The 62,232-nt window shown below is 41.9% G+C and overlaps 1 protein-coding gene across 2 annotated transcripts; it reads right to left on the reverse strand.

Annotated features, from left to right (window-relative positions):
* Positions 1-6,401: 6,401 nt before the first annotated feature.
* On the reverse strand, positions 6,402-53,903 carry Cenpf (centromere protein F). Of its 2 annotated transcripts, XM_006497119.3 has the most exons (19): positions 53,772-53,903; positions 50,659-50,934; positions 50,329-50,462; positions 49,564-49,760; positions 48,641-48,747; positions 48,157-48,248; positions 46,017-46,302; positions 44,735-44,937; positions 38,305-38,430; positions 36,844-36,972; positions 34,312-34,434; positions 27,793-27,928; positions 22,441-25,868; positions 18,057-20,888; positions 16,944-17,096; positions 16,358-16,517; positions 14,407-14,883; positions 12,598-12,776; positions 7,399-8,598 (listed from the first exon to the last, which is right to left on the reverse strand). In XM_006497119.3, the coding sequence occupies exons 4-19, from the start codon at positions 49,704-49,706 to the stop codon at positions 8,395-8,397; spliced, it is 8,778 nt and encodes a 2,925-aa protein (XP_006497182.1). In that variant the 5' UTR covers positions 49,707-49,760; positions 50,329-50,462; positions 50,659-50,934; positions 53,772-53,903; the 3' UTR covers positions 7,399-8,394. The 2 variants fall into 2 exon arrangements, with proteins under 2 accessions (NP_001074832.2, XP_006497182.1); NM_001081363.2 differs by lacking the exon at positions 50,329-50,462 and having other exon boundaries at positions 6,402-8,598; positions 50,741-50,934; positions 53,772-53,882.
* Between the last annotated feature and the right edge of the window lie 8,329 nt (positions 53,904-62,232).

Consider the following 62,232-nt stretch of genomic DNA (forward strand, 5'->3'; position numbering starts at 1 on the left):
GTGCTAAATTTGCTTTCTGCTTCAATTTAGGTACACTCTGCAGTGTTATTTCTATAAGGGAATCTAGTCTACATCCAAAACAATCAATTTATATTTGAACGTAAAGAGTACAACTCATTTGTAAGTAAAATTGCTGTAATTGTTTTCTTTGGGCATTTTTAATGAGCCAAACGAAAACTGAAAAAAAAAAGTATTGATCATGACTCATTTGTATGATCAATAATTGAATGCTATACACAAATCTGTGACTACCCCTCTTTGCAAGGTACATACTTAGGAGGTTACAGACTGATTTCCAGTTGACTTTTGGAGAGCAGAATTTGATCTGACTCTAACAGATTATGTTGGAAGAAGAGATTTTTCTAACAATTCTAGCTTCAGTGTTTTTGTAAGTTAGGGGTGGAGAAATGACTCCGTGGTTAAGCATGCTTGCTGCTCGAGCACGAGGACCCGAGTTCAAATCCTTGGCACCACATTAAAAAGCTGGGCTTGGTAGCATATCTGTATCCACAGAGTAGTGGGGGCAGAGACAAGGGGTCACTGGGGCTTGCCGGTCACCACCCTAACGCTATGTTCAGTAAGACACCCTATTGCAAGGGACTAAGGCACAGAGTAAAAGCGCAGGGCACCAGACACCCTCCTGATTGGTGAATTTGCATGTGTGCACAGACTGGCAGCCATCTCATCTCAAGACCCTGCTGCCTTGTCTTTCCTCTCATGAAATGCAGCCCCTCAATTAGAGTTAAACTAAACTCTCCTCCCTTAAGAGTTTCTGTTTGCCTAGGAATTTCATAAATTCATTCCTTTTAATAGCTGAGTAGTACTCCATTGTGTAAATGTACCACATTTTTTGTATCCATTCCTCTGTTGAGGGGCATCTGGGTTCTTTCCAGCTTCTGGCTATTATAAATAAGACTGCTATGAACATAGTGGAGCATGTGTCCTTCTTACCAGTTGGAACATCTTCTGGATATGTGCCCAGAAGAGGTATTGCGGGATCCTCCAGTAGTACTATGTCCAATTTTCTGAGGAACCGCCAGACTGATTTCCAGAGTGGTTGTACAAGCTTGCAATCCCACCAACAATGGAGGAGTGTTCCTCTTTCTCCACATCCTTGCCAGCATCTGCTGTTACCTGAATTTTTGACCTTAGCCATTCTGACTGGTGTGAGATGGAATCTCAGGGTTGTTTTGATTTGCATTTCCCTGATGATTAAGGATGTTGAACATTTTTTCAGGTGCTTCTCAACCATTCGGTATTCCTCAGGTGAGAATTCTTTGTTTAGTTCTGAGCCCCATTTTTTAATGGGGTTATTTGATTTTCTGGAGTCCACTTTCTTGAGTTCTTTATATATATTGGATATTAGTCCCCTATCTGATTTAGGATAGGTAAAGATCCTTTCCCAATCTGTTGGTGGTCTTTTTGTCTTATTGACGGTGTCTTTTGCCTTACAGAAGCTTTGCAGTTTCATGAGGTCCCATTTGTCAATTCTCAATCTTACAGCACAAGCCATTGCTGTTCTATTCAGGAATTTTTCCCCTGTGCCAATATCTTCGAGGCTTTTCCCCACTTTCTCCTCTATAAGTTTCAGTGTCTCTGGTTTTATGTGGAGTTCCTTGATCCACTTAGATTTGACCTTAGGCAAATGGTTGGACCTGGAAGACATCATCCTGAGTGAGGTAACACAATCACAAAAGAACTCAAATGATATGTACTCACTGACAAGTGGATATTAGCCCAGAAACTTAGTATACCCGAGATATAAGATACAATTTGCAAAACACATGAAACTGAAGAACGAAGACCAAAGTGTGGACTTTGCCCCTTCTTAGAATTGGGAACAATCACCCATGGAAGGAGTTACAGAGACAAAGTTCAGAGCTGAGACAAAAGGATGGACCATCTAGAGACTGCCATATCCAGGGATCCATCCCGTAATCAGCCTCCAAATGATGACACCATTGCATACACTAGCAAGAGTTTGCTGAAAGAACCCTGATATAGCTGTCTTTTGTGAGACTAGGCCGGGGCCTAGCAAACACAGAAGTGGATGCTCACAGTCAGCTATTGGATTGATCACAGGGCCCCCAATGGAGGAGCTAGAGAAAGTACCCAAGGAGCTAATGGGGTCTACAACCCTATAGGCAGAACAACAATATGAACTAACCAGTACCCTGGAGCTCTTGACTCTAGTTGCATATGTATCAAAAGATGGCCTAGTCGGCCATCACTGGAAAGAGAGGCCCATTGGACATGCAAACTTTATATGCCCCAGTACAGGGGAACGCCAGGGCCAAAAAGTGGGAATGGGTGGCTAGGGGAGTGAGGGGGGAGGGTATGGGGGACTTTTGGGATAGCATTGGAAATGTAATTAAGGAAAATACATAATAAAAAATATTTTTTTAAAAAAAAGTTTCTGTTTGGTGCTTTATTATGGCCACGGGAAGTAACTACTACAGGTCATCTTTCATCACATGAGAATAGCCCACATTCTACAAGATTGACAGGAAACACATTCAACATTAAACATGGTCTTCATATCAAGGAGTTGGAGTTCTCCCAAGTCCCTGCTACTTCATCTCAGCCACAAAAGGAAGACAGAGCACAGACCTCGAAAAAGTGTAGGACTTGAACAAACACAATGATGACTTCAGATGACTTCCCTTCCTACAGAGGTCTGCACCACAGCTCAGGTAAGTCATGGATGGACAGCTGTGGTGGGACTGGGCTTCACACCCCTGGAAGAGCTGACCTAGTCAGCAAAGCAGTCCTCAGCCCCTTCTTCCAAAGGGAAGATAGCTTATCTGAATAACAGGCAAAAGATCACAATTTAAATGTCCTCAGATAGCAACCAGCTCCAGCTGACTTCTGGTCGTCAGCATGCACTTTAATACGATAGCCACCCTAGTCCTACAAGAGCACTGTTAGGAAGAACGCGGTGCTGTGAACCTGGGTCTGGTGGGAACTAGCCTGCTTATCTTTTATGACATTATTTTTTATGACAATATTTTTATGACATATTGCTGGCACTCAAGTGATTTTGAAAGAACCTGGGAATTCCAAAATAACCAATGTCTTAAGCCCCTGAAAAAGCAGTTAGAAGCTGTTGCAGACTTAATCCAGTACCCCTTGTAGACTCAAACAAGTGTCCTAAATTTTCCAGGTCTATACATCTGGGAAGGTAACAGTACTGAAGAGACAGATTACTTGGAACCAAATGAGAAAACTCAAATAAATCTTGAACACAAGCACACCTGAGGTCCGGGAGATTCTTGAGAAATCCGGCTATGCTTAAACTTCAGATGTTACCCCTCTCTGAAGATGTTCCACCGGAGTCCTGACAACTGCTGCTAATGCAAATGGCCATTTTAGTTCCAGCACAAAGAAAAGGTCTTTCCGCCATGCCATGCACGTCATTGTGCAGATGAGAACTGGATGCCCAGAGTTCTGAACTTAATTTGTTTCCCCATATTAGTCAGCTAGAGTCTTATCTGTAACTTAGCCACTTTACAAGACACTAAAATCAACAGGCTATTCATGTAATATGTAGTGTAAGCCCATAACACATGCTACCAACTTTAAATAATTCTGATGATAAAAACCAAAGTGTTAGCCCACTTTTAGGACCCAACTTCCATATTCACAGGCAAATAACTGCTATCTCTTTAAACGGTGGGCTAACTTCTAGGCTGTGAAGTGGAAACTTCTGGTTTCTTTGGAAAGTCAGTTATGTCAAGTGATGTTTTGCTGGGGCACACAGGTGAAAGGATGTTTTCCTAAAGCAGAAACATGAATGTTTTCCTGAAGCTCACACAAGTGAAAGGATGTTCTGCTAAAGCAAACATTTTTTTTGTCGTTGTTGTTGTTGGTTTTTTTCCAAGACAGGGTTTCTCTGTATATCCCTGGCTGTCCTGGACTCACTTTGTAGATGAGGCTGGCCTCGAACTCAGAAATCCGCCTGTCTCTGCCTCCCAAGTGCTGGGATTAAAGGCGTGCAAACATATAAAAGGACACATGACGTTAAAAAGGAATATAAATAAAATCCAACAGACAGTGGATGACGCTCGATGGTATTGGTAGGCCTTGCCATTGCTTACTGGCCATCTTTTGTCAAAAACCAAAAACGTACCAAAAACCATCTGATAGTGTTCTAGCAGATTCTTGCCACTTCCTCAGATGCTGGCCAATTGGCAGAGTGAAACGGAAGTTTCTGGATATGTCAGCTGAGACAGACTCATGTGGAGTTTTGCTGAGGCGCGGCCCATGGGAGGGCCCTGATGTTTGGAGGAGTAAACATAGGACTCGATGAACAGTGGTGGCGGGCTTGCAGTGCTTCGTTGGTCTCAAGTCTTCGATGATCTTCACTGTGTTCAGATAGGCACAGAGGAGAATTTCTCCTGGCATCCCTGCTAGTCCTGGTTGCTCTGCAGACTCATGCCGATTCGGTGGAGCCCTGTTTCTGCTGGGTCATGCCACCAATTATGCTTCATGTTTGCTATCCTGGCACTACTGAACTGGACTGCTGGTATCCTGACAATTGGAGACTGAACTCGCCCCCAAGGAACTACTTGTACATAGCATACGGCAGAGCCTCGAGCTTCCTCTGGACAGAGCTGCTGCCACTGATTCAGGTGGTGTGGCTCTGCCTTAACACAAACCCTTAATCCCTCTGGCCAGAATACAGACACACCTTAGTATATACCTGCAAACCCAAACAATGAAGGTACAGATTGTAGATGGGAGCACCCATGTTTGAAAGCGATGTCTCAAAGTGACATATTAGAGGAAGATGTGACAGAATACGTTATGCCCAACTCTCACAAGAAGAGGGGTGGGGGAGGGAGGCTACTTAAGAGAGAGCAGCAGAGAGAGAGGGAAGTATTTTACTGAAACAGTTGTATGGACACAGGTTGCAGAGAGAAGAGGCTAGACACAGGTAAGACAGGATAAACCAGAGAATGAGGAGTCAGAAGATTAGAGTTAGCTTGAGGTCAAGCAGAGCAATTCAGAAGAAACTGAGAGAGGCCAGACAGAAACAGTCAGCCTGGAGAGAAGTTTGAGCTGGAACAGCTGAGTAGACCAGCCAGCCAAAGCTCAGCAAGAACTACAAAGTGTGAGATTATTCAGCAAAAAGTCTCAGAGGCTGAAAACATTCTAGGCCTAGATAAGTCCGTACAGAGGTTAGAAGCTTCCAGGATTAGGCCTAGGTGTCACAAAACTATCGTGAATTGGGGTTAAAGACAGAGGCAGAAAGGAAATCCCCGAACTCAGAGGAAAGGTTAAACAGCTTATTTATTCCTAAGTAGCAACAAACAAGTAAATGGTGAAATGGGATGGCACTAGTAAGCCGTGACTCTCCTGCTGCCTTTTGGATTCTGCTGGAGCTGAACCACACGATGTAGGCTTGTCTCCTTTGGGCGAGCATCCTCATGGATTTGTCTACACATCTCCCCTGGGTCCTGGGGGTGAGCGAGTTGCCGTGCCAGACTGGAGTTTTAAAAAGCTAAATTCAGCCAATCCTAAGTAAGGTGTTTCACACATTACTTCTCCAGCTATCCTTATCCTCCCGCACACACTCGCTATGGCTTGGTTTCCATGGTTACCTTGGGGCTGAGGGTAGGCCAGTGCCTGCCAGCCTCAGAAGCTGGGGTGTGGCTGGTAGCTTTGCCACCTGGGTCCACATGTTCCTTACACTAGGTTAGCAAACTGAGGCATTAAGCCTCCAAGATGACAATTCAGACAAATAAAAGTTATATTTACCCATAATATTTTCCATTGTCATCCTTTAGCATGAACTAATTGGTATCATCCTTGAATTGATTTTAAATGTATACACATACTGTATATACACTCGTGAGAAGATGAGAGGGCCTTTGTAGAACAATTTTGTTATGCTTGTTCTTGTCTCCAACCTTTACGTGGGCTCTGTGGATGTGGACGCATGTAACCAGGCTTGGGCCCATTCAGCCATCTCACCAACTCCAGAATGTTTGGTTTTTAAAATACTGTTTAACTCAACACTCGCCCTCTCCCTCCTCCACCACCACCCCCACCACCCCCACCCACCCCTAAATGAATTGTGGCTTCAGATTGGGATGAAATTTATATTTCTGAAACAGCTCTAAACACATGTGCCATCTTGTACTACATGTTTACGTGAAGCAGGGTCCCCACACTGATGACCATAAAGGCCTCTGTCAATCAGGAAAACACTAAGTGCTCTTACATCCTGCACTATCAAATGCAAATGCTAAGATTTAAGTTATGTAAAATAAAGATATTCACTCATCTCATTGGGAAGCAATTTGCTTCCTTAAAAACAAAAAAAGTGGTTAAATCATATGTACACCAAAGGATTGTTTTTCTTTGTTGGCAGTACAGGGATCAAAGCCTGTTCTCTCTTTTTTTTTTAAAGATTTATTTATTTATTATATGTAAGTACACTGTAGCTGTCTTCAGTCACTCCAGAAGAGGGTGCCAGATTTCGTTACAGATGGTTGTGAGCCACCATGTGGTTGCTGGGATTTGAACTCCGGACCTTCAGAAGAGCAGTCAGGTGCTCTTACCCACTGAGCCATCTCACCAGCCCCTCAAAGCCTGTTCTTGAGCATACTACACAATACTTGAACACTGAGTCACATTCTCAGTCTAAAATAAACTTTCAATTTATCAGTACACATCTGATTTGTATTATATACCAGGTACAGAGTCTCATGTGAAAAGGGATTATAAATATTAAAGTTCAAACACTGACCTGCAAGCTTGGTGGTATACGCATTTAATCCCAGGACCTGGGAGACAGATGCAGGCAGATGAGACCTGTGGCAGCCAGGCTACACAATGAACCTGTCATTACCTTCTCACCCCACACAGAACATGTTCAGAAATGTGTCCACACATGATGCCTGGTATTTCACCAATGAAAGCCTTTTGCTTTCTATTCAGATACTGCTCTCCAAGGACCATCGTCTACATATTCCTCATTTGCAGCAACAAACAAGCCATTCTTTACCCTCAGCTTGGCACGCAACCAAAAGATGAGTCCATTGCTTCTGGGAATGCAAGTATCCCATGTCACAGAGGAGCTATGGCCTACAAGAAGAGGACGCCATTCCTAAGGACGCTGGAAAGTACTTGGTGACACCCTGGCATGGGATCTTTCCATCTCTTGTGGCATCCCTTAAAGCTGCTGGCCTGACCTCAGCGCTGGAGCACATGGTGGCCTTGGGACAGGAGCAACCTGAGAGAGTAGAGCATCGCTCTCAGGGGATGGAGTGGTTTATATTCCAACAGTGAAACCACCAGCAGGAGACAGTTTTCAAATCTAAAATGACTGTGTTTGTGAACATTTGATACCAATCTGAAATGAAAGCCAAGAACAGATCATCTACTACTAACTTAAAGCCGGAAAACCTTTCACCTTTATTCAACGGCACAGAGGCTTAGTCAAGTGTTTTCATTTGTTATTGAGTCAAAATGCCTTCATCTTTTCAAGCCCTATTATCAACAGACAGATGGGAACATTCTTGTACCTTTGCTAATAGTATTTAATGAGCACAAGATACTAGTTTAATATATCCATATTCTCAAACCATCTGTATGACCAACATTCTACAGTATGTCTCACGTTCAGTAAGTATACTAGTATCACACATTCAAAGACATGTATCATTTGTTCAAACATTTTTACTTTTATGGGAGGTGGTTTTAGTTAAGAAGACATAGTGGTGCTAGTCATAATGTTTTTATATTTAGGAAATAACTTTTACAAAAAAGTTTACAAGGACATACTTTAATATATCACCAGACACAGAAATATATACCAAAAGAACTATGATGACAGGAAAACAGTGACAGTAAACATGATCTACACCACCACAAAAGTGTATGAAACAATCAGACTAACTAGTAGTAAGTGCACACTGCAAACTCCCCACACGCTATGGACAGGTCAGAGAAGCAGGAAGTTATGAAACACACAGAAAGGAGGACCATACCACACACTGTGCACACAGGCTGTCCTCACTTAACTCAGCTCCAACTCTTGATCTACAACGATTTGATGCCTAACAATCTACACAGGAAGATCCTAATCAAATCACTGCAGTAGCAAGTGTAAAATGCACATACAAATCATGGCGCTTCCCATTTAACTGCAGCAAATGCTCTCGCTCTATCCACTGCTATTTACACTTAGGGTTAAGGATTAGGACTACTAGGTAATGGGTGCTTTCAACGTTTGCAGTCTTACATATGGGAGACCTGAGCACCACACACACAGCATAAAGACTCAGGTATTCTCTAGTGATACATAATGTGTCCTTGGCTCAAGACAAGTCCCCACAGGCAGGCTCCTTTGAGTAATGCCACCTTCCAGAACCCTGAGTGGACACTTCACTGGACCCGGCAGTTTTCGTTGTTCGTGGGATCAGGCCCAGCAGCTGGGCTGGAGGCAGGGTAGGCCCGCTTGGCCCTCAGGCCCTCCCTGGGGCTCTCTGTAGAGTTTCTCCCAGGAATATTACTGGCTGTGAGAGATTTTGCTGGGAGTTCTTGGAAGGCAGTGTGTGAATCCGCTGAGCTCTCCTGAACAACCTTGACCTGCAACATAAATAATCTGTTAGAGGCTCAAAAATGCATCCATATTTTTTGATGGTTATCACTGTTTTGTTCTATAAGGGACTGAACCGAGGCACTACATGTGTTAGGCAAGCGACCCACCAGTGAGCTACATTCTCAGCCCTATTTTTCCTTTAGATTTGATAGAGGTTCACTTTGCTCCCAGGCTAGCTCTGAACCTACTTTATAGGGCAGAGAGAGCTGAACTTGTGATTCTCCTGCTTCAGCCTCCTCGATGGTGGCCTTAAGAGGTCTGTACAGTAAGGTCTGTCACACTCTCAAGAGTGGTCAGCACCTATCACCTAGGGCAGGAGGTACCTAACAGGAATTTACAACATCAGACACAACCTATATATAATAAGTCTCAGATTTCTCTCGATACCACTGATGGCCAGAGCCCTGCTCTCAAGCAAGTATGCCATTTCAGAACTGAAGGCAAACAGTTTAAAAGTAAAGACTGCATCTAATTTATTTACACTCATTTTTAACACCCACAATGCACCTGATTACAAGGTAGATGCACAACAAATTCCTGAGAACCAAAACCTGGCTCATAAGTCCCGAGTTCCTGTGGCATTCACAGTAAGTGCAATACAAATGCAGATAACTGACTTCAGAGGAAAACACCATATTTACAATATGTCAAACACCAAGGACCCATATAGAAGTGTCAATCACTCTCTTATTAGTGTTGATTCCATACTGGATTTGGAAAACAATTATCTAATAATTAAGTCCAGAAAGAACAAATCTCACATGGTGTTGTCTTTTAGATGAAAGAAATTATACCAGAAAACAAAACTGTAAGGAAAGGTAAGATGTTGCTATAGGTGAGGAGTCAAAGCATATGACATACACAACAGTGAGGAACTGTAAGGATGAGAATTGGATAAGAAGGGCTGGAGACCAGGCTGTTGGCACAGTGCTTGTACTGTAAACCTGAGGACCTAATATATATACATTTGAGACATGACAGCACTGTAGGGATTGCTGGCTAAATAGCCTATTCTACTTGGTGATCAATAAGAGACCTGTCCCAAAATAAGATGAAATACAAGGAAATACAAAAACAAAAAGTTAAAGGCAAGAATGAAAGTTTCAAGTACAAAACCTCCAGAAGAAAGCAGGGCAGCAAGATGAGATCAGCTGAGCCCAGGAGTTCAAGACCAGCTTGCACAATAGTGAGCAGCTGAAAGCAAAACCAGTCATTAATGGGCCCAGTGGCTCAGACCTGGATCCCAGATGCTCAAGAGACTGAGAGAGGAAGAAGATGGCAATTTTTAAGGTCTGCTTGATTCTGCTAGAAAGCAAATTCAGGCAAGTCAGGCAACTTAGCGAGACACTATCTTAAAAATTAAAAAAGAAGGCTGGGGATGTAGCTCAGTTGTGAAAATCTACAGAAATGCACGAAGCAGTATGTTCAATAATTCTGCCCAGTACTGTACCTTACCCCTCCCCAAGAAGGAAAAGGTAAGAAAAATTTAAAAAGGCTACTTTGCAAGTACAGATTGGTCTTCAGTGTGGTGTCCCAAAAATAAGCATACAACAGACCCTCCCTAAGTAAGATTTCTAAGTTCTGAAGATTCTGAAACAAAAATAAAACTGGAGATTATTTTCCCATTTATATTCTTTCTACAGAAAGCATGTGGCTTTAACAGCAGTTAGATACTTTGCCCTACAGAAAATACAGTAAATATAAGTCAAACCCCTTGAAAGCCTGCTCTCACCTCAGATCCTGTGCATAGGACACTGAAAAGCCAGTAGCCAAGGACCAGGAGTTGGTGAAAAGTTGAAGGGAAAAAAAGGTTTGTTGGTGATATCACTTCTTTTCTTTTAAAAAGAAGCAATGACACCAAGACAAGGTCTCCCTTGATCTAAGAGTCCTAGGGTTTTCAGTATTTAGGTTCAGATGGGAAGAAGGAAAGGACGGAAGCAGAGAGAATGATGGATCACTCAGAGAGAAGGAACTGAAACAGCAAGGCCTAAGCCAGGGACTGCAGTCCCTTGGATTTCACTGAGCTCAGAACTTCATGTCTGACACAGAATTGAGTCAGTGACACTGTGAGTGTGATGCTCATGTAGACAGTTTGCTTCTGGACAGTGCTCTCTCTGTCCACAGCCTGGCAAGGCCCTGCTTCTATCACAGTGCCACTACCCATCTTACCAGTGATGCCTGCAGCCAGGATGGAAAGGATAGATGTGGTGACCTGGTGGAAATAAATCCTACTAGCAGGGGAAAATACAATGTCCTCAAAGAGCTGCCAGCTGACCCTGTACTCACAGCCTCACACCATCCACAGTGGCCTTACAAGTTACAGAGGCCAGCCCAGGAAGCAGCACCATTCAGGGAATCAAGTCTATAAACAGCAGCTCCTTTGTCTCCTGCAGACTAGCATTTCCTAGTGACATAATGAGCAGAATACTGCGTCCAACGCATCTTACCCATTTTTTTCTACATTGAACTCATCAGTTATTAATAACTAATATAAGATTGCCAGATTTCACTTTAGGGGAGATTTCAGTTTTTAGTGCCAAAGCACTTCAGTCGAACAGAGAGGCCAGAAAACGCTGACTAAAACTGAAAAAGACTGGGCTGGGTTCTTAAAATGTGAATCTAATCATAGTCTCCTAGTCCCTGGCTTTAAGAGGGTCCCCTGCCATTCAAGTGCACAAAACTGCTTTGTAATTCATAACTGCTGGTGCCAACTACTGCATGCAGAGAACACAGTCTGCAGGAAACCATGGTTACTGCTCTGTACCAGCAGGTTCGACAGCAGTGTAGAGTGCAGGCCCCCTAGTGTGCAAAAACCTTTCTATTAGGTAATAAATATGAACACCACATGCAAATGGCCTTTACTATCAATTCCTAATAAAAGAAAAGAAAGAAAAAAGAACAGACTCTGTGGGGACTTCATAGGACAGTTTCTTATCTTTATAAAATCTTATTACTAATTTCAAGGTAACATTCACATCTACAAGCTAGGAGAAAGCGAATTACAAGGTTTAACTGTATACAGAATGTCATCAATCAAAACAAACCAATTTGCAATGTGTTGCTGCTCTGATACAACTAATCACCAATGTCTCTAAGATCCGAGAGCTGTGCTCACTCGTGTAATAGTATATGGGAGCCACCGTACTTGTTGAATGTTATTGGATTGCATATAAACTCTGACAGGTGAGCAAAGTAACATCACAAAAATTTAAAACTTCTTCAAGTTACTCTAGAAATTGCCAAGAATATCCCCATGGTTCGTAGTTTGAGAAATACAAACAAGCTGCAAAAGAGAGGTGTGAACCTGGGGAGGCTTCCTCATGAATGTCATTCTCTTCATTCTTTTACAGCACTACAGTGTAAGAGAACAATGAATAAACCCTGAGTGAAGTAAGATGTAGGGATAAGGCAGAGAGCTTGCCAAGCATACACAAAGCATAAATGGAGAGTGCTGGTGCACATCTAGAACTCCAGCACTCAGGAGGTGGAGGCACAAAGATCACAAGTTCAAGGCCATCCTTGGCTACACAGTGAGTTCATGGCAAACCTGAGATTTAAAAATAAAAGTTAAGTGAAACACGTGCCACTGCTTACAGAAATGGTGCTACTAGTAGGAATTACAGTATTAGAAATAAAAATCACCAAGCAAATATTCTTCACCTTTTGCCCATTGTAGTGACTATAAGCCATAGAGAATTAGGAGCTTTGATGGGGAGGGCAGACAAACAGTGACCAGAACCAGTGCCCTAAGGAAAACAACCTCTACAAACCACTGAAGCCACTTGAAACTCTCGGACGAATGTGCTGGGTTTCCCACAACAGCGACACTTCCCAGAGAGCTACTGACAAGGAGCCCTCAGGACACTGATGTGCATCCTTGGACTTGCTCACTCAGGCCCCTGAGTCAGAGCCTGCCATAATATCCATCCCTAGGCCTGCTAACACACTTCCAGGATAACAGGGAGGAAATGACATTCACACGTTACCTTTTGTGATCTGCTGCCACCAGCTGTTGGTTTGGAGGACTCTACAACATTTTCTTTGCCCAGAGATGGGGAAGATCCCACTAACTTCTGTGTAGCAAAGCGGGGGCTGGTCCTGGTTGCCATGGTTGTTCTCCGAAGGATATATGGGCTTGTCTTTCCAGTTGGGATGTCAGCAAACCCTAAGGGCAAAAGAGCTGCTTGTTGGTAATGGCACTGATTAGCTGTTTGGCTGGGTTCGCTGGGCTAGCAATAGAGGTCAGATGTTTGTGCATGCAGGTACAAAGGTTCAATAACAGTAAATTAACTACAAAACATAGTTTCCCCTCAGTCATGGAAAACAATGTATTAAACTTCCTAATTGCCTTGGTAGTCATCAGATGAAATGGAAAATTAACAGGTTATTCCTTATTACAAAGATAAAAGATTTCAAAGACACCACAGTAAGAAAAAGGATCAAGGAGAAATCATATTATACCTTAAAACCAAATGGCTTCTTCTATATGGTTATATCACCTTGCACTTCCTAAGATAGGTAGGACATTTAATACAAATGAACTAGGATGAGAAAAGGCCAGCTCTTGTCTCAGAGTCAATGTAAGCCAACAGTGACTTAAGGAAAACAGGCTCAAGTGCAATCAGGTAGTGCAGGCTGCACTTGCTAAGAGTGCCTTTGTATCTGCTCATATTGTCTCCTCCCAGGAAAGAAACTGACCTGACTGGGGTAGAGAAGACTAGTCACAAAAACCCTGAAAGCTATCACATGGTATGGTGGCACATGCCTTTAATCCAGCACATGCCTTTAATCCAGCACTCAGGAGGTAAAGGCAGGTTCATCTCTGAGTGAGGTCAGCCTCCAAGTGAGTCCAGGACAGGCAGGGCTCTTACACAGAAAAACTCTCTTAAAAACCCAAAACAAATCAAAACAAAACAAAAATAAAACAAAAAAGTGACAACACAGGGTAGGTACTCTACAACTGCACTCAGCTAACCACAGGCTCACAAATAAGTAATCTACTAGAGAGTGCTAGCTAGCTACATACGTGGGAACCACAGTTACTCAGAACACCATGCTTCACATCAGCTTTGATTTCAGGATTAGGGCAGAAGACCCAAACTGCTGTAGGTTTTATAAACAAACAAACAAATAAACAAAACTATATGACTGAAGCTGGGTATGGTCTATGTCTGTAATCCTAGCACAAAAAAGCGAAGACAGAAATACTTCAAGATCAAGACTAGCCTGGGCTACACAGCAAGATTCTGTCTCAAAATATCAGAAAGAATTAAAAAAGCAAAAGACAGAGTTAATAGAACAAAAAAGTCTACTTGTGATTTTAGACACTGCAACAATATCAAGTAGTTTTCAAAGTTCTAAACTATTACTTCGGGAGGGGGTGGGGGGAAGGGGCATTGTCAACCAGTCCACTTGTCCCAAGAAAGGAAAAGCTGACTGAAAACAGAATTTCTAAACAGACATTTAGCACTCATTTCCAAGTCTACCAGCTTTTTGTACTGTTAGCCAATCTCAGTGATTTATAATGTCACCAATTTAAAAATGAACTAGTTTCTCTAGGCAGTGGGCTACTGTGCAATATTTTAAAACCTAAAAAGTAAAGATTTCTATCTTTCCTTGTGCCAATTTTATGTGAAATCTCAAAACTTCGTATATTTTCACAAGGACTTGAACAAAGGGCCATATGCAAGCTCTAAGCTCATGGTCTTCCGATGAGATGCAGCCTCACCCTATAGTTCTGTATATAATAATTCTGTATATAATTCTGTATACTCTCTTTTAATAATTCTGTATACCTTTTTTAACGACTTCTGGGAGGCCTTCTGGCTCAAACTCGGTTTCCTGCTCGTGCTCAGCAGGGCGAGTGCTCTTACTGTCCGACTTCCTGCTTTTCTTAGAAAATGTCTCTGCTGTAGAAGGTGCTGCCCGTTTACCATGCTCCCAAATCCCACTGGACCTTTGCCTCTTGCCTGAAGCTTTATTTTGGCCAGATGCTGACTTCATCTCACTAACAGAAGTATTTGGAGACGGTCCTGGAATGGAAGAATTAAGCAAAGGAGAACTCTGGAGATCCTGTCTGGACTGCCGTGACTTCAGCCGAGCAACTTCTATTTCTAATATCTCCTTGGCTTTCTCGAGCTCCTCGTGGCTTATCAGCAGGGAACAGTACTTATCCAAGTACTTATCTGCTTCCTTGACTTTTTCTTCCAGAGTCTCTTTCAGCGCTTTGTTCTCAGTCATTACTTCATCTACGTTACTGTCTACAAGAGAACCTGTGAAAACAAAGTGATCCCGTCACACAACTTGCCGCTACTCCATTAATAATGAACACTTCCCAGCAGGTAATCTTTTTTTAAGATTTATTTTTATTTCATATATGTGAGTACACTGTTGCTGTCTTCAGACACACCAGAAGGAGGCACTGAATCTCACTACAGATAGTTATAAGGCACCATGTGGTTGCTGGGAATTGAACTCAGGACCTCTAGAAGAGCAGTCAGTGCTCTTAACCGCTGAGCCGTGTCTCCAGACCCAGCAGGTGATCTCTAAGCCTGGTCTTTGGACCTGTGCAGACGTTAAGGAGCACATCCTGCTGTGTCTGAAGACTATGAAGCAGTCTAACACACGTAACAGTGCAACTAGAACCCAACTAAACTTAAATCCCCTTAGAGAAGCAGTTACAAGAGCCAAGCAAACTAACTTTCTATAGCCCTCTTTTCCCAACCCATTCTTTCCACCAGAAATGAATAAGCAATCTAACTCAGTAATGATCACAAAGTCTATGCTGCATGGTTTTGGTGACAGGTGCCAGCCTATGAAAATGTAAGTCGCTAAAGGCCGTGAAAGCATTTTGAGTGAATACAGGGGCAAGTAGGTACAAATGTAGAACCACATCAAGGCAGGGGCCTCAGTAAGCTTCTGGTGCTAGGGATGGCAAGCGATTTATGAGGAAAACTCCCAGTTTTCAAACCTACTCCAATCACTCTACTTGGTAGAAAAGACCACTGCACTGCACTGCACTGCACTGCCACACTCTAGAAGCCTCCCACACATACTAGTCACTGGGTATCCATGGAGAAAGCAGAGTGTGAGTGGATAAAAGCAGCATGGTTAATTACCAATGAGAGAAGAGAAGAAGAAAAGGAGAGGGGGAGGGGGGGCAGGGGGAGGGGCAGGGGGAGGGGCAGGGGCAGGGGCAGGGGCAGGGGCAGGGGCAGGGGCAGGGGCAGGGGCAGGGGCAGGGGCAGGGGCAGAGCAGAGAAGAGAAGAGAAGAGAAGAGAAGAGAAGAGAAGAGAAGAGAAGAGAAGAGAAGAGAAGAGAAGAGAAGAGAAATGTCGGGCAGTAGTGGTGCACACCTTTAATCCCGGCACTTGGGAGGCAGAGACAGGATTTCTGAGTTCGAGGCCAGCCTGGTCTACAGAGTGAATTCCAGGACAGCCAGGGCTACACAGAGAAAACAAACAAACAAACAAAACAAAACCACTACCAAAATGGCAAACTCTTGAAGGAGATCCATTAGCAAAGAGTACTATCTTCCCCCATGGTAATAATTCTATTCCGAAATGTAGGCTTCACTCTGAATCCTACAGTCTTAACTATAGCTAAGTCTTACACAAGGTTAAGACCACAGTTCAGAAATTACAAAGCACTACTAAAAACTACTAAACTACTTCTAAAACTTAGCGCACAACTGAGCACTGACGCGATTTTAAGCGTGCACACAGAGCACGCCAGTTAGCACCCACCTGCTCTCTGCTGCTGTGCAGCTTCAAGCTGGGAGAGCTCCTTCTGCAGCATCTCCTTTTCTCCTTCCAGCTGTCTACAGGATTTGAGCATCAACTTTATTTTCCCCTGAGCACGCTGAAGTTCCTTCTCAAGTTGATTCACAGATTTCAGGTGCGCTGCCTACAAAACAGACGTAAGTTCATTTAAAATTGTTGATTTCATTTTATAAGTATATAGAAATATATATATATATTAGACAACTAAAACATATTAAAGCAGCAGTAGTACAGTTATGTTTAAAATATAACATAAATGTATAAAATAAGGCCCCTCTCTACTCAGTTCCCTAAGTCTCCCCGACAACCAGTGTGGATTTGGAAACTGTTTTCAGCCTGACACGGATCATGGTTCCTAAAGTAATATCTCATGGCTCCTAGGCTCACAGAAGCATCGGATGGTGAAGATCACTACAGACCTGAGCATATCAGCTTGGGTTCCAAAAGCTGAAACAACTGTGACACATCACAGAATGTCTTACAAAGACAACCATAGCAGCCATACCCAGCTAGCAGAGGCAAAGGAATCTGTCTGTCACGGGAAACTTACTTTGGTGTTCTGCAGTTCTTCACGCAGCACTTCCACTTCTTCTGTTAGCCTGTTTTTCTCTTTATTGTAGTCTTCGCTCAGCTGTGTTGTTTTCTGTAGCATATCTCGCAGCTCCCTCTGCAGCTCTGCTTCCTTCCCAGATATTGTGCTAACCTGGAATGTAATCTTCATTAGCACTTGCTCTGGGTGGTCTGCTATGCGTGAATTAACCACTGTTATGGCACACACAGTTTCTTTTCTTTCTTTCTTTCTTTCTTTTTTTTTTTTTGTTTTTGGATTAAAGGCGTGAACCACCATTGCCCGGCCATGCACAGTTTAAGAAAACAGAACCTGGCTGACCACTCTTCCCTCAACTCACCTGGTATACTCAAAACCAACTAGTGTGCTTCCATTTTTTTTTTCCTCAGCAAAGATTTAAGATAGCAGTAAGAAAAAAAGAAAGATAATATTCCTGAGTCTTAAAACCAACCATAAAGGTTTTAATTTAAATTAACATTAGAGAATGTTTTAAGGGATTGCCTTAGTTTTTATTTACCATCTTAGATTTTTATCAGCTCTTAGATATACTAGTCCCACCATCCACTCTAAGGATTAAGGTTATAAACACACAAATCTTAGAAAATACAGTTGTGATAGACTTCATTTTCTAGACATTCCTTTTTAATTATCTGTTGAACAAAACATTAATTTGAAGGAATCCCTTTCAGAGATCAGCCTAATTTTTCAAGCCCACCCTAGAAGCTAGGAGTGTCCCGCTGGTTCTAATTACAGTGTCTTCAGGCATTCCTTCTCCTAAAGGTAAGAAGGGCAGAGAATGTCTTCTGACCCTAATCTGTTACGTTCTTGCCACAGTGGTTCTCTGCTGGATAAGGAGCTGTTTTACCGTGATGAACTTCAACTGTAGATAAGAACCTAGAACTAACTACATCAAACCCAAGATGTGAAGGTCAGATCAAAAACCTAATCTAATTAACAAAAATGTCCCTTACAAGCACATTAAAGCAATCACTGCTGCCTGAGCTGACTCAATGTCCCTGTAGTCAAGACCATGTAAACACAAAGTGCCTCCTTCCCTGACCATACTTCCACATGAAAATAAGTAATGGAACTTACTCTTTCAACAAGCGCTACTTTCTCCAACTTTATCAATCCAAGTTCACTCTCTAAACTCTTGTGGGAATTCTGCAGTGCTTCATAGGTGCTCTGCAACGTGTTGTTTTCAGATTGCAGCACTTGGACCTTCTGCTCCAGTGCCATAGTCACATTTCTCAGCTCTAGTTTCTGCTTCTGCCAGAGTTGCTGCTCTCCTTCCACTTGGGCAAGTTTACACACAAGCTGCTCCTGACTTTTAAGTTGCTCTTTCAGTGTCCTGATCTCTTTCTCCCCCTTCTCTAGTTTCTGTTTGCCAGCTTCTACTTCTTGAGTGAGGGCATTTACAGATGACTGAAAAATAATATATTTATTCTTGGCCTCACCAAGGTCCTGTAGCAGCTGAGCCTTCTCAAGTTCAAGAGTTTGTACTTGACTACCCAGATTCTGTTCTTTGGTCTTAGAGACCTCTTGGTCATTGCACAAGGAAACCACTGTCTCGTTTAGCTCCTTTAATTGAGTTTGAAGCATCTCCACTGTTATTTTGGCTTCCTCTTTCATCTGTACTTTTTCTTGCTCTTTATCTTTCAGTAAGTTTTCAATAGAAGAATTTATTGTTTCTAAGTCAGATACTCGCTCTTGCTCTTTTTTTAATTCTTTCATGAGATTTTCATTTTCTGACCTTGTACTAATAAGTTCTAACTGCAAGTCTTGGAGGTTTTGGGCCATTCTTTGAATTTCTGATTTTAAAGTCTGTATCTCTGCTTTGGACTTTTCAGCTTGGAAAATCATGTTTTTCTCTGATAGTATCAATTCTTGTTCAAGGTTCTCAACTCGGTCCTTAAGCAAGTCTGCATGGTGCTTACTTTCCTTCAGTTGTTCTAGGATGTTTTGATGCTTCTTTTCATCAGCATCTATGTGAACTTTGAGCTTTCGAATGCTACTTTTCAAATGATGCACTTCCTCCCCTGGTTGGTCTAGACTCTGTTCTTGGGCCTTCAAGGTTTCTTGGTCATTACACAAGGCTGCCACTTCCTCCCTGAGTTCTTTTAACTGCATCTGAAGCATCAGCATTGCAGACTTAGAGTCTTCTTCCATCTGTACTCTTGCTTGCTCCTTCTCTTCCAACAGTCTTCTCAAGGAAGAGCACCGTTCATCTAATTCTGACACTCGACTTTGTTTCTCTTGTAGCTGCTTTGCTAGATTTTCTCTTTCAGTCCTAACTGTAACAAGGTCTAATTCGAAAATTCTCAGGCTTTTGGTCATTTCATCCTTTTGTGCCTTAAGGGTCTCCACCTCTGCTTTCAAATTCTCAGAATCAAGAATTGCCAGCTCTTGGTTTTCTTCTGACCTCTCCAGTTCCCGCTCCAGAGTCTCCACTGTATCCTTCAATGAGTCGCTTTCACGCTGGCTTTCTTTCAGCTTCGCCACAGCACTGAGGTGCTTCTTCTCATCGGCCTCAATGCGGACGCTCAGTTTCTCAATGCCTCGTCTCAGCTGATGCACCTCCTCCTGGGCTGAGCTCAGCTGCACTGCAAACTCACCTTTCTCCTTGAGTGCCACCTCCAAGGCCTTAGAGATCGTCTGCTTTTCACACTCTGACTCAGTCAGCTTGATCTGGAAGTTCTGAGACTCCTTGACCAGTGATTCTTTCTCTTTATTCAGTTGTCCAATTTGTATTTCCAGCTCACCAATCGCCAAAGATAATTCTTGTGAGTCATTCTGCAAATTCTGCAGCTGCTCCTGGAGATGAGCTTTGTCTTTTGTTAGCTCACCCACATTAAAGGACAGAGTCTGAATAAGATCTGCTTTGTCCTTGACCTCAGACTCTACTGCCCCAATGTGACGGAGGCTCTCCCTTTGGTGAGACTCCAGCTCTTCTATTTTCTCTTTCATCTTTTTAGACATCTGATCCAGTGCTTTGCTTTCTTTTGACACATTATCTAATTCTTCCCGAAGTCTGTTTCTCTCACTTATAACTGTAAATAGTTCTTCTTTAAGGTCAATAATAACCTTTTGCTTACTTTCAGTGTCTCTTTCCAAACAGAGCTTCTCTGCTTGAACCACCTCTAAGTTAGTTTCCACAGATAGGATGTGATGCTCAATATTAGCTTTCTCAGACTTAATTCTGGTCAGTTCTCTTTCCATATCAAGAAACTTCTCCTTATAATTGTCTTCTGTGTTGGTTGCATTATCTTTAGTAGATTTACTTAACAACTCATTTGCTCCCATATCTAAATTAAAACCAAGATCTTCTTCTGACCTTTCTACTCTCAGACATACCTCCTGGTTACATGGAAGGGATTCCAACTTTTCACTTAAGTCAGCTTTTTCCTTTCTGAGGTCCTTGACTATTTTTTCCAATTGTATGCATGTTGCAATCTTCATCTTGAGCTGTACTTCCTGTAAACTCAGTTTTGAATCTGCCTCCATAATTTCATTTAGCAAACTTTCAACTTTTTTGTCCCAGTCCTCTACTTCAGGAAGTAATCTCAAATTCTCATTTAAGGTGTCTTTCTGCAACTGGAGATTCTGGATAGACCCCTGATCTTCCAGAACATCCATGGGCACCAAAACATTGGAACTAGAACACAATTCAGAAATGCATTCTGAGCAGTCCTGGGTTTTGTCCTCCGCTGGTGCCTCACAATTGGTCTTCGGAGGCTGCTCTTCACACCCCTCTCCTGTGAGCCTGGTAGTCTCACTCTCAGTGACTGAAGTTTCCAGACCAAGGTCCTGCTGAATATCTTTATCACAAGTTTGGTCAGTGTCCTGCTTTGGTGTTTTCTCTGTAGTCTCTGAAATATATACTTCTGATTCTTTTATATCATAATTATCGTTTTGGCACCGAACAACCTATAAACATAATATAAACCAAGAAAGCATTTTATTTTTTTAGAAGAATCAAAATAGAATCAGTGGTTTAACTATTATTTTATAGAAACTGCCCATATGGGTACTGCTATGTATATCCCTCCAAATAGCATCACTCTCAACACTTCATTCCACCCTGCTGTCTTGATAGTCAACATGAACATTCAGTGGGCTCTACCTATGTGCAAAGCACTGGGTAAGATATTTATCATAAAGATTAATCCTCCAGGACATTTATTTCACTACATCTAATGTGGAAATTACATCTTTCATAGCTTTTAATGTTTTAGGAAGCGTAAAAGAGTAGTTTTTTGTGGTTATCAAATAAGAGAGGCTAACAAACTTCAGATAAAATGGTTAATGTTTTGATCCTTAGTCCTCATGTTCTAAGTTCTCATTTACTTACTAAGAAAAGCAGTAGTGTTTATTAGCAGATTGTCTGCCCAAAGACCTCATCCTAGTCAGTACTTTCTTGGATAAACTGCATGTTTTTGTCTCAATTTCATATAAACTAGGGCACTCTGATTATGACCACCCCTACCACCACCTCAAAATGATCTATGACCTTCACCTCACAGAATTCCAAAACTGTACTGCATTATTGGTATTTAAGCTGGTCAACTAGAAAAGACAAAACCACAAGGAACTAAAATATAAAATAAATCTCTTTAAGCAACTGATACCATTGTTAACTGCTAACTGCTAAAAACAAAAAATAACATTTAAATAATTTCTTATATCTAGCTTAATAACTAATACTATAACATCTAAAATAGTCTGAAAGGCATAAAGCTAAGCCTCCCTAACACATCACTCACTGATCATAAGTTCTTAATATTTAAGTGTACCTTATTAATTTCCAGTATATGTGGTGTTTTGAATAGAAATGGTTTCCCCACAGGCTAATATATTTGAATGCTTGGTCATTAGGGAGTGGTGATATTTAACAGGGATTAGCTGTAGCCTTGTTAGAGGAAGTATGTCACTGGGGGGGGGGGGAGGGGGGCGCGCTGGGGTTTCAAATGTTCAAGCAAGGCCCAGTATCTCTTTCTCTTCCTGCTGCCTGACGATCTGGATCTAGAACTCTCAGCTACCTCTGCAGCACCATCTCTACCTGTGTGCTACGATACTCCCTACCATACTGATAATTCCCTAAACTGATAAACTGTAAGCCAGCCTAACTAAATGCTTTCCTTTGTAAGAGTTGCTGTGGTTAGTGTCTCTTTTACAACAATAAAACAGTGACTAAGACAGCATACATTCTAAAGATTTACAACTTCAGACTTTAAAAACATTTTTTGGTGCTTTTCCATAAAATATTTAAAACAAGTCACAATGGACATTTATTCCTCAAATAGCTTCCTCACTTTTTTGAGTCCTGGTTCGCTCTAGGAAGGTTTTGGTTACGTTTTCATTTATTTCTTTAAACCCTAAAAATACTCCAATTTTGATTTCATATGAATTCAATCCTATAAACATTTACTGAGTTTAACTAGGCATGCACACAGAGAAATAGCATGTATATCCTACTTACACTTTCCAAGTCAGTGCCAAGCAAAGACCTGGAGCTCAGGTCCAGCTCCTGTAACTGAAGTCGTGCTACCTCAAGTTCAAGGGACAGAGTCTTGGTCTGCTGCTTCTCCTCTGCTAACTTGGACTCCATTTCCAAAGTGACACTTGTTAGCTTCTGCTGCCATTGCTCCTTTTCTGACAAATACTGCTTCCTAAGGCAGCTTAGCTCTTTCCTCTCAGAACTCAGTAACTGCTCAAGCTTTTCAATTTCTTTATTTTTCATAATCCTTTGGCTCTCAGTTTTCTCCTCTAGATTCTTGAGGGACTGCAAGTACACCTGGCATAGGACTTCAAGTCCCTCAACAGTCCTCCCAGGGGCAGGTGGGCTTTCCTTCTCAGTCAGAGTCTCCTCCTCCAGACTGCTGGAGAACTCTTCATCCAAGTCACAAGAATTTGCTGAAGCGTTCCCTTCTAAACTTAGATGACATGTGTCTCCAGTTTGTTCTAAAACGTCTTTGTAAAAGGACGTTTCTCCAAAATTTGTCAGAGACGGGCTGTCTGCCCCACAGAACGACAGTGGCAGACCATGCCCACCCTCAGCTGCAGGCTCCCCCTCCTTTACCAAGTCACCCTGCAAGGTTCTCAGACTCATTGACAAGGCAGAATTTTCAGCTTTTAATGTGTCCACGTAGGAACGCAGTGCTGACATCTTAGAGCTCACCTCACAGTGCTGATCATGTAAAATTTTGTGTTCACTTTGTAAACAGGAGAATTTCTCCTGTAATTCAGCAAAGTGCACTCGGACCTCTTTGCTTGACAAGGTCATCTGTTCACAGAAATTGCTACTGTCCAAAGGAGTCAAGAACACAGAACTGTGGTTTGCTTTATCATGAAATTCACCACCTGAGGTGTCCTTCATCAGCTCATTCTGGGACAGAGCACTCTCGTGGTTTAGCATTTTCATTTCACTCACTAGCTTCTCGACCTCTGCCGTCATCTGACTAGTTGCCGTGATACACTCTGTCCGTGAGTCATTCAGCTCAGACTCTAGCTGTAACTTTTCAACTCTCAATACGTCACACATTTTCCCTAGCTCATTCAGTTTGTTCACTGCTGTCTGTAGAGAGCACTGTAAGTGTGCATTCTCGTTTTGACTTGCTGACAACTCCTGTAGCATGGACACATACTTTTCTTCTGCTGTGTCACAGTCTTTAAGCCCAGTCCTTGCCTGTGACTGGGGGTCCTGTGAACTCTTGGTTTCTAGCTCCTCTCTAATCGTCTGTAATTCCAGATGCAGCTTCTTGTTCTCCTCCTCACTTTGGTCAAGCTGTACTTCCAGAATTCTTACCAAAGCTTCTAGATGTACCAGCTGTGCCTTATAACTATCTAGAGAAATGTCTTTAGTGTCGATATCCATCTGGTACTGGGAACTACTCTTACCTATCTCATCTTCGGTTGCTTTTACAGAGTTCTCAACTGGCTCTACTGCGAGATAAGAATCATGTTTGGTCTGTGTTAACTCCATCAGTTGCTCATTCTCATGTGTTAAGTTGCTAACTTCGTTTTGCTGCTCATTTTGCTCTTCGTTTAAAGTCAAGCATTCTTGCCTTAAGCCATCAGTCGCACTCATGGAATGCTTGTTGGTGTTTGTAATCTCGGATCTCACAGTTTGTTGCTCTATCTCCAACTCTAGCATTAGTTTCCTGTTTTGCTCTTCAGCGAAAGCTAATTTTGTTAAGAATTCTTGCTGTTCCTTTGCAAATGTTTCCTTTAACTGCTCCAGTTCATTTTTTCTATTTTCACAAAGAGCAGTGCACTCGCTGAGCATGCATTCTAACTTAGCATTGTTTTCTTGTGCTGTTTTGTAGTTTCCCCTGAGATCTTCCAACACAGCTTCTGTTTCTTCACACCGTTGTAATAATTGAAGTCTTTCTTGCTTGTACTGATCAGACAGCTCTGCAATGCTTCTCTCTTGTTCTGCTATACAGCTTGTAATCTTCTCATGCTTTTGGAGTAAATTCATTTTCTCCTGCTCTAAGGCCTCATTAACTTCCTTGAGAGCCTCGTTTGCTTGGGTTAACTCTTCAATGTTTTTTTTACTTAATGAGATGATAGAATTCATTTCCTTCTTCTCTGAGCTCAGAGTGTCAGATAAAAGCTGTAGCTCCTTCAGAGTACCTTCAAGAAGACAGTTATTCTTATTTAACTTTTGAACCTCTGTTTGCTGAGCTTCTAATTTTTCTTTCAAAAGCTGTAACTCTTTTTCCTTACTCTCAAGGGTTGCTAAAGTCTCAGCAACAATATTCTGATGAACTGCAGCATCTTCCTGCAATTTACTAATACATTGATTTGTTTCAGCCACAAAATTCTGATGAATCTGCTCTGCTTTACTGAGGTTTTCTTCTACTTCCCCTTTGATTTGTAGCAACTCTTCACACCGCATTTGCAAATCTGAATTCATCTGGTTTTGAGACTCCAAGGAACTTTCAAGTGAAGTGACTCTATTTTGTAAGATGGCTATATGTTCTGGACTTCGGCCCCCATCTACAGAGCAGTCACTCCTTTCTGAATTTATGCTTCCTTTTCTCCCCATTACATTTGCAAAGGAATCACTCACTGCAGGCTGCTGTTCAAAAGCCAAAGAGCCTCTCTGATTATCCTCAGAACTTCTCTGATTATCCTCAGAACTTCGCTGATTATCCTCATTTGTCACCAGAGAAGATCCTCTGGACTTGAGCAAATCCCTCAGTGTCTCATATTCCATACGCAAGTCTTGGTACTGCTGGTCTTTGGTCACTACTTCACTTGACAATAACTGAAGCTTACATTCCAAACTTTCAACTTGCCCAGTGAGCTTATTTGCTTTCAAGCACATATTCTCTATCTCCTTCTGATGCTTTTGGTCCGAGGATTCGGATTTCTGCTGCAGTTCCAAGTAAGCTTGTTTCTGTGTCTTGATCTCTACCATCTTGCTGTCTAACATACTTTGAAGGTTTTTAATCTCCACAGTAAAGTTTTCTCTTTCCATCTCCAGTGTTCTTATTCTCTCATTAGAGTCAGGACTTACTTGTTGTGTCTTGAGGCTGGTCTCTAAGTGGTTAATTTTACCCAATAAGATTTCTTTTTCTGATTCTATCTGATTTATGAGTTTTTCACTATCAATTTTCCAAAAAGAAATCTGATTTTTCTCTTCTTTCAATTCTTCACATTCTTTCTTTTTTAATTCCAAAGCACTCAGCAAAGTTTCAAACTCTTTCTCTATCTTATTTAACTTATTATTCAGTTGATCAATGTGATGTTCCCTTTTCTTCAAGAGATCTTGAGAACAGTTTCGCTGTCTTTCCAGATCAGCTAGGGCAAGTTTCAGCTTCTCTAAAGTTAGTGAGTTTTCTTGCTGATTTAGTTTTTCCTGAAGATCTCGTAACATGATTTCCTGAGAGGTATTCTTAGCTATTTAAACAAACAAATGAACACAAAGTTGTCAGTGTTTATAACAAATATCCATTTCATAAAAATTTTATACTCTGGCATTAGGGTATAATTCAGTAGGAAAGAATTGGCTAACATGTCTAGTCTATGAATTCTATAAATAAAATATAATTTTAAACTCTAAAAAAATATAAAAGTATTGAAATTAATAGGCTGTCACATCCTGTAAAACTTGACATTAATGCTGAAGTCCTTGAAAGTAATACACCTAATTTTAATTACCTTAGTTATTATTTTTCTGATATCTCAAGTAGCTTCATAAAAATGATGTATAAAACAACAATAAGGAAGTTTAGAGTATTTAGTTTTATTCCCTTTTTTATTGCCCAGTTTTTTGGTTTTTTTTTTTTGTTTTGTTTTTGTTTGTTTATTTGGTTTTTTGGTCAACGTAGATTTTTTAAAAAGGGAATAATCGCCGGGCGTGGTGGCGCATGCCTTTAATCCCAGCACTTGGGAGGCAGAGGCAGGCGGATTTCTGAGTTCGAGGCCAGCCTGGTCTACAAAGTGAGCTCCAGGACAGCCAGGGCTACACAGAGAAACCCTGTCTCGAAAAAACAAAACAAAACAAAAAAATCTACGTTGAGTATTTGTGGGCAAAAATGTTATGCACATTCTAACCTCTCCTTAGTAAATGTAGTGAGAGAATTTGAGATTCAAGAGGGAGCTCCCATCACCATCATGTGTCTGTCCTACTGATGATCCTCCCTACTTGGAACTATTTTCACTAAGCAGTGATAACAAGGTTTAGGGGTAAAGGGAATAATTGGAAGCTTCTACAGTAAATACTGCAAGCTAGTGTGATACAATGTAATACTAAATGAAAACCCACACTTATTCTCATGTACTAATTTCAGACCAACCCAATATGACCGAAAGGTTTGTGACACAGCACCTTGAGATGCATTACACTGCTCTGCATTTGTAGGCCTCACACAATCATACTTTTGAACAAGCCTGAAAAATGACCCAGTCATAACTCATTCTTAGTTTTCCTTAGGAAAGCTGAAGACTGGCATTTCTTCCATCTGCTGTGGAAAAGGAAAGCAGTCTCGGGGATTCAGTTCTAGCTACTTGGGAAACTGAGGCAGGAAGATTAGCTATGCTCAACCTTTAACAAAACCCAGTCTAAAATAAACAAAGTGAATAAAAAGAAAAATTTTTTAAAACCCACAGAAGTATCACAAATTCAGGTCAATAGGTTAGAAATAAATTCTTCATGCACTTATCTCAGGTTAGAAAATGTTATATAAAAGATATGCTCCAAATAAATGTGAAAAAAATGGACCAATTTACTATATACAGCATTATTCTTTGGCTGTAAACCCAGGAAATAAAGTCATTTAGTCAAGTAAGTGTCAAAATACAATGGTTATTAAAGGGTTGGAAAGCATGCATTTAATGTAGTGTTTTTCCATTTCTAAGAGAAATGGTAATGAGTGAACAGCAATCTGTATGCAATGAACACACCTGAGACATAAGGACTGCACTCTGGGGTAAAAGAGCACGGCCAATACAGTACTGTGTAGGAAATGTTCACCCTCTGATGCCAAAAAGAGTAAAAACCATGCACTCTGAGATTCCATGTGCTCTTAATTTATCAACCCCAGGGACGTTGCATGGTATATAGAAAAGGACACAACATTTTTCCAATAGGCTGTAATCCATCTTTCCTCATGGGAATGAGACATAATAGAGTTCTGGACTGCTGAGGTGGGTCACTGGGTAAAGGTGTTTCATGTCAAGCCTGATGACCTAAATTTGATCTTCAAATATGGTGAAAAGATATGGTGAAAGGAGAGTTTTCCTAGACAGACACACACACACACACACACACACACACCATGGCACATGTATACACAGACAACTCTAAAGATACTGCACTCACCCTTCATTTCTTCTGCAAAATTCTGGCTCTTACTCAAAGACACTTTGACTTTACCAAGTTCTTCCTCCAGGTGGCAGACTTCTCTGGTCCTCTGCTCAGACTGACTCCTAATGAGACTGTTCTCCTTCTTCATTTCCTGAAAACATATTTAGTTTGTTTTAATCTAAACAAATGCTCAAGGGAGTCACAATTCCTGCTTTAGTAAAGGTCCATCACAGATCTGTCTGTATCTCAGTCAGCAATCAACTTTCCTTTCCAATATCTAATTAAAGTACCATGTTATTTGAATCAAATTACATCATAAAAGCAGATACCAAATCTAAGAATTATCTTATACCGTCAGGAAATATGCTTCTTCAAACTTTCTGGTTGTTAAAGTTAGCTCAGAAGAAAAAGCCTATGTATAAGATAATTAAAGACAAGAGTTTCAGATTCCTATCAAGCCAGATTAGTTAAAAAACAAAACAAACAACAACAACAAAAAAAACACTAATGTTCCAAGAACAAATTTTTGCTTCTCACTGCAAAAACAGCAGTATAAGGTTTACTATCACAAGAGTGCCCTGATAGTTGAAATTTCCTTCAATGAATGCTTTCACCAGCATAGCTACAGTGGTCACATATGGAATGTATACTGGAATGTATACTATAAATATGCATATTTAAATAAAACAGCATCACAGCCTTCAGCAGGATCACCTCCATGGTGTAAGGTGTGGTCCTAGTCATTCAATACATATCTAACAGAGAAAACTGCTAAAAAGGCACTGAATAATCTATGTGACATCAAAAGCTGGCGCATAATTCATCTTGTATAGGGGAGCCTGAGCATTCACAGGTTCATTGGGTCCATGATTAAATATTCATACACACAGGGATGTTTACAGAAAACACACACACACACAAGTGCAATTGTGCAATTTCATTCCACTCTGTTAGGAATTCTTGAGCTAAATCACACAAATGTACACACATAATAAAAACATTATTACTCCTTCTTAACCTAAAACTGATACATTAAAAAAAAAAAATACTCCAGTCCCACTTAAATTTGTTTTCTTTAGGTTTTTCTCTCTATTATTATCTTTATTAGTATGTGTATCCATGCATGCATGCACTGGAGAGGCAGGGCATGCTTATGGCACTTAGACAAGAGGACAACTTGGGGAAGTCAGTTTTTTTATTCTACCATGTGTGTTGGTTGCAGGTATTGAACGGAGGTGTTTGAGTTTGGCACACTAATTTATGTAGACCAAGCTGGCCTCACACTTGATATCTATCTGCTTCTGCCTCCCGAACACCTGAGAGTAAAGGCACCCTTGAAACTTTTAATAATATTTTAATAGCTGAAAGGTACATGCACCTATATTATACCCTACCCTCAAGAACAGGCATTATCTCCACTACCTGAGAGAACTTAAGTATATCTCACACCTTATGGAATGAAAGAAATCTGTAAGGCATTTTTTAAATTACATTTCAAAAATACCCTTCTAAGAAGTAAGAAGACATTTTTTGAATCTTAAAGAAACAATTAAGACCCATCCTTCAAAACCTCACTGCACTGTTAGAAAACAGATGGCCCTGGCGATGCTATATTGGAAGGCTGCCTTCAATTATCAGTCTGGTTACTACCAGCAGATGGGTACCCATGTAACAAAGCCAAATTCAAGAAGAGGGAGAATCTGGCTACTGGAAGTACTTGAAAACTTGCTGGCAGCTGCTGTGTTCATGTATATACATTCATTCCATCATTAAAATGAGACAGAGGCTGTTGATAGTATTACACTCTTGTCTCCTGTGTTCTGATCCTGTCTTGCTTACACTAGGAAATTGACTATGGAATTAAGATATCAATGAGAACTAAAGGACAGCTATAAAAGATCTTAAGACAGAGACATTAACCTGCATGCTAGTCAGTAATCAAGCTTGCAAGGAAAAATTCATGAAGGTGAAACAATGAAATTGATTAAAATTAGCATTAATAAACTAAAGAAATGTTATCACTTGTTTGTTCTGTAGACTAAGAATAATCACCCATCTAATGAGATCACAGATGTAAAAGAGAGAACACTTTATGTACTTTGACATGTGTAATGGGGCACTGTTATTAGTATTTCTTCCCCAAATCTAACAGTTACAAGATCATCAGAGTTGAATCATGTATTGATTTACTATTTTACAATCAAATCCAATCTGGGCCTTGAAAAGGAAGCTGGGAAGACTGTGCATGATGAATAGAATGCACCTCCACAGGGGGTGGGGGTGGGGCATTGGAGAGAGCAGGTACCACAAAGGAGGAGGGGTGGTTGTTATGTCTGCATGCCTGTCTTTCTGTGTCTTAGGCCCTAACTGCAGACATTTAAGAAAACAGCAAGCTCAATGAAAAGATTAGGGTGTCTTTCCCCATTCTGGCATTAGCTTTGTAAATAGTGGTTCCTAACGAAGGAATGTTCAGCCAATCCTGGGACCCAGCAGGCTTATAATGCTATGACTGCAACCAACCCAAGAATTTAAGAGGCCAGAATTTAGAAAATGAACATCTGAAAATGGATGCACAGGCTGCCATCCATCAGCAATTAGTTTTCCATGAGGCTACAGCCACTTAAGTCTTGATTGGGCAGCTCATTAGCAACAATGAGTTAAGCATACAAGGGTATATTATATTCTCCTAAGCATCTCTTCAGTTCTCACGTGATTTACAAAATTGGGCAGTACTCGGGAAAACAGCAATCTCTAGACCACAAGCCAGCACTTGAGCTTAGCAAGCAATCCCACCCAGAGCAACTTGGTTTAGGAGCAGCAAGGGAAGCATCACTTCCTCGGGCGAGACCAAACAGTGCGATCCAGCGATCGAGCGTGTGTTTCACGACCCCATCCATGAGAAGAGCTCAATATGTCCCCTGCTGGGAGAAGGCTCTCTATGTGGGAATGGAATGGATGCAAAGATGTGCCTTCTCCCTTCTACTCTGGCATTCTTGCCTGCCAGACCACATTCCTTAGAGGACCTAATACAATACAGATCCCCATGCCTAGAAAGTCCCCAAGCAAGCGTTTCCTCATCCTGCCTGTCAATGATGGCATTTTACTGCCAAACCCCAGTGCAATGGAAGCTGGCGCTCGAAGCCGGGTGAGCAGCTTATCTAATCCCCACATCACTTTGATACTAAATGTTAACTTTACCCTTGATTGGGCTATTAAATCACATTTCCAGCACTGATAATTTCTAATTGCGAGAAGTATATTAGTTTACTAAACACAGTCAAGGAAAATTTCAGTACAACTGTCACTTCATTTCAGCATCCAAAACCTAGAAGCATATTAAACTTGTTTGTGCTTACTTTATAATTAGATACAGAAATATGAAAATTCTCAAATACACTGTCTCCTGGCCATGACCCTTCTGGGCTGACACATAATTGCAAATAATTTTAATATCAAAGGTCACTGATATTTGTGAAACAAAACTAGCAAGCACATCCTGGACTTCCATGGTTTATTGGACATTTACATGCTGGGCACTGGGCCACATACTTTATATAAAAATGGACTTAATCATGAATAGCCTTGAAAGGAAGGGATGTTATTTGCATCTGTATGCAGACTAAGAAGGGATCACCCCAAGGTAACACAGTAGATGGTTGGCATCCAGATAGTTCTCACTAGAGTCACCAGCACTATAATCCCCACATCAGTACTACATCAGTACTCTCACTGACAAATCACTTCTCTGAACCCAACCACAGTTCAAAGTACAAGAGCCAGGGATGCCCTTTCAACTCTTACTGTGTCATCCCTAAAGAATACTCATGGGCAGACATAAACACGAATTAAGACGAATAGTAAATTTGTATCTTGGCCCTGTGCTGAGCACTTCTTACACATGACTATGTTCATTTGAATATGGTAGGTATGTAATGCAGAGCAGCCTGGAATTAGAGAAAGCACTATAACCCAGACCCTGTGGGGATAAAGTAAGCCTTCAGAAACACCTGCAAGACAATGTCCCTACTACTAAAATGTCCCAGCAAGTCATATCAAAGGTGTTTAGACTCTGAACCAGATGATAGTTCTACAAAATGTTTGAACGGGCAGCCAGTCAAGTCACAGGAGAGTTCCTGGCTAAAAGGGAAGCTCACAGAGGGAAGAGCTTCATGCCAGTCTGCCTGTGGAAATGTTAGCAGAAGCATCTGTTGGTTGGTCCCCACTGGCCAAAAGGCAAACATTTGTTTTGCTGCAATAAACATGCACTGGAAATGTTTGCAGATGAACTCATCACAGGATTTGACTGAATGTTTTCCACTCGGCGTGCAGGAGTTGAATGCCCCCACCCCATCTCCAGCAGTCTTCCCACTTTGTTGCTGGCTGCTTTAATAACTTCCTCTTTGCTATGACAGGTGTTCACATTTACAGTGAAATACCATGGGAGCAAATACATTTAGACTTCACCACCTAGATAAGGAACTGTCGTTACGGATAAAATTATTTCTCTTTCATCGTTAGCAGGCTAAAAAGTGATGACAAAACAGTTCAGTAGTGGGAAACATTTCCCTGTAACCCCGGAGAAGCCACCTCTGCTACCCCTCTGCTCTCTGTTAATCTGCGGCTCTAGTCAAATCCACCATCAGCTGTTGCTAAATGCTTCTTAACTACGTCCTTTAAAACAAACTCCAGGCTACCAGAGACGTTCAGAGAAGGCAAACTGACATGTGTAGGAATAAAATTCTCAGAACACTCCTACAGCTCGCCCTCATCCACTGCCTGGCAGAACAGGTATCTCTCCAGGCAAGACTCAGCAGGCTGCACACTGGGCCCTAAGATCAGTGTTCGTTTCTAAAGAATAAATCCAGTTATAATTACATTATTTTATTTTATTTATTTTTGACAGTGCCAGAGACTGAACTAAGGTCATTTCTTTAAGTCTATGATTTCCATGGGGTTTTTAATATTGTATAATTCCAAATTAATCCTTGAAAAAGGTGTTCACACCTCAGCATTGTAGATATAAGGCAGGTTCCATGCTAGCCTGGGACACACAGCCAGTGTGTGTATCGCAAAACAAAAAGAACACGTGTGCCAGCACAGGCCTGGGAGAGAGGAGCAGTGGCATCTGGGACTGAAGGCCTATGTTAGCTACTTCAGTAGGCTTTAGGCTACTCTAGACAACTTAGACTCTGCCGAATAAATGAATGAATGAATGAATGAATGAGAGAGAGAGAGAGAGAGAGAAGGTAGAGAGGTAAATTAAATAATAATCCACATTAACAGTTTCATTTACTCCCTTTAAATTCCAAACAATTCCCTCCTTTTTTTCATAATTCCACCTCTCAAGTGGTCTAAAATAATCTTTAAAACAGCGATTCCCGATCTTCCCAATGCTGTGACCCTTTAATATAGTTTCTCATGTTGTGATGGACCCTCAAACATAAAATTACTTTTGTTGACACTTCATAACTGTAATTTTGCTACTCTTATACATCATAATGTAAACACCTGATATGCAGGATATCTAATACTCTACCCCTGTGAAAGAGTCATTCCACCCCTGAGAAGGTCATGACCCACAGATGAGTAACTGCTACTTTACAACTTGTGACTGTAGAACTGGTGAGAGAGCTCAAAGGGTCAGAGCAGTAGCTGCTGCTCCTGCTGAGGACACAGAGGCTTTCACAACCTCTCCCTCTGGCCTCTCTGGACAGCAAGCATAAATGTGGTGCACAGAAAATACATACATATAAATGAAAATTTTCAAAACTTGATTATATGTTTTTTTGTATATTTTTATTGAATATTTTATTTATTTGCATTTCAAAAGTTATCCCCTTTCCTTGTTTCTGTCCACTCCCCATAAACCCCCTATCCTATTCTCCCTCCCCTTGCTTCTATGAAGGTGTTCCCCCACCCACCCACTCCGGCCTTGGCATTCCCCTACATGAGGGCATCGAGCCTTCACAGGACCAAGGGCCTCCTCTCTCACTGATGCCGACAAGACCATCCTCTGCTACATATGTAGCTGGAGCCATGAGTCCCTCCATGTGTGTACTCTTTGGTTGGTGATTTAGTCCCTGGGAGCTCTGGAGGGTCTGGTTGGATTATATATTCTTAATTCCTCATGCAAAATGCATGAGTTATCATTTCAAAATAAAAAAATGGAAAACAAGGACATTAAACATATATAAAACACATAACATCTGAAAAAGAAAAAAAAGTATGGTACTAATAAAGTGCTGATAAATTAAAATACAGAGTCCCTTTTTGGACCAGGGAGATGACTTAGCACACAATGATGCTATCCTGAGTTTGATCCTGGGAACCCACATAAGGATGAAGAGAGACTACAAGTTGTACGCTGACCTCCAATGAGCATGCTGTGACTCACATGCACGGGCGCACACACACAGGTGCACACACACAGGTGCACACACACACACACACACACAACACACACTGTTTTCCCAAGAAAGACATTGTCTTTTTATCCTGTGTGGGATCTCTTCCTTGACCCTCCTGCTCACATACCTCACTGCTTCTCCTCAGCTCGTTTTCTGCGACCTGACTTGCCTGAAGAGCTTGTTCTGCTCTGCTCAACTTAAGCCTAATTTCTTCCAAATTCCTTTCTAACTGCTGCTTCACTGATGTGACCTACAAAAGAGAAAAAATAACCAAGTTCTGAATGCATGTTTTCTGCAAATAATCAACCATTCTTAAAGATTAAGAAAAACAAAGAAGCAGAGATGAGAGAGAGAGAAAAAGACAGAGACAGGCACAGACAGAGTGAGAGAAAATGGGTGATTATCCCCTCATATATAGAATGTTGTGGGCTTTGCCTACATCCTAGGCGCATCCTCCTGTGAGTCCTGCATCATCTCTATACTACCCATGGGTGCTGTATAAGTACTTACTTTATTAAGGAAAATAACAAGAAAGAGTCCATAAGTTTTCAGAACATCATAGGCCTAACTGCACAGTACACAAATGAGCCAGAGACACACCCAAATGTTCACACTACAAAAAGAAATTAAACAAACCAAAGAAAACAGAGTATCAGAGACTGAGGATAGATGTGGCAACCAGGGATGCTAAATGCACAAGTCCAGGCCTCCCAATCCATGAGCAAACAGCAGCCCAAGGGCAGCACTGCAATCAAGGCCTGAGCTGAGAGCCAGGGGCCACATGGCAAAGTGAAGCAAGGGAGGGGAGCACAGGAGATGAACTTCACAGGGACTTAGGGAAGGCACCTGGGTCTTCCACCCAAGCAAGATTTGGCCTAGTGATGGAGCAGTAAGTGACTACACAGAATTGAGCAAAGGAGCTATGGGGTCTGACTTCCCTGATGATAGCTTTGCTCTGGTTACTGACCGGAAACATACTGTTAAGAAACAAGCACAGATGGGGATTTGGGAAGCAGACAAGAAGCTAGCATGGTGATTGAAAATGATAACTGGGATAGGGATGTCGAAATGGACATGGTTAAAAAGGTTTTATTCAACATCATGTATTAACATTGACAAAAAAAGTCAAATTTATTCTTAGCTTAGAGAAAGGGCACATGGGAAAGTTTCTGGATGGATGACAAAATCAGTCCCTGACAAGTAATGGTGACAAGACCACATGCTATAAAATTTGTAAGAGCCAGAGGGTGGAGATGACCAGAGTGAAATATGTCTTCTGGACATGACAGGACATTTGCAGTCATGAGTCTACAGAAGCTGCAGTTGTGTGTTCAAGACCTGCACAAGATCAGGTTAGTCAACACTCCAGCATGAACTGGGGAGGAGGAGATAGCTACCTCCCATTCCTGAGGAGCAATGGACAACTGATGGCTGCTGAGAGAGGAACAGTTTTCTTTAAGGGTATGGTCACTGCTCCACTGAATGCGCCATCCCCATGAGTACATCAACAGTACAAATTGGACTCAAGAGTTATAAAAAACAAAACAGGATATGGAGTTGGGAGTATAGCTCTAGAAAGCATTAAGAGGAGAAAGGAGGTAAAATATGATCACAATATATTATATGCATCTTCTAATTTTTTTAATTAAAAATATTACAAAATAAAATGTAGTATCATTCACAAAGGAATATATACATATACATTGTAAAATACAGACAGACAAACAACAGTGCATCAACAAAGGTAGATTCAGCAGTTTTGATGAACTAGGTTGAGATGTGAGACAAGAACTGTGGGAAACCTGGAAGTATGGGCCTGAGCACTGTGAAGAAGGTAATTCCTGTTTACAAGGACACAGGGCACTAAAGGGGGTCCTCAACCAGAAAACAACAGCTGAAGTCACCTGATCAATTCACACAGGTCGAATGGCATAGACCCAAGACATAGAACAAGAGCCATCATCTCATAGCCTGAACATGCAAAGCCAGAAACCTGGGTGCACCACTCTTATGAGTCTTAAATAAGCCAATTGGTAACTGCCAGAACTTTAACTCTCTGGGGGAAGGAAAGTCTTAGGACAGCTTCCCATTGTCACATACCCCATAATGACCAGAATATCAAACACCTGCACTGATCTTCAGATCTAAAAACGCAAGCTATCACCCTCTTTCTGAGAAAACTGAACCATAAAAATTGTTTTCTACTTTGAAAGGGAACTAAGCACAGAATATTTAAGGAGACAGAGACCTAGACTGGCTTCCATAGTAAGAGTACCAAAGAGCTGATCCCAAGGATGTTGGGAAGAAAACAGTCATTTCAGAGATGGGAGAACAAGAGGAAGGGAAAGATGACTTTCAGGTTCTAAAGACTGTCAGACAGGAGCAGGATCCGGTATGTTACTGTTCAGTAGGGTGACTACACACAATAGTTATGTTCTGCACAAATGCTGGGAAAAAGGATTTTGAAAGTTTCACCATAAACAATGACAAAAGTTTAAGATAGACATATTAAACCTGAAATATTATATTTTTCAAAAAGTATGTATCAAACATCACATTTTTTCCTGATTTTCACTTTCAGTTAAAACAAAACCTAAGTCAACTAAAACACAGAGGGAACACATGTGCAGGACTATGTGGACTAAGTTCAGCACCCTACCTTCTCCAGTTCCAGCTGGAGGGTGCTGTGCAAATGCTTGACTTGCTGTAACTCCTGGGTAAGTCTGGTTTTCATCTGAGTGTACTCACTGTCCAGAGCTTGGAAAGATTGATGCTGTCGGGACAGCTCCTGAAAAGCAAAGCATCACATCAACCAACTATTACCAAAGGTGATCCCAGGCACAGGTGCAGCACTCGCATCCTGCCAGGCAATGCTATTTGCAAAGTGCAAGAGACAACAGGGAGCTATGCTGACCATCTACTGAACGCCACATACAATCAATCACCCATGATGCTGGTTTCTAATAATCAAATCCAGTTCTCCAAGGGAAAAGTCAAAAGTCACCAGCTGAACACATGGAAGCCAGCCTATCTCCACCTATCTCCACCTATTGCCTATCTTAGTTATCTCAGTTTTGAAGGATGAAGGGTAGGAAAGAATAGCTGAGCTGCAATCAACACAACTTAGCCCAGAACACACTAAAAGTTTAGGCTTAGGCACTATGAAGATGGCTCAGTATATAAAATGTTTGCCATCCACTGATCCCAAGAACCCCAGAAAGCCCAGGCAGGTGTGCAGCCAGCTGTATTCTCAGCACTCAAGAGGCAGAGAAAGAGGATCCCCAGGGCAAGCTGGTTAGCTATAACAATAGATCAGCCAGCTCTAGGTTCAACTCAGAGACCCTGCCTCCAAAAGAAAAGTGGAGAGCCACTGAAGATGACTTTCTGCATCAACTTCCAGCCTCCTCACTCACGCCCATACATGTATATGTATGTGTATGTACATCTGCACTCACATACTCATATAGACTTGCTTTTAAAACAAAAAACAGCTATAGGATCTGGCATGGTGACACACATATATCTAATCCAGCACTTGGCCAGTGAAAGCTCGTGTTGAGAGAGAGAAGAGAAAGAGAGAGAGAGAGAGAAAGAAAGAGGGCTTAACTAATCAGTTATAGACCATTTACAATGGTCTTCATTTGAAAGAACAAGTAAATGCTACTAGTTGATTTTGGCAACCAAGGAATCTTGATTACCATTTATGCTCATACGAAAGCACATGAACAACCCACACTGATAAAATATTCCCACCAGGCCACCATTGATTCAAAGGTGACTATCTGACTACCTCCAACACCTTATTAGGCAATTAACCAACTCACAGCCTTGAAGAACTGAAGAACATAAGACAACCCTAACTGTGGAGCAAGAGCTCACACTCAGTATTACATTCCAAGCCCATAAACAAGACTAACTCCAAGAGTCCGTCCTTGCGAATCAAGAAGTGAATGGTGGAAAAAGTATAAAAACGCAGCTGTGAGGGAAAATACAGTGGCCTCACGCTCACAAAGCATGCCTGCTCCAGTGTCCCCAGGCACAGTGAGTAGTTCTTCCTTCCAAACTGCAAAGTCAACAGGCCTTTCTCATAAAACGTCCTCCATGAAGCCAGCCACCTTACCTCTTGAAGCTCCTTTTCTTTCTCCTTAATCCTCTGTTCCAGAGAACGTTTAGCACTCTCTGCGTTCTGTCGGTGACAACTCAACTCCTCAGTCAAAGTTTTCAGCTTTTGTTCCAAGGTAGTACACTGATAACAGATAAAAATGTTCCATACAAAACTAGTTACTCAGAGAATGAAGCCAAATTTTGCCTTTTAAGAAATTTTAGTCCAGGCCAGCATGGTGATCCATACTTTGAAACCCACACAGCACTAGGGAGGCAGAGGTAGGCAGATCTCTGAGTTCAAGGTCAGTAGGGTCTACATAGTGAGTTCTAGGCCAGCAAGGGCTACATACTGAGAACCTGTCTCAAAAATAAAATAAAATAAAATAAAAATAAATTGTAATCCCTTAAGTCTGCTTCATGTTTCCCATGTTTTGGTCTTTTTATTTCACTTAAAGTCAGGTTCACATTCATTACCCAGATCCTAAGGTTACTATGATTCTATAAACACATATGAAATTTATACGGAGGAAATATCAGCAAGGATGTTAAACATCAGCACATCTTTAAAACATTTCACAATGTGTGCATGGGAAAGGCAGACAGCAGTATTAGAACACACCAACACCGCTGCACGGCAAGCAGATCACGGGGCCTGAGAGCTCAGTACAAGGCTGACAGTCTGACTCTAGTCCCCAGAACCTACATGAAGAGCAGCATGAGATGGTTTGCATCTGTAAATCCAGCATTGCCATGGCAAGATGAAGGATGCAGACATGAGTCTTGTTCCAGCTAGGCTGAGGACTTACTCCTGCAAGTTGTCCTCTGACCTCCTTCACATAGAACATCTATAAACAAGCAAGGCAGTGATACTGGCCTAGTGATTTAGGAGCTAAAAAATAACTAGGGCAAGATCCTTACTGTCCTATGAAAGTGTTGCAATCATCTTAGAGACAGATAGACAGACAGGTCCTCCCACAACCCCCAAGTCAAGGTCTCACTATGCAGCCCTGGCTGGCTTGGAACTTGCAACACTGACAGGGTAGCCTCAAGCTCAGGGATCTGCCAGCCTCTCCTGGCACTGGGATTAAAGGAGGTACCACCATGCCCACCTCATAAAGAATCTCTCTGAAAACTTAAATAGTAAAGAAACCGCTTTTCCCATAATACTCATTATGCCATTACATTTCTAGAGGCTCACAGAACCCCAGAAAATCACAGCTGTTTTCTAATTACGTTCTCACAAGCAACAGAAAGAATATGCTGTTGCTTTCTTATATATACAGTTATCTGCCAATTTTAAAATTACATGAAAACTTAGGGTATTTTCCTAAAATTAAACAAAATTGTCTTAATCAGCCAAGGGTTGAGATTCGTTGCATTCCTTGAAGCCACCCCTTTAAGTTCAAATCCTTACAATGGCTGATCCCCAAAATATAGCATTCAAGTAGTAATAAGAAAGCTCTATAGGGCTGGAGAGGTGCTCAGAGGTTATGTGCACTGGCTGCGCTTCCAGAGGACTACAAATTCCCAGCACCCACATGGCAGCTCACAACTGTCTCTAACTCCAGGTCCAGGCAATCTGACAGCCACATACAGACATGCCTCCAAGCAAAACAGCAATGCACATAAATAATCGAAAAAACAGAAAGCTTATATTAATGGGAAAGAGTTCTCCACTCTGTGAGATGCCTCAATTTAGTAAGCCTCCCCACTAATATTTTCTCTGAAATTCTACCAATACATCCATGTTTGAGTGTGTGTGTCCATGGATTTACAAATATGTAGAAAAGAGTGCATGAGCCGGCGCCATGGAGACCAGAGTCAACATCACGCTCTCCATCTCAATGGTTCTCCATCTTAGGTTTTCAGGCGCAGTCTCTCAAGGATACTGGACAAGTTCACCAATTCTGCTGGACAGCCTAGACCGCCAGCAGCAGGGCTCCTTCTGCCTTTGTCCCCACCCTACTTCCCCTCCAGCGGTAGGACTACAGACACATGCAACCATTACCAGCTATGTTGAATTACTATGTGTACATATGTGATGGGAGCGCGCAACACAAGCAAACAGGTCAGAGAACAGCTTCTGGGAGGGAGTCAGTTCTCTCCTACAAGGGCTCCAAGGACTAAACTCAGGCTGTCAGTTTCTGTAGCAGCTACTTTTACCCACTGAGTCAATTCACAAATCCCATTTATGCATGCAAGTAATTTAAGCATGAGTGTTGGGGACAGATTAAACTACTGTCCTCAGGCTTGTGTGATAAGCACTTTACTGAGGAAGCCATCTGTTCAGCTACCCAGAGTCTAATTTAACACTATTATGAGTATTATATTGGAAATCTGAGAATTGAAGAAAACACTATGCAATATTTTGCTGGAAGACAAATGTCAGTTATTAACTAAGCAAAGATGAACGAACAGTACCAAACTGGTCAATGGTGACGAAATGATTTTGGAAATAGCAGAGCTTTAAGATGATAAAAGTGAACTTTACATAGTGGCACATTTCAGCATTCAAGACGGAGACAGGAAATCATCAGTTTGAGGCCAGCCTGAGTTATCCAAAGGAACAGTTTCTCAACAGAAACAACTGAAAGTTTCACGTGTGTGCATGCGTGTACTCTATCATGCAGATGGGTTCCCAGCTTTTTATTTAGGGGCTGGGGCTCCACTCAGGTCCACAGCAAGCACTTTACCAACTGAACCATTTCCCTAGCCTCAGAAAAGATTACATGCTTAAGCCAACAGATCAAATTCACCTTCTGCCTCAGACATTAAGATACCTTCATTGTTACAATAAGCTTTAAGTTTTTAAATTCCCAAGGAATAGTACTACATGATTTATAAGAAAAAATATAAATTTAACAAATAGTGACTGAGAATCTACTTTGCTCTGCATATGGAAATGGATAGACAACTCAAAATCACTGGCCATAAGGACAGACTGGCATTTTGATGATTGACAATCTCATAAATAAATAAATAAATAAATAAATAAAATAAAATAAAAAGCACCAAAGTAAATGGACCCTTGGTGCCCTCTACTGGTACTCCCTCAAAATGCAACACATCCCTAAGGGACTTCAATCCTTTCTTTATAGACAGGGTACATTAAAACAGAACTTTGAAGGTATTTATACTTCATTCAAAAATATTTTGATTGCCACTGTGGTACCAGTTATGCACAGTCCATGTGTAAGTAACTGGCCACTAGATGTCATGTATGCTCCATAATGCTCTAAGACAATGGTTCCTTCCTAATGCTGAGACTCTTTAATACAGTTCTCATGTTGTGGTGACCCGCCCCACTAACCATAAAGTTCTTCTCATTGCTGCTTTATAACTGTAATTTTGCTACTTTTTTGAACCATAATGTAAGTATATGCTATACAGGATATCTAATATACAACCCCTTTGAAAGTGTCATCTGCATAAAGTTGATAAACAATGCTCAAAATTGTAAGCTCCAGTTCTTGCAACTGTGTATTTATGACCCTGAGCACTCCCTCGCAGCCTCAAAGGAAAGCTTGAAAATTGTTAGAAAAGACCCAAACTACACGCAAGCATTCAATCACTTGAGAGCACAGAGTATATTACCTCCATTTTTTTTTTGAAATAAGCAATTCTAATGGCACACAACATAATGCAATGTCAGCAAAACACTTAAAGTCTCATGAGGCATAAAAGAAAATGAAAATGAATTTTCAGTTGGTGAGATTTGAAACCGACTCGGGGAAAAAAAAGACATCCAAAAGACACAGAAATAAAAGCAAATCTTAAGGACCTGGAGGAATAGTAATGAGATGAAGGTCAGAGTCAAGTTCTAAGCACTGTCCAAGTAAAAACTCTAACAATAATCTAAGAGACCTCACCAAAAATGACAGGTAGGACAAAAAAGATCCTTTCTCACCAAAACAAAACTAATGTTAGTTCTTGTTATAGAGACAGAGATGTAACCTAAAATTAGCTGAGTTGACTATAAACTCAATAATAAGCTGTAATAACAGCAGTTAATATTATAAATTCACAGTGGCCCAGCAAAACCTTTACCTCAATCTTTACATCTCAACTTCACTTTGAAAAAAGATAGACTAGGGATATTCTCATCTATTCTGCACAGCAACAAATTCCAAGTCAGAACATTACTTGGAGATAAACTGTGACTAGAAGGAAGGAAGGAGACTAACTAAAGAGTTCGCTGGGAGAAAACAAAACAAAACAAGCAAACACAACTCAACCCAGAAACAGCCTTCAGGAGTGGAGAGGAGTCAAATCATCTTCAAATAAAGGAGACTAGGGCCTTCTGGCCAGCACACACCCTGAAACAGTCCAACAGGAAGCACTGTAAGCAGAAACGTAACAATCGCAGAACTAACACTTACACTCAGAACCCTGGAAAGGGAGCAAACACAAGAAAGCAACAATAACCTCTGACATTTTTAAACATCTGACAACTGGCTTAAAAAATATAATACAGTCAATCTAGCTCTAAGTTTATGTCAGAAAACACTTGAACTATTATACATGGGGAGGGTAAGAGCAAGGGAGACAAGTGTTAACATAACTTGTTAAAAGCTGGCAAAATGAACATACCAATCACCTATGAATCCTAGGAAATGTTTATGTAATCCATGGAAAGGTAAGAAACAAAGCAATAAAAAGCAGAAACAGAAAACAAAACAAAAATGGCAGGCTTAAGTCATGACCAATAGTTACATTAAATGTAAATGAGCTAAATTCACCAACAGTAAAGAACTAAAAAAAAAAAACATGACCTAACTGTATGCAAAGCATACATCAAAGTAGAATGAAAACAGAAAAAGACAAATACAGAAATTTGACAACTCTGATTAAAAACAGAAAACATCAGGAGACAAATGATTTTGTTAATTATTTTTAAAAAAAGGGAGGACTGGAGAGACAGCTCAGAGGTTGAGAGCACTGATTGCTCTTTCAGAGGTCCTGAGTTTAATTTCCAGCAACCACATAGTGGCTCATGACCATCTGTGGTGGGATCTGATGCCCTCTTCTGGTGTGTCTGAGGACAGCTGCAGAACTCATATACATAAAATATTCTTTTAAAAACTGAATGTAAAACATTAAATTTCCATGAAAGCCATCTCCAGGTTTGGGTGACTTCACTAGCAAACTCTACTGCATCCAAGAAGAAAATCAACCAATGGCACTTTCTTCCAGAAAGCAGAGCAGCGCCGTCCCCAGCTCACTTTATGAAGCTGACATTACCCTGTAACAAGTATCATCCAAAGATGTCAGAAAGAAGAAATGCCAAAGAGTAAATACCTCTCACCAAAGTCAGATACCTAAATCCTTACCAAGTTATTGGCAAATAAAATTCACATCTAAATAAAAAGTTACATACCATACATAGTCACGTGGGACTCTTTCCAAACAAATAAGGTTCCTTCAAATATCTGAAACCCAATCAGTGTAGTCTGCCACATTAATAAGCTAGAACATCATATAACTAAATGTGAATCTTCAGTTACCTTAAAGCAAAATTCTAACTGGGGAAGAACAAGGAACTTGGCCATGGAAAGCAAAGAGACACAGGTCTACTGAAGCACTTTTCACATAATACTCAGAAATGTTATTTATGAAAAGAAAACAAATCCTTAAGAACACCTCAGACATGGTTTTTAAGAGTTCTCTGTAATTCTAATAGCCAATAGAAAGAACCCTATGCCTAGGATATAAATAGTGACATTAAGAGGACTGTGAGGAAGATGCCAGAAGCAATGGCAAGAAAACACAAAGATTGGAGGGTAAGTGGGTATTCCAAACAGAATGATAAGATAAGCCACTGGGCCAGAGACTGGCTCCAGAAAGCCCCAGACCCATCATAGCTGGTTCTGGAAGGTAATTCACTTCTCCACGATAGTAGTGGATTAAAAAAAATTTATTATTTATTATACTACTATTTTCTGATTTTATCTCACTATTATTATATTCTACTTCCAATAATTTTTATTGATCTACATATCTCCAGGTCTTGAACAATGCAGAACAGACAGCAGCACTCAATAAATAACTTGGTGAATGAAAACAGTGACAGTGAAAACCAGAGAACCAGAGGTAGGCGGGGTTAAATACGACCTCACTCAAAACCTTCAGAAAGGTCTATGGCTGCACGCACCTGCTGAGCCCCAGGGGTGATCATCTAACGCCACCCTGTCCTGGGATGAATGCTTCTACTCTTCCTTAGCCCTCCTGCGCCATCAGTGCTGTCACTGTTCACTGTGACTCAAGGTCACTTCAGCTGCACAGCACAGGCAAGACAGGTCCTGTTACTACCCAACCACTCAGCCTACTAGTTCACCCGCACCAGCAGCACCCAGCATGTGCTTGCAAAGGCCTTTACTAAGAATTACTTTATGAACTTAGATATAAAAACCCAGCACTTTCTCAGTCATTCCTGAAAAGTCAAGTACCTTGGCTGCGGCCTGGTCATACTGTGCTGTGCTTCTCACTACTTCATCTCTGGTTTTATTCAAAATTCTCTCCTTTTCAATCAATTCCACTTTCGTCTTCTCCAGCTGTAGCTGTAAGTCTTGACATTTATTCACTTGGCTTCTCATTTCCTTTTCTTGCCCTTGCAGGCGTAGTTCTAACTCAGTCATCTTGCTTTTTAGGTCTTAAAGCACAAAAGAAAACCACATTCCAATTTAGATGGATAGATAGACATATATTTACAAAATGTTCACAACTTATTTATTTTACATACTCTGAAATCTTCAGTGAGATAACTCTAATTTACATTACGTACAGAAACTAACTGAATGTAACTTGAGCAGTCAGCAACTCCACCGACATATATATTTAAATACTCCAGAGAAAGAAGAGAAATACAAATGTCTTACTCGCGTCTTCACGGAGGAGCACAGGAGGGAAATGCTTTACAAGCATTTACTGTCTACGGCAGTGTGTGCTTCTCACAGGGTATGTCCTCTGTAAAGCCGTCCCTGAACTTTACACTCTGGGCAGTAAGGTTTGCTTTATGTCCTTGCATATCAATCCAACCCTGTGCTGAGCAGTGAACGCTCACTCCCTACAGTACCTAAGAGCTCTGTCTCCACTGAAGAGCAACAGTGTAAACCTCTACTACTGCCAAAATTAACAATGAGGTCCCTCCCTGTTCCTGCACACAGTGCTGGTTCCAATGACATTGGCAGTGCAGCGGCTCTCACCAGCACATACTGATGATGATTCTCCATGTATCACAGCACTGGAAATTACCATGGCCACAGAGCAGATTCCAAAACACCACCCGGCAGGCTTGGCTGTCAGTTTAAGTGTAGAACAGCAGCCAAGGTTACAGGTTTGCTCCCATATGGACAGCCTGGCACACAGGGCAGAGCTGCTCTGCACACAGGTCGTACCTCTGGCCAAGGCTGGTCAGAGCACAGGCTCATTTTAAGAGCCAGGTGAGAAGCATGAGGACTGCAAACTTGTAATAACCTTCTCTCTCTCTGCTTTTGGGGAAAGCAATCCAAGCCTTCAGACTACTTCTAAAGGCTCACAGCACCACGTTTCAATAAAAAGGCAAGTTTCTCCAAAACCGTCAATGTCTTTCGTCGTTACAGAAATGGCAAATTTTACAACATGGGTCTGAAATATGAACTAGCAAGGTGTCTAACAAAATATACAATGCACACTCCAGACTAAAATTATCTAGGAAAACCTTCATTTAAACTTAATTTGTCAGGAAGTCACCTTGATTCTGGGCTTTGGCCTGGTGCAAAAGCTGAGCGCTGTGAGGCTCACCAGGGAGGCTGCTGCAGTCTCCTCTCCCTGTCTTCATACTTGATTTGTTAGGACTCACTTCTTCCCCCAAAAAGTGAGCAGCAGAGCCGTCTCTCCTCAGTGGGGTTTTCAGAGCATCCGATGAAAGGCGACTTGGGGTATTTTCCTGTTGCCAAGGAAACACTGATGAGGAAGCCTGATGTCTCGCAATGTCCCGGTGGTTCATGGTGGCTTGGGAAACAGGCAGGCTCACTTTCTGCAAAAAACAGAAACTCTTTAGAGCCCTTTAGAAATCTCCTATTTTTTAAATGTATTTATCTTTTTCCCCAGTGTTGGGGATCAAACCTAGGATCCTGTATATGCTCTACAAGCACAAACCTGGACATCTCAACAGTCAGGGTTATTCTTTCCAAACAGAACATGAAGCCACAATCCCATAATGACAATGTTAGCACCACATACTAGTAACGAATACCAAACAGATGCGGGACATCGTAAGTCCCAAGACGTAGATTTCTCAGGTGAGCAAGAACTACCACCTGAGATGCCACCAATCCATAAGGGCTAAATCTTGGTGCTGTTTACCATTATCTACCTCCATCTTAAATTCCCAAACCGGCTTTCCTTTGTCTGTCTTGTCTTCCTTCTCCACCTACTTTTACACTAAATATCAACCTATAGAACTGTCACTAATCTCATCTTCACACCTGGTAATCCCCTAGAAACTTCAGGGGGATGTTTTATAGTCAACACTTGCACGTAGCCTGTGCTCTAAAGTACCTTCTGCCTTCCTTCTGATAAACACAAAGACTTGGAGATAGACGCTATGTTAATTCCACAGCAAGCACTCTTCTGTCTATTGGAGACGGTCAATGGTTACAGAGTTCACCCTTCTTTTAACATCAGGGTAGAACTGGTACCAAATGAGGAAGTACATGTCTCTAAGACAAGTTGGATAATTTTACTTTTATTTATTTTGGTAAGCAGTACATTTGGTACAACAATCCTGGTAACCTCAAAACAAACTTTAAGAACAGGAAAAGAAATGGTATCTTTTGATCATCATTATTTAGTTACCTACTTATAAAGTCTGCCTTAAGCTGTTTGAATTATAGCATCTCACTAAATGTCTATGTTTTTGTTGCCTTTAAGCAATTATCTCATCACTTCTGTTTACTGGCCCATATGATAATGGAGTCTCACTCTAGGGTACAGCAGAGTTGGTAGAGTATGTAGCCAGTATGCATGAAGTCCTTGATCCTATCCACAACACTGCATAAAACCAAGTTCAGTGGCGCATATCTGAGACCCTGGCCCCAGCCCTCAGAAAACAAGGCAGGAAGATCAGAAGTTCAAGGCAATCCTCAGCTACATAATAAGTCTAAGATAGGAGACTGTCTCAAAAACACAAAACAAACAGAAAAACCTACTGACAACTACCTAAAAGAAACAGGACACAATAGCAATTCTCAAAGCCCACAGTTCTGATAGTAATTGCTTTATACCACAGGAGTCAGCAGCAAGCACCAGGAATGAAACTCCCTAGACCTTCCCTCTCCAAACATGCTCCTCTCCATATCTCAGTTTTAATAAGAAGATAAAATGGCCTTGATACACCCATGAACATTTAATATTTGCAGAAAAAACTAACCTCACCTAGAGTCTTTAGTTTTCATTTTAAAACAAGGTCTTAACCATATAGTTCTGGATTCCTTGGAATTCAAGATCCTCCTGCTTCAGTCTCCTCAGTGCTGAGATCACAGGCATGTTCCACAATGCCCAGATCTCTCCTAAGTTTAATTTTATTTGAGTAACAGGTGAGTTCAAGAAGGTGCACACTGCTGCACCTGCATGCAGATCAGAAGACAGCTCTGGGAGTCGGCTTTTTCCTTCCTCCAGGAAGTCAGGATGGCCCAACAAAGGCCTTCACCTGCTGAGCCATCTTGCTAGCCTTGATTTTTAAAACAAAGAAAAATAATCACTACCAAACGAGGGCTGGAGTTTTTCTCAAGGTAAGAGAAATAGAAGGCAAATAACTCTTCTCATCTTAAGATGAGGCAAAGGGTTTCTGTAAATGCATCTTCATCTGCAGGGACCATAATGAACTTACTTTTGCATGCAAAGCTTTAACCTCTTCCTCTAACCTCTTCCGTTCTTCAACTTCTTTATTATATTTTTCTTTCAGATCTTCGTATGTGGAACCTAAGCCCAGACAACCAAATAAGATTTTGTGCCAACTAATGATTTCATAAAGGAATTTAAAAGATCAACAATCATTGTGCTAAGTCTTGAAATAAGTAACAATATTTAATAGAACACTGTGGAGCAATATGTCAAAGTATTGATCAAATTACTCATATGGAAACAGAGGTGTTTCCTATATTCTGAAACTGAATTTCTTTTGAAACATACTGCAGAAAGGTAAAATGTAAGGGTTAATGCTAACCCCTAATGGATCAACATAACTCAACAAACATGCAACTGGGGAATGACATTTTTGAAACACTAAAATTAAAAGCTAAGTCCAAACTTGGACTAAGTCATTAATTCATAATTTAAAACTCAAGAGTTGTTTATACAGATACAATACTGACTCGGTGTGAGTGGAGTTGCAAAGAGTTTCTGTGGTGTACTGCATGGATTCAGAGAAACATCTGCCGATTGTGCAACTTGTTGGCTTCTTTCAAATTCAGATTTACACCTGTTATAAAAACCCAAGAGACCAACAACACAGATTAGAACAAAGACAACAGAATACCAATGCCATACATTTCCAAAGAACAAAGAAGTGTACGAAACTTAGCCTCTCAAAATCCTTTATCCAACATTTAGTGAGAGCTAATTCTTAAGCCAGATGTAAAAGGAAGTACCCTCTCTTCAAAATATTATGAAGTCCTATAATACTTTAGCAGCAAAGAAGCATAGAGGGCTGGGGATACAACTTCAGAAACGCAAGTCAAGTGATAGTCTTGAAACATAGGTTCTAATTGTGAAAATGGAGACATTACTTATGCTAATCACTGCAAAACAAGGGACTTGGGTAGGCAGGATGCCTCAGTAATAACGAGGCACGATTTGCCACCAATCCAAGATTGATCCTGAGGACTCATAGAATAGGACAGAAATGACTACCAAAAAGTATTCAATGACCTCCCTACGTGTGCATGAACACTCAAATAAATAATTTAAAGATTTGATAGATATTATATGGCATTTTAAAAAGATATACAAATTAAGTTAACATAACACATCTAAAAAGATTATGGCTAGAAATGCTACCCATCTACTTTACGGGCTCTTTTGCTCCATCGACAGAAATTACAGGCAAGCAAGTGCTGGTCTCTGGCAGCTGTAGCTTCCCCGAGGACCTGGCAAAGGCCAGGGGTTGGTCTTTCTGCAGGCACTGTACACTGAGACCCTTAGCACTACAAGCTTTAACAGAGCCTGGCTACAGGGTAGGCTGCCTCAGCCTTTGCCCAAGCACGCAGGCCCACAGGACTGTTCCTCAGACAGTTACCGCTTAAGTTCCTGTTCCAGTTTTTCTATTTGCTTTTTGCATGAGCTCAGTTGGCTCTCTTGGAGATTCACTTGTGACTCCTTAACTTGAAGTTCATGAGACAGCTTCTGCCTTGACTTCTCCAAATGTTCGCATATCTCCATCAACCTTTGATTTTCCCTTTTCAGGTCTGCACCCTCAGTCTTTCCGTCTTCAACCTAACAGAGATGGTATTGTGGACAAGAAAACAGTCATGTACTTACCAAGTATCACATATAAGCCTGGCTCTAACTTTTCTGAGACACTGGAGTAATAGGAAGCCTGAGGGAGGGGGGAGGGGTGCTTCATGAACCAAGAACTTTCAGATGACCGAACTCTTAAGCATCGAGACAGAAAGTTCTGTAAAGTCACACACTATATTATCGTTAACATCCTTTAAAGAATTTGAAAATAAAAGCCTGCAGCCATGGCTCCGTGAGTAAGAATAACTTACTGCTCTTGCAGAGGACCTGGGTTCAGTTCCCAGCACTCACATCACATGGCTCACAATTGTCCGGAACTTCATTCTTTGGGCTCTGACGTCATTCTCTGAGCCCTCGTGCATGTGGTATACAATCAGGCACACACAACACACACACATAAATATATATTTTTTAAAAAAGAATTTTAAAATAAACCTTATAACTTTTCCTGAACTGTTCATTTTCAAATTTCACTGAGGAAGCCAGATATTTAAGGAATCAAAAATCCCTCCACAAGCAAAACTGTATTAGAAGTCATACTCACAATTGACTACCACACAGTTGGCGAGCAGGGTTTTGCTTTGTTTTTTTTTAAACATTTTCATTAATACCCCAGAAGAGATGAGGTTGGAAACACCAAAGTTTTTTAAAACTGTTAGATGGCAATCTCCATTTTAACTGTAAAATATCAGAAAACTATCTCAATCCAGATCTGAAGCCAGACACTTGACCTTATCACACATGGCAAAAAAGCCATTTCCCAAACATAAATTAGAATGAAATTAAGCCCTAAATATCCACAGGCAGGCAGCAATAAAGTAGATGAAGAAGACCGGGGGCAATTAAAAATGTCTGAAGAGGGAGGAGCTATCACCTGGAGATGGCAAGCTCTGCTTCCTAGGGAAAGTGAGATGTAGGTGAGCGAGCCAGCAGTCAGCCGCCTGCCACACTGATACCTTCTGCTTCTGCTTCTGCAGCGCAGCTTCGAGAGAGTCCAGCTGGAACTGCCTCTGTTGTTTCTCCTTCTTCAGCTTCTCCAGCTGTCCTTCAAGCTCTTGGATCTTCTGAAGAGCTCTGGAGGGGAGACCTTCCTTCCATTCTTCCAGGGCCCAGCTCATCTTGTTTTATTTTTAAAGCATTTAGAAGTAAACTGAAAAAAAAAAATTAATAAAGTTGGTAAAGAAACTTACAATTCTATAACTCTCTGTGGTTCCTCATTTTACTCTTATCTTTGCAATTTAACAGCTTCGAGAGCTACTTGCTTTTGCAACAGATCCTAGCTGTATGACAGGAAAGCGTCAGACTCTTACATTCTTTTCCTTCTTCCCATCATTAGCGCTCAGGCAGAAGATACCTGGAGATGCTGCTGGAGCACCTGCAGGATCACACAGATAGAGTGAAGCCCCTTCAGGATCAGAACGAGCTCTTTGGGAAGATTCAGACCGACTTTGAGAAGTGGGATAATGGCACCTTTCCTGGATGTGGTGGCGCAGGCCTTTAAACCCAGCACTCGGGAGGCAGAGGCAGGTGAATTTCTGAGTTCGAGGCCAGCCTGGTCTACAGAGTGAGTTCCAGGACAGCCAGGGCTACACAGAGAAACCCTGTCTTAAAAAAAAAAAAAAGAAAAGAAAGGAAAAGTCAGGTGCTAGGTATTGAACCTGGGAACTTTCTGAGCAGTGCTCCTCAGCCTCCCTAATCCTGAGAACCTTTACCACAGCTCCTGGACCCCCAACCACAAAATAGTTCATTGCTACCTCCTAACTGTAATTTGCCACTGTTAGGAATCGTAAAGTAAACATCTGACATGCTGGATGTCTGATATGTGACCCCTGGGGGCCAGAACCTACCGTCTGAGAACCACTGCTTTTTACCCTCAGCAAAGCCTTTTCTGTGATTCCCAGACAGGCCGTAGCTTCCAGTCAGTTCCTCATGAGATTCTAACTCTTCCCAAGCTTATCATTCGTTAAACTGACGCATGCCTCAGTCGAGTGAGCTAGGCTACTGCCAGGACTGTTGCAAAGGTAATCAAGGCACTCCCCATGAAAAAGGAACACAGACAGGGACTCAAAGGACAACTCGAGCCCTGCCACTGTCACTCAGACCCAACTGTTCTTTCTGTCTTGTTTTGTCAATTGTGAGAATGATGTTGGCAACTTCCTGGAGCATTACAATGGCATCTCCCATTCTGTATGTGTTATCTATGATGTTAATGCCCCAAAAATATACTTCAGTTCATGACGCTGAGGAAATGTGGATCACCGCTTTCCGAGCCACATCCGTGTTTGTATACTGAGATAGTATCTAACTGTAAATATTTTGAAAAAATACTTTCAAAAGTTAAAGAGAAACAAGGATCTTGACATATTAGATACCGGGCCTTGAAGACAGTTTTTGGTGTCAGCTTCATTATTTTTTTTCCCAGATCTCATTTCACAGAAGACATGTGTAACTCCACACTCAATTTCCCACAAAATTTTCTGAAAGAAATCAAAGGCCTCTTAACTAAAACAAAGAGCAATTGACCCTGTAGCTTGTTCATTCAAGAGTGAGGAGAGTACATTAGACCAAAAACCACACGCAAAAATTGTCTTAACAATTCAGCCAGCCACCGAAATCAATACATCAACGTGCCACAGCCATATCCACCTTTCACCCCAGCACTTGGGAGACAGAGGCCAGTGGATCTCTGAGTTTGAAGCCAGCCTGGTCTACAGAGTGAGTTCCAGGCCAGACAGGGCTACACAGCCAACAAGTCAAAAAACAAAACAAAATAAAAGCAACAAAACATCTAGAGAGGCAATATAAGCAAGGGAATCCAGCAGGTTTATTTTCTAATTCAAAACCTACAAACAGCTATATTCATGTTTGTAGTCACACACTTTGTTGAGAGCAAGAAGATATTTACAAATGTAGTTAAGATAACTAAAGTTATATTTTATTATGCTGAGGATTAGTATACAGTATTTACACTTTAAATTTCTAATTACAGTCTTAACCCTATCTTCCCAGGGCTGCTCACCTGGGTGACATATTTTAGCTTGTCAGGTTCAGTTTTTTTTTTCCTTTTTATTATTATTATTTATTCATTCTACATCCTAATGGTAGCCTCCCCTTCTGCCTGTGATCCCAGTCCCATCCTCACAAACACCTTCCCTTCTCAGAGAGGGGAGGAGACCCCCTTGGATACCACCTGATCCTGGGACATCAAATTGAAGCAAGACTACACACAACCTTTCCCATTAAGGCCTTACAAGCCAACAGAAGTTTTTGATTTGAGGCTCCTGAGGGCAGATTATGGTGGTGTCTTCTCATATGTGCAGCGCAGAGCATTGTCTTAGTCTCCAATTATATACTGTTCACTGGGGATCATGGGGTTTTAGGATTGTTATTTGGAGTGAGTGATGTCAGAGTTTTGGTTATTAGTCTTGGGTGTTTAAAAGGCATTTTTTTTTACTATGTTCATTACACACTTATATACATTTTCTACCTCTCCTACACTTATATATAAATACATCACACCGATCGCCTAATTGCCATTAGGTGTTGACTGGGTACGGAACAACCTGTCAGCCACCTAAATCGGGTCACTAGAGCAAAAGTTGTAAAATCCGTAAATGTAAAAAATTAAGATTAAAGAGGCAGGGTCTGAGAAGAAGACTTTGAAAGATGAAGCAAAATCTCTGTGGTGACGGTGTAAAAGAACTTCCACCGAAAGTATGTCTTTAAAATGCGGAGGGCTCCGTTCATGGGCCCACCGCCCGCCTCAGGCCCTAAAGAGGGTCTGGCAGGTTTCTGCTGTTGTCCTCCGTCAGGATCCCCTGCCTCTCTGCCAGTGCTAGCTAGTTCTGGCTGCTGAGCACACAGCACAGCCTGGCACCCTGGCGACCCTAAGCCGCCAAGTGAGAAAGAAGCTTCTAGAAACCATGCGGGCCTCCGATGGGGGGCCGCGGGCGGAGGACGGGGGCCCCGAGGGGGGACGCTGCTCACCTGAGCTCCTCACAGAACCTGGCTCCGGGCTCTGCGAGCCCCGAGTTCCTCACCGCCGAGCTCCTCACACAGCGCACCGTTCCTCCCCGACCAGCACGAGCGATTCAAACTGCCCGCCGCCGCCGCCCCTCTTCCCTCCCGCTCACTTCCGGTCCCGCCCAGCTAGCCTCCACGCCCATTGGCCATGGCGAGAGGCTTTCGACCAGTCCTCACCCGGCTTCTCGGTGAGCCGCCTCTGATTGGCCCTTTTGGACGACTGTTTAAAAACAAGCAGAGCCGGCGGCGGAGCCTGCGCAGACGTCGGATGCACTGGCGTTGCCTAGAGACGGGCTCCGCACGCTGGGAGGAGCGGACTGCGGGTCTGAATGAGGGTTAAACCCTGAGCGGCTGGGCGGGCTTGAGGAGCAGGGTAAGGTGAGGTCTGTGCTGCGGGGAGGCCGCTCGCTCTAACCGTAGGACAAGCGTAAGGTGTTAGCTCTGAGGGGATTATTATTATAAAAGTTAGCTGCGAAGTTGATTATTACTTTAAAAGTTGGCGCGCACCTGCCATAGCAGCCCTGCGGAGGGCGTTTGGAGGACAGCCTGGCTATAGACAAGAGTCCTTGTCTCGAAAAGAAAAGAAGAGGGGAGGGGAGGCGGGGGGTGGGGGGGCGGATAACAGAGGCACAGTATAACAAATAATCTGAACTTGAATCTAGACATGCATGCAAAACTCAACTGCTGACCTCTCTGTCATCTCCATATTTTCAAAATCTGGATATGCGATTCGCATGGGTTGTGGTGGCTCACGCCGACAGGATTTACTGAATATGAGATCCGAGGGGAACACTTCATCAGATTCAAATATTCACAAGGCTCTTCTAAACTGAGTATACTGCTTCCACTTTCCTAATAGCACCTAAATGCCTAAATATTTTTCTTTAAAAGTAAATATCCATAGGAGGTATGGGATGTGATGCAAACGGAGGGTGGATAGGGGCGGGGGTATGGAATATGGAGTGTGGAAAATAAATTTAAAATAAAATAATTTTAAAAAAAGAAGTAAATATCCTTGGAATTGTAGAGGTGGCTCAGCAGTTGCTGCTCTTGCAGAAGACCTGGGTACAGTTCCTAACATCCACATAGTAGGTCACAACTATCTATAAATCCAGCTCAGGGAATCTGATTCCCTTTTCTGGGCCCACAGGCAACAGGTATGTAACGACATACGTGCTGGCAAAACATGCATGCACATAAAATTAAAACATAAAAATGCTCTCAGTTCCTCTTTCCTCTCCAGTGATCCCTCTCATTGTCTCTCTGCTCACATCCCATTTCTTTTTAGGGTCACTTAGTGCCCAGGGCTTATCCCAGCACCCAGTTTCCCCAGGAAGGCAGCTAAGAGTTACAGAGTCAGATGGAGACCAAAGCTGCTTTATCTTTGGCAGTTCTCTTTGCTATTCTGTAGCCAAAGACTACTTACTTTTAGCAATTTCTCTGACTTTAATTCTTTGCTATTGTATGTCCAAAAGCTGCTTGCTTTCAGGAGTTTTTCTCTTTAATTCTTTGCTATTCTAAGACCTCTGGTTTCTGGTAATTTGACTCCAACTGATAGCAACAAGAGTATTAGAAAAAAGGCTTAGTTTCTCTCTGACTCAAGGACCCCTCCATGGCCAGGCTAGAGGCTTGGAGTCTGTTAACTCTTTGTGAGCCAGAGAGAAAAGAAGAGGAAGAAAGAATTCAAACACACAACTACACACACACACTCTGGCCCTGCCGGACCACCTGTCTCAACAATTTCACAAGTGTTCATGCCAACTTACATAGATACACATATACCTACATATTATTTATGTACATACACATGGACAAACGGACATAGACATATATTCATTTGGTGAATGGGGCTGAGCCCTAAATGCCACACTTTGTTTTTTCTCTCTGGCAAATTTACCTTTTTAGACAAAAATTCTTTATAAAATTACCTCACAGATGAAATGTTACACAGAAGGAGGGTTACAGAAGGGTGTTGACAGTAAGCTCAAAGCAGTGATTCGTTCTACAAGGTCATTATAAATTCAAAGCAGTAGTTTTACTTTATTGCTTTATTATAGTGCACACTTGTAGCCTCTTCCTTGAACCTGACTTAAAATGAATGCTTTTCCTTGATCATAAATTTGTCCCAAGCCTGCATTCTTTCCCTCGTGCAATTAGCCTGTGACATGTGAAGAGCACTATTTGCAGCTTTATTTCTTAGGGGACTTGAGATTACTTACATCAATTTGAGTTCTATAAAATCATCAGAAATTGTAAAATCGTCTATTCGTCTATACCAAATTGCTACATGAGAGTACATCGTCATGGTGATCTAGAGGGAATGTGTCCAATAGTGTGGGCAGAGGCCCATCAATCCTTAGGTTGTGTAATACTGACAGAAAAGGCGTATCAATAGCAGGAAGCAATCCTGGGAAGAAGTCTCTGATGGCCTCAGAGCTCACCCATAGCAGCCCATGCAAAACAGTGGACTGTCTCCAGAAAACCCACTTGCATGCTTTTTTCCTAGATGGTTTCTGACAGGTATGACAGGGGTTGTTACTTTCTAATCAAAAGTGCTTTTAGATAAAGCTGTCTCCCTCCCTCTCTGAATCATGGAGGTAATATGGCCTGTTTCAGCAGCATAATAGTTTTCATCTATTTTTATCTATTTGAGGATTTAAAACATTTTCTAATGAACACAGCTGCTCACATCGTTATGAGAGTCTCCCTCACACTGCTGTCCATTCCACAAGAAAGCCACCCCTGCTAGATGACAGTTTGATGGCGATTTTGGTTCATTTATTGGGGTTTCATTTAGAACCAATTGCTAGTGTTGGGTAGAATATACCTTTCCCCCTCGTCTTCAACCTTTATGTGTTTCCGTTTTGGTTGTTTCTCCTACAACACCACATTGTTTTATTCTGCTGTACAGTCTTCCTACATATCAACTTATATTTTACTGTGATAAATTTAAACAAAGCATGCATATTTTAACTCTGAAGTGCAAAAAATTATGTGACAAGTATGTACACCTCTATAAACACCTCTAAGCCATAATACAAACATTTTTTTGACATGATAGGGTTTCATATACCCTTCCCCAACTATCTAGTCCCTAGTTCCCACAGCCAGGCAACCACTAACTAGTTTGGTCAGTGACAGTTTACAGTAAATCACAGTTTTGTTTGGTTTCATATATCTGGAGTTACACAAGATATAGTTAGTGTACTTTTGGGGGTGCCTATTTTATTGGGTTCTATTATCTACCACCTTTCCAACCCTTATTGCACTGAAACCCACCAACTCTAGGTAGGTGGGAAGGTTAGTGGGGAAAGGGGCAGAGATCTCTTTAAACTACTTTCTGCTGGTTTGGGACCTTTAGTTCCCTGGGGCAAGTCCAGTCTCCATCATCAGGATATCACCAACCAACAATTCAGCAACACAGCACTAGCAAATGCAGCAGCAGGAACCAGCAGGAACCAGCAGGAACCAGCAGTAGCAGTGTTGGTTGGATGGGGACTGGGGTCAGAGGAAGCAGCTACCCCAGGCCCTCTCAGGGATCTAGAATTCATACCCTCTCAAGAGTCCCCAGAATTCCAAACTATGTGCAGCTGGCAAAAATCACACCCCTCCTAGAGCATGAGATAATCATGGTTAAAGGCCGTGGACAATCTGAAGCAGTCCTATATCCCACACCTGGGATTTAAACAAAAACATGTTCACATAACATAACTGGGTTTTTAAAGAAGTCAAAGTTCTCACTACAATTTACTGCCTGAAGTCTGCTTCTTTCTGAATCTTATACAGACATCATTATTGTTCACAGCTTTGGGGGATTTTTTCTATTTCTTAGTACTGTGTATTCACAAACATAAAAATGGTCTATCTATTCGCGAAGATCGTGTTGTTTCCAGTGTAAAACCATTAAAAAGCAACGTTCCTGGGGCTTTTATGTTTCAGTCTTTGCTTTATAATCATGGTAAAATTAGTTAGGAAATATTTCCTGCTCATCTCTGAGTTTGTGTAGAATTTCTACTATTTATGCCTTAATGTTTACACCAGGAGATTTCTCTGGGAAGCTTTAAATTAGGAATTAAATTTGTATTAGTAAAGACTTTCTTTACTTTTCTAGTTTTGGTTTAGTTTGATAATTTGTATATTTAAAGAAAATCTATTTTTCTGGTTGGCTTAGGTCATTAAAACTACTGATATATAGCTTTTCAAAGTTTTCTGTTATCTTCTGCCTGGCTTTGAAGAACATAGTCACAATTCTTTGTTCTCTCTGTTAACTAGTTTTTCTTCAATTCAGCTTTAATTTCATGGACTTGATTGATCTTTTTAAGGACCACTTTGCATAGTCAAGTGGTTCATGCCTGTAATCCTAGCATTTAGGGGTCAAGGCAGGGAGAGTGAGGGCAGCCTGAGCTGCATAAACAATTCAAGGCCAGCCTGGGCTTCATAGGAACAAGAAGAGTCTCAAAACCCATGATAGAGGTTTAAGGTGATGGCTCAGTCAGTAAGGTGCTTGCCTAGCAAGCCTGGGGACTTAGATCTGATCTCCAGAACTCACATGACAGCACAAGACGACTCCTGGCTGTAGGAGACCTTGTAGGGCAGGTGTCGCCATAGTGAAGTAGGTGTGTCCTTGTTGGAGCAGGTGTGGCCTTGGTGGAAGAAGTGTGTCACTGCGGGTGGGCTTTGAGGTTTCAAACACTCAAGCCAGGCTAGGTCTCCCTCTCCCTCTCCCTCTCCCTCTCCCTCTCCCTCTCCCTCTCCCTCTCCCTCTCCCTCTCCCTCTCCCTCTCCCTCTCCCTCTCCCTCTCCCTCTCCCTCTCCCTCTCCCTCTCCCTCTCCCTCTCCCTCTCCCTCTCCCCCTCCCCCTCCCCCTCCCCCTCCCCCTCCCCCTCTCCTCCCCCTCCCCCTCCCCCTCCCCCTCCCCCTCTCCCCCTCCCCTCCCCTCCCCCTCCCCCTCCCTCTCTTTCCCTCTCCCTCTCTTCCCTCTCCCTCTCTTTCCTCCCTCTCTCCTCTGTCCTCTCTCCTCTGTCCTCTCTCCTCTCTTCTCTCTCCTCTCTTCTCTCTCCCTCTCCCTTTTCCCTTTCCTCCCTCCCCCCTCCCCCTCCCCCTCTCTCCCTGCTGCCTGTCAGTCTGGATGTAGAACTCCCAAGCTACTTCTCCAACACCATATCTGCTTACTCCTCACCATGATGGCCATGTACTAAACGCTGAACCTATAAACAAGCTCCAATTAAATGTTTTCCTTTATACGCGTTGCTGTGGCCATAGTGCTTCTTCATAGCAATAGAAACTCTAAGACAGTGCTATAGTAACCAAAATATTTACCACTTCTGACAAATTTTATTCCATATCTTTTTGCTATCTTTTCCTGCCTGGCTGAAGAAAATCCTCAATTGTGACTTGTTTCTAGGTCTTTCTCTATTGATGTAGTGTCTCTCAGTTATGGCCACATTTTCTGGTTCTTTTGCAGATGGAGATTTTTGACCAGCTACGTAGCATTGTATATTTTGTGCTTTGCATCTTGTGCTGCTGCTTGAAAGGGCATCATGTGTGATTCTATCAGACAGCTAAGTTACTTAGAGATCATTTTTAGCTCACTCGGCTTTATGATGAAAAATCTGAAAGCAGCCTTTTTCCTGTGGTAATGAAGGCTGTTTCTAAGGATGCTCCTTCTGGTGTTTGTCCTGAAGTCCCATGTAACCAGCCCTCCCTTTTCACTCTGGCTGATGAGAACTGAGACTGCTGGCCTCAAAAGAGCTTTCTTTGATGGTTTGGTTGGTGTGATGGTTAGGAGTTTTGTTGGTTTGTTTGGGTGTCAACTTGACAGAAGCTAGGGTCATCTGGCAAGGAGAAAGAGCCTCCATCAAATTGGCATGCTCATCTTAATTAATAATTGATTGGGGTGGGGGAGCAGTTCCATCCTTGGGCGGTCTTGGGTGCCATAAGAAAGCAGGCTGGGTAAGCCATGGGAGCAAGCTGGTAAATAGCACTTCTATGTGGCCTCTGCTTCAGTTCCTGTCTCCAGGTTCCTGCCTTAAGTTCCTGTCCTGACCCTCCTCAGAGATAAACTGTGGCCTGGGAGTTGTAAGATGAAATAATAAACCCATTCTACCCCAAGTTATGCTTCTGGTTATGGCATTTATCAGAGCATTATAAAGCAAACTAGAATAATTATTTTTTGTTTTTGGTGAGGCGGTGTTTGTTGGTTGCTTTGTTGTTGTTGGGTTTTTTTTTGTTTTGTTTTGTTTTTTGTTTTTTTTGTTTTGTTTTGTTTTGTTTGGTTTTTTGAGACACGGTTTCTCTGTATAGCCCTGGCTGTCCTAGACCTCACTCTGTAGACCAGGCTAGCCTTGAACACAGAGATCCACCTACCTCTGCCTCGAGAGCAATGGGGTTTTTGTTTGTTTCTTGAGAAAGGATTTCCTATCCTTGCTAACCTGGGACTTGCAGAGGAGTCCTCCTGCCTCTGCCTCTCATGTGCTGGGATTACAGATCTACAGCACCACACCCAGCCTGAATGAGCTTGGAGAATGGTGTCACTCAGGTCTCTCTCCTGCAACTGCTCTTTCCCAACCTCAGGCAGTTTCTCCTTGCAAATGCACCCACTAATGTGTGGTCAGACTCAGAGACCCAGGTCAGAATTAAGTGTTCTGGGTTTGTGGTTTCCGTGTTGAGTTGGTTTCTGTGCACTTGTGTTTGCAGTGCTGGAGGCTCCTCCCCAGGCCTAGCTCATGCTGGGCAAGCGCTTTATTGTCCAGCTCTATTCTCAGCAACTCCTGCCTCCTCTCTGATCATGGCTTATGTGTATCTATCTACCTTCCTCAGTCCCCCCCCCCGCCCCCCGAATTCTGACACATATTCTTCTCTTACCATCCTATTTCTGGGGTCTTAGCAAGTGTCAACAGCTTTTAATTCCCAAGTGAATACCTCTCACAGGGACCACTGTCTCTTGAGTTCCATATTCATGTATTCAGATGCCTTCAGGATATTGCTCAGCATTTCCAGTAAGACTTTGTTCCATGCCTCCTCTCCCTCCCGCTTTCCCACCTCAGCACTGGGTGTCTTCATTCCTTCAGCCTTCCAAGCTAGAAGTTCTAGAGTCAGTCTGTCTCCTTCAACACTTTTCCACCTTTCCTGTACCCTCCATCTTCCCACCTGAGACCTGAGCCTGCCTACTAGCAAATCAACTTTTGGCTTAATTATTGTAAGAGCCTTCTGGGAGGGCTATCTCATGGCACAGGGTACCTTACTAAAGTTGGGACCTTGATATGGAAAGGATGGGACCCTGGCTCCTATGTTGATGACATTCAGATGGGCCAAGCTAAGGTAGACCTTTGCTTGGTGCATTTTCTAGTCCCCACATCCACAGTCACTCACTGTATCTGCATAGGTCACTCACACATCCACTGTCACTCACTGTATCTGCATAGGTCACTCACACATCCACAGTCACTCACTGTATCTGTATAGGTCACTCACACATCTACAGTCACTCACCATATCTGTTTAGGTCACTCTTCCAGGAGTAAATAGCATATTTACCAAGGACCAGTGTGTCTAGCTGATATGTGCCAGCTAAAATCAGGGAAATGCATGTGGGAGGAGCTCTTGAGAAGGCTGAAAAGATAAGGAGTCTAAACCATAGTGCTTGCCAGTGGTGGTGGTTCACACCTATATTCCCAATACTGGGGAGGCAGAGACAAGCAGAACTCTGAGTTTGAGGCCAGTCTGCTCTACATGATTTCCAGGACAGCCAGAGTTGCATAGAGAGACCCTGTCTCAATTAATCAATTAATATTAAAAGTAAAGATAGGGCTAGAGACAGAGGGGCATTCTCTTGTGATTCATGATTTAACACATGGCAAGGACACCTGAGATAGGTGCTCTTGGGTAGCTCCTCAGAACTTAACATGAAAAGAGCCTTGTCAGTTGGCGCTGACGTTCTAGAACCATATGTGGCAGTGGTGAGGAGAGGGTTTCCTTGAGGAAACAGGGCAGGACGATTGGATTTAGTTCCCAAGTCTACCAACTGATTATTTCCAGTACAGCCTGGAAAAGGTCATCGTCAGCAAGACAATGGATATTATAGTAAGGATACCTGACTCTTCAAGAAGGTCATGGCCGCTGACCTCGAGAGGTCAGTGCTGACAGTTGGATGTGCTGCTGGGGCACTGAGTTTCACAGTGTCCCTGCAAATAAAAGACTCTAGAGTGAGCCTGGCAGTGGTGGCACATGCTTTTAATCTCAGCACTTGAGAGGCAGAGGCAGGTGGATCTCTGCGAGTTCAGGGCTAGCCTGGTCTACAGAGTGAGTTCCAGAACGGCCCGGGACACACAGAGAAACCCTGTCGTGAAAAACAGAAACAACAAAAAGAGATTCTAGAGTGTCCTAGGACGGCACCCGAATTTAACCACCTTGTCCGGGTAACGAG

The sequence above is a fragment of the Mus musculus genome, chromosome 1, assembly GCF_000001635.26.
Source record: "Mus musculus strain C57BL/6J chromosome 1, GRCm38.p6 C57BL/6J".
Classification (NCBI taxonomy): Eukaryota; Metazoa; Chordata; class Mammalia; order Rodentia; family Muridae; genus Mus; species Mus musculus.

Excerpts from the sequence above, each read along its gene's own strand:
- Cenpf (NM_001081363.2), bottom strand. The coding sequence starts at position 50,902 with ATGAGCTGGGCCCTGGAAGAATGGAAGGAAGGTCTCCCCTCCAGAGCT. Across the intron at positions 44,938-46,016 it reads GGCCAAAGCCCAGAATCAAG|ACCTAAAAAGCAAGATGACT; the intron begins GTGACTTCCTGA and ends TTGTGCTTTAAG. Across the intron at positions 38,431-44,734 it reads ATGACCAGGCCGCAGCCAAG|TGTACTACCTTGGAACAAAA; the intron begins GTACTTGACTTT and ends ATCTGTTATCAG.